At 42.7% G+C, this 72,089-nt stretch overlaps 1 long non-coding RNA gene across 1 annotated transcript; it reads left to right on the forward strand.

Moving 5' to 3' along the window:
* Nucleotides 1-2,355: 2,355 nt before the first annotated feature.
* LOC129507499 (uncharacterized) lies at nucleotides 2,356-42,774 on the forward strand. The gene is made up of 8 exons (XR_008664018.1): nucleotides 2,356-2,479; nucleotides 11,807-12,041; nucleotides 21,611-21,705; nucleotides 30,360-30,528; nucleotides 39,140-39,286; nucleotides 39,410-39,602; nucleotides 40,926-40,977; nucleotides 42,188-42,774. It is a non-coding gene; the product is annotated as an uncharacterized LOC129507499 (long non-coding RNA).
* The last annotated feature ends 29,315 nt before the right edge of the window (nucleotides 42,775-72,089 follow it).

Raw genomic sequence — 72,089 nt, forward strand, 5'->3', positions numbered from 1 at the left:
TGTAACGTGTCAGCCATCTGAAAGCCTCTGCTCTCTTGCCAGCTCGAACCAACCCACAGCCACGATTAGCATATCAAAGAGCAGGGGGGTGTCCTGGTGGGGGCTGCCGGAGTGGCAGTGGGCCCACGTTTAGGATGTGAAAAGATACAGGGCCTCTCTACACGCGACCTGCTGCCGGGGTGGCTACTCATTTCACCTTTAATTCCATTTCCTGTCTTCTTCCGGCTGAGCACTTTTGACAATTAAGAACACACACACACACACACACACACACACACACACACACACCCCTTTCCCTCTCAAAGAACAAAAGGAATTAGAAATGGAAAAAAAAAAAAAGAAAAAGAAAAAGGAAGGTTGGTGTTTTAGGGGGTGTAAAACCCTTTCTAAAATCCAAACAACTCCCACAGACAAATACGCCAACTCTTTAATAGTTATTCTAGTGCCTTCGTTTTAACTAATTGCTGGGTTAGCAAAGAAACTTCAGAAAGGTTGGCGGAAGCAATTTAAAGTACAATTTTTACCGTTGCCCTGAGGTGACATCCGAAATAATTGTAACCCTTAATAGCCAGGCCGAGCGGGGTGGTGGATGGCCTGGTTACTTGATGCTAACGAGAGACTCTGGCACCGCTGAGAAGATCGTCCCGGGCAGAGCCTGGCCTCTGGGGCCTGACCAGCAGCTGTAATAAGTCTTGGGGGGCCCCCAGGCAGGCAGGCAGAAATGGGTGACCCTGAATACACACGGAGAGAGAGGAGAGAAAATAGAAACTAAAGACTTCCAAGATAATATTCAGGGGAATAAACAAAAGGCGACAGGAATGACAGGAGAGATAAGGGAAAGATGCCCATAATGAACTGATTTTGAAAGAAAATCATCTGAGTGCTTTTCATGTGAAAAGTATACACAAATGGGTACCATGAGCGAAGGTGGTCAAAAGATATGAACTTCGAACTTCCAGTTATAAGAGAAGAGGTCCTGGGGACCGTCCTGGGCAGTGTGGTGACTCTACTTAATGATACTGAATTGTATATGTTGCTTAAGGGAGTAAATCTTAAAAGTTGTCATCACAAGAAAAGAAAATTGTAGCTATGTGTGGTGATGGATGCTAGTTAGGCTCGTGGTAATCATTTTGCCTTACCCACATGTATGAAATCATTATGCTATAATATTGTCATGCGCGTAACCTAACATACAACCTAGTTATGTCAGGCGTATAACATACAAGAGTATTATATGTTATGTCAATTGTATGCCATATGCCAATTTTATCTCAATGAAAAAAAAGTAACAGAAAAAAAGTAGGTATCATAGAACTGTCTTGCTTTTGGGGAGAATCTAAATTGAATGAATTTTATTTTATTTTTTTGAGATCCCTAAAATATGTAAGGGAGGATATAGTAATATCCTAATTGTTTCTTCAAATTTCAACTGTTCCTTGAGTTAAAAAACAAATCAGGAAGGAAATTCATCAAAGTATTAATAGTAGATATGCTTGGGTAGATTGGAGAAGGTTTTATTTATTTATTTTTAAAAAGATTTGTATGTTTAAGGGGCGCTGGGTGGCTCAGTTGGTTCAGCGTCTGCCTTTGGCTCAGGTCATGATCCCAGGGTCCTAATATTAAGCCCCCATCGGGCTCCCAGCTCAGTGAGGAGCCTGCTTCTCCCTCTGGCCCTCCCCTTGCTTATGCTCTCATGCTCTCTCTGTCTCAAATAAATAAAATCTTTTTAAAAAATTTCATGTCTAAGAAATCTCTACACCCCAAGTGAGGCTTGAACTCACAACCCCAAGGTCAAGAATCCCATGCTCTACTGACTGAGCTAGCCGGGTAACCCTGTGTTATTTTGCTTTTATACTTTTTTTTTGTATTTTTCAAATTTTCAACAATGGGTGTGTACTAATTTTACATAAATAAATATCATGGACTCCATTTGAAATTGGAGGAATGGCTGTCTTCCCACTGGTATGCAAGTTATGGACACAACAGAATTTAAACTAGAAAGGAATTTGAATGTTTAATTCTCCCTGTCTGCTTAAATGGGAGGGATCTTAGAAACAGGGAGGTGAAATCCAAGGTCATGTAGCTGGTTCCCAAAAGATCAGAATCTAGAGCAGAGCTGTTCAGTTCACCAGACACATGTGGCTACTGAGCACTTGAAATGGGGCTAGTCCTAATTGGGATGTGTTCTAAGTGTGAAATATACTTGGATTTTGAAAAATCTTTTTTTGACATGCATGAAAAAATAGAAAATATCTCAATAATTAAATTCACTACATGCAGAAATGATGAATTTTGGACATAACAGGCTAAAATTAATCTGTTTCTTTTTATTTATTTTAGTGTGGCTACCAGGAATTTAAAAATTACATATATGGTTCCCGGTACAGATTCCTATTGGACAACACTGAGGGAGAATACAAGTCTTGATTCTCAACCTAGTGTTCTCTACATTCTATTTTGAAAGGGAGAATGTCAAAAGGTAAGGACAAATTTACTTCTCCTTTTCTGGAATTAGGTAGTGAGACATTACTCAAAGTGACAATATTATTACTGATTTTATAAATTCTTGTTTTGTTGAAGATATATAGTCTGAATCTTCCGTAGATAATGGAGGATTGCTTATTGCATAATTGCACATGGATATTCATGCCTGAGGTGTTTCCTTGGAGTTATTTTTTGCTGTTATGCATCATTACCACTATGGGTCAAGTTGTTCTTGCCTCCTCCTCAAGAAGATTCAGAAAAAGAAAATAAATATGCATTCAAAAACCAAACTTCAAGAATGGAAGGAAGTTAATTTTACATAATGGTTTACGACTCCTTTTTTTTTTAAGAGAGAAAGAGAGGGAGAGAGAGAGTGTGCACGGGGGTGGGGGGTGGGCAGAGAGAATCTTTTTTTTTTATTAAGATTTTATTTATTTACTTGAGATAGAGAGAGAGAGAGAAGAGAGAGAGAGAGAGAGAGAGAGAGAGAGAGCATGTGCACAAGCGGGGCAGGGAGGAGCAGAGGAAGAGGGAGAAGCAGGAAGCCCAATGTGGGGCTGGATCCCAGGACCCTGAGATCATGACCTGAGCTGAAGGCAGATGTTTAGCCAACTGAGCCACCCAGGTTTCCTGAGAGAGAGAATTTTAAGCATAATCCACCCCCAGTGCAGAGCCTGATGCAAGGGCTTAATCTCACAACTCTAAGATCATGACCTGAACCAAAATCAAGAGTAGGATGCTCAACCGAGTCACCCAGGTGCCTTTGGTTTACAACTCTTTGTGCAGTTATGTGAACATTTTCTCAATCCATTGACAGACCTGTTGTCTCGCCTAATCTTCTGTCACTCCTGGTCCCCCTCGTCCCAAAGTATGCCACCCCACAATATTGCTACTTTGACATAAAGATTGTTTAGAGCAGGAGGTGATAAACTCTGCCCGCCCCCTTCCTGCCTAAAAGCTGGATATAAATTTTGCTTTGTAAACGTAAAACACATTTTCATTTGTACAAGTGTCCTGCCCCACATTTGCAAGAGGACAATGGTTCTCAGTCACTAGAGAAGATTCTCATCATTGGAGAAGGCACTGCTTGAGTCTGCATAACAGACCTTACTGAATATAAATAACTCTCATCTTCCAGTAGTTTCTGCTATATATTTACCTTCCCACAATTTACCACCCCTAAAAGTCCAATTTCCCCACACTTCTCTTGTCTAATTACTTCCCCACAATTTATTGTCCTTTGTTAAAAATAGTGTCTGTCTAGGACTAACAGCTCCTTTGGAGTTTCCATTTCTTTTCTGTGGGGCCTCTTGTGTGTATCTAAAATAAACCTTTTCTTCTGTGAATCTGTCTTTTGTCAGTTTAATTTTCAGGTTCCAGGCACAGAACCTAAGAGGGTAGAGAAAGTTTTTCCTTTCTTACACATAGTACTAGACATATGAGCTTTTTTTTTTTTTTTTCCTAAATCAGTTGACAGTGAGGCTGATTAAATATAAAATATTCATTGGATTTTTGGGGAAAATTCAGTACAGATGTTCTTTTAAACATATATATTTAACTGTATCCCATAAATTATATTTCCAATAGAAGTTATTTTGGCATATTGAATTAGATATACTTTTAAGAAACCAAGAATTTATAGACACAGCCGCAGTGAACAGATTGCTGTGCCACCCTGACACGAAGAAGGCATGTTTCACATCACACCCAAAGATTCAAGAAGCTAAGGAGTGTGATTCTTGTGCATACACTAATGTGCTAGGTCCTATGAGGGGAGAGAGGGTAAGAGGACAGATGATGATGGCCTTGACCATCAGGGAGCTGTCATGGTTAGGAAACAAGATTAAATCTCAATCTGCATTAAAAAGCAGTGTAACTTGGGATGCTGTGATGGCTCAGTCAGTAGAGCATGCAACTCTTGATCTCAGGGCTGCAAGTTCAAGCCCCATATCGGGTGTGGAACTTACTTTACAAAATTATTTAAAAAAAGAATAAATGAATGAAAGGAAACAGTATAACTTAGCACTGAATAAGAGCCTACCTGGGTAGGCTCCAGATACCAGGACTGTTAGGGAAAGGAAAACTCAGAGCAAGATCAGAGGAAGGTGAAGAATAGCCAGGAGGAGCTCAGGTCTGAGCAGAGAGGGACTTCTCAGGCAGTATGGGGAGAGGCACAGAGATAAGAATTGATAAATTGTATGAGCCCTAAAAGAAGGTTAATAGAAGACAAGATCACAAAAGCAAGTACCTCATCTCTTGTTTACTGCTGTACCCCACATGCCTAGAACAGTGCCTGGCACATTGGAGGCATCTACTATTACTTGAAGGAATGAATGAACACATTTATTGAACCTCTCCTGAGTGCCAGGCATTTTTTACTTTTGTCATTTAATTTTCTCAAAGATTAAATGAAGTGACCATTTTTTTTCTATGTGGCAAAAAATACATAACATAAAATTTACCCTTTTGGCCATTTCTAAATACACATTTCAGTCATGTTGAGTGTATTCACGTTGTTGTGAAACAGATCTCCAGAACTTTTTCTTCTTGCAAAATGTTTTCCTCCTCTCTCCTCCCAGTCCCTGGCAACTACCACTTTATTTTCCAACTCTATGAATTTGACTATTCTAGGGACCTCATGAAAGTAGAATCATATACTATTTGTCCTTTGGTGCCTGCCTTGTTTCTCTTAGTGTAATGTCCAGTTGTAGCATGTGACAGGATTGCCTTCCTTTTTAAGGCTGAGTAATATTCCATTATACTGACATATCACATTTTGCTTATCTGCTCATCCTTTGATGGACCCCCTTGAGTGCTCCCACCTCTTAGCTATTGGGAATTGTGCTGCTATGATTATGGGTGTACGAATATCTCCTCAGGACCTGCTTTCAATTCATTTGAGTCTATGTCCAGAAGTGGAATTATTGGATTAGGTATGCATTTTTCTCCTTACTATATGAATGATGACACAGAGGCCCTGGGATCTCCTGAAACTTGCCCCTGGTCCCATGAGCAGAAGGCACAGAACAAGGTCTGACTCTAGACTCTAGCCTGTGTTCATTTTCATCCCATTCTGAGGATCAGCTTTACCTGAGTAATTGAAGAATACACCCAACTTTAAGTTGGGAAATTGGGGATTACATTTATGCCTACTCTTGGGAGCTGCTGACTTTGTGGTTTACATAATTGGAAATGGAAGATGGCTCAGAGCTCTGTTCTTTTTTTTTTTTTTTTTTTTTTTTTCAGAGCTCTGTTCTATCCAAAGCTCAAGTTACACAAGTGGTTGACAACAATAAATTGGCTGAATTCTTTTCTGGACAGCAGATTCCAACATTGTTCTCTATTTGTTGCCATTTTGCAATGATTAAATGCTAACAGAAGTCCTGGGTGGATTGTTTTAGAATTAGCTGACCAAGGACCTACTTATAATTCCTTAACCTTGAGCACATCAGTATTCAAAGGCAATTTTAACCCGAGCTGTTTGACTATGAAATTGTAATGTATGCCAGTCACCATATTGCCAAATAGTTTTAAATCCATATTAAGATTTTAAATGGAATTTAGTGAGTCTGATTTTGTAGTGGTTCGAAGATCAAGATTTGTGGGGAGATAAGAAATTATTTCTTTATTTCCTTTCTAACCTTACTGTCTTTCATTATTATTATTTTTTTAAGAATTATTTACTTATTAAAAAAAAAGAATTATTTACGTATTTTAGAGAGAATGAGAGCAAGAGCATGAACAGTAGGAAGGGACAGAAGGAGAGGGAGAGAAATCCCAGGCACAGTCCCAGCTGAGCATGGAGCCTGGTGCAGGGCTCGATCTCACAACTCTGAGATCATGAACTGAGCCAAAACCAAAAGGCAGATGCTCAACCAACTGAGCCACCCAGATGCCCCTGTCATTTATTCTTGATCATCAGTTGAAGTGACACTTGGGATTTGTGTGGTGTGGATGGTGGGGATAGAGATGCTCTGTATGCATGGAAGGAGAAGAAATAGTAACAGGGTGGGGGGAAGGACAGGGAAGACGAAGGAGGGAAGATTAGGATGATCTTATGTCTGGATGGATACTGAGGGCCATTTAGGCCCTTTGTTTCGTTAAGGGGGAGGTCCAAATGCAGAGAAGTTGGGTGGTTAGCCCTGCTGTGTGGTGGGTAACGGTTCTGCTGGAACTCCTGTAAGTCACATCACCGTAATTCCAGGGCTCTCCAGACTTCCATATACCTATTTGTACCTGCTCAAAAGCTATTTTGGGGCCCAGGCAGGGAAAGAAGGGTACGCTCCAACTGGGTCATTTAAGGAGAGTTTTGTGAAGAAATTGCAGGACAATATGAAGGGGAAAGGTTAGGGACAGTGCAGTATGCCAGGATACATAACCTGTGAGTCGCCTCTATGATCCCTGGGTTGGAAAGAGTGGGATACAGGAGTAGCTGCCGGAACCTGGACAGCGACAACTCTAGGCAGAGGGCTGCCGGATAGGAGCCACGAAAGTTGGTGATTAGGTGGTGGCCTATATCCGTGACTACTATTTCTGGAGAAACAATGGTCCACATTGCAACCTGGCCACTTTTCCTGGGCAATTATACACCTTAATTTTAATGGGGTTCATTCTCATCAGCACAATGAATTATGGTAGATCCTGTAGAATTTCATTTCAATTGGGCACTGAAACCATACCTGAGGGGACACCTGGGTGGCTCAGTTGGTTAAGCATCTGCTTTCAGCTCAAGTTGTGATCCCAGATCCTGGGATTGAGCTCCAGTTTGGGCTCCCTGCTCAGCGGGGAGTCTGCTTCTCCCTCTGTCCCTTGCCACTCTGCTCATGCTCTCTCTCAAATAAATAAAACAAAAAATTAACAACAACAACAAAAAGAAACAATAACATGAGACTGGGTGTGACCCAGGTTGGCAAAAAGGCTTTATGCACAGAGCCATGCATTCCTTTGGAGGGGCACATAGGGGCTAGATGTGTTGGGGTAGTCTCCTGAATAGTCTCTTCTGAACCCTGGTATGGGAGGAGATTTGACTTTCACCATTAAATGCTGTTCTTTATATCAGTTTCATTAATTTATGCAGCAGATAAATTATATTCTTTATTATTCAGCAATCCATAGTCTTTAAAAAGTTTTTTTATTTATTATTTTTTAAAGATTATTTATTTATTATTTATTTACTTATCCATAGAGGCACACAGAGAGAATGAGAGGCAGAGACACAGGCAGAGGGAGTAGCAGGCTCCATGCAGAGAGCCTGACGCGGGACTCGATCCAGGGTCTCCAGGATCACACCCTGGGCTGCAGGCAGTGCTAAACTGCTGCACCACCGGGGCTGCCCTAAAGATTTTTTTTTAAAGATTTTATTTATTTATTCATGAGAAACAGAAAGAGAGGTAGAGACACAGGCAGAGGTAGAAGCAGGCTCCCTGGGGGGCGCCCGATGAGGGGGTCAATCCCAGGACCCTGGGATCACAATCTGAGCCAAAGGCAGATGCTCAACCACTGAGGCACCCAGATGTGCTAGCAATCTAGGGTCTTAATACAGTAGATAATTAGGGAGTCTATTTTCTGTCATTCCTATGATTTTATTGTATGGGGGCTAAATAAAAGTGAATGGACAAACATAGTGTCTTTCTTTCTTAATTGGTAGGCCAAAGTCTATACAGGCTCTGAGAAGTATGAGTTTCTGAAGTTAGATTATGTCAGTTTGAGTCCTAGATCTCCATTTGTCTAGCCATTGGGCTTTAGGCAAGCTACCTTCAGGTTCAATTCTCTCACATGTAAGATTGAGTAAAGGTGTATCAGTTAGGACGAGGTTCAAGAATACAAACCAGAACATCCCAAATAATAGTGGCATAGTCACCTATGAGTTTATTTTTCTCTTGTATAAAATAAATCTGGTGGTAGACTGGCATAGGCTGGGATAGTAACTCAAAGATTTTATCAGAGACCTAGGTTTCTTTCATCTTCATCCTCTACCATCTTTAGTTTGCATTTCCCATATATAGATGACAAGATGGCAGCTGGTGCTCCAGCCATCTCACCCAAACTCCTAATATAGGGAGAAATAGAAAAGGACAAAGGGGGGGCAGCCCCGGTGGCTTAGCGGTTTAGCGCCGCCTGCAGCCCAGGGCGTGATCCTGGAGATCCTCGATCGAGTCCCACGTCAGGCTCTCTGTATGATCTCTGCCTGTGCCTCTGCCTCTCTCTCTATTAAAAAAAAAAAAAAAAAAAAAAAAAAAAGAAAAGGACAAAGGGGCACATACAATCATCCTGTCCCCCTTTCTGCAGACTTGACTCACCCACTCCCATTTTTTTATCCCATTGGCCACTGCAAGGTAAGCTGGTAAATTAGTGCTTTCACTGGGCACAGTGAAGTTTCATATAACATAGGGGATTCTTGGGGATCCCTGGGTGGCTCAGCGGTTTAGTGCCTGCCTTTGGCCCAGGGTGTGATACTGGAGACCCAGGATTGAGTCCCATGTCGGGCTCCCTGCATGGAGCCTTCTTCTCCCTCTTCCTGTGTGTGTGTCTCTCTCTCTTTCTCTGTGTCTCTCATGAATAAATAAATAAAGTCTTAAAAAAACAAAAAACAAACAAACAAAAAAAAACCAGGGGCTTCTTCTAAGGAAGAAAGGGAGATGGATGTTGGGTAGGCAACTTTCAGACTGCCAGAGCAGGTGGCGATAGACTTTTTCAACCTTCATGAAGTTGAGATGATAAATCCACAGAAAAGTGTTTAGCAAACTGGCTGACACTTGGGAAGCACTCATTTCCCACAATATGTAATTATAATCGAATTCTAAAGCAACGGGATTGCTCTGAAAGTAATCAAATTAAACAGAACAACATGTATATGCTTTTACCTTCAAAAGTAGTCACCTTGGAAGGCAACATAACATGTCCATTAATTTTATAGTCAGAAATCAGTTCAGAGACATTTTACTATTTATACAAAAACAATAGCGTTGCTGGGCACATCTCACCACCATCAGCTTCATCATCCATTATATTCAATAAAATTAGATTTGAATGGCATTCAAGGGACAACAGTTGTTGATGGGTAAGAGTATTTATTTTTAAAATGTTCAGTAGGCTTTATAGGGAATTCTGGTTCAGTTATCTCCTATTGCCAGAAGCCAGACTTGCACAGTTTCCACACTAATCGGAGATATTTATATGAACATACCTGAGGAAAGTATATGAAAAACGTATTTGAACTAACCATGAAGATGAGTGCAGTCAAAAGTGCTTAATAGGGGCACCTGGGTGGCTCAGTTGGGTAAGTGTCTGCCTTTGGCTCAGGTCACCGTCCCAGGGTCCTGGGATCAAGTTCCGCATAGGGCTCACTGCTCAGCCAGAGGTCTCCCTGTCCTTCTGCACCTCCTCCTGCTCATGCTTTCTCTCTCTAACACTCCCAAATAAATAAAATCTTTTAAAAAATAAAAAAAATAAAGTACTTAATAGGCTTCGTATACTAACCTTTGTTGGGATATTCATGGTGATTTATGCTTATATCTGAAATTGGACAGTGATCCATTGGAATTATACAGATATTCTCATTCCCTTATTGAAGGGGCTGGAAGTTTGTATAGGAGAAATGCATCTCTGTATCTTTATAAACATGTGAGACTCATTTACATACTTGATCATGCAATGATTTTCATAAAGTAGGCCTATTTTATATATTGCATTTAAGACCAAAAACTTGTCATGATGTGAGTTCTGGTCTTTTGTTGGTCAACTTGAGGATAGGTGTTATATTACACAGTCTACCCTGTCGTATTGTCTATTCTGACATCATTACCTGTAAAATCTAGAGGTGACCTCAGCTATCTCCTGGCCCCATTTAAAATTTTATAGGTGAGGCTGCTGAGGCTCAGAATTTAAATGACTTGCTTGAGATCTCTTAGCTAATATATGACAGAGCAGGTACGAGAACTCAGCTTGTCCAGGTCCTGATGCCAGGCCTCTCTCCTTATACCAGATTCCTTCTTACTCACTTCAGGGTTGACATGGTTCTGTATGTTTTCTCCACCTAGGACAGAGGAGAGGAAAACACTGGGTCTGAGAATTGTAAATCTTGGCTTCTCAAGTGTAGTGAGACAATGATTACAACTTCTCTGCCAATATCTATTCTTCTCTTCCTTCCACAACTCCCAAGTTTTTGCTGCCTGATGAGACTACATATCCCAGCCCCCCTTGCAGCATGGTACAGGCAAGTGGCTGTTCTGGCCAATGGGGTGCGAGAGAAGGTGAGAGGGTACAACTTTGATATTGTGCCCTGTTCTCCATTCCTTTCCCACCAGTTGGGAAGATGACCCTGAAGTAGACACCTCCCATCACAAGATAGAAGCCACATATTGAGAATAGCAGAGCTGCCCTAACTATCTCTAGACTATTTTTTCCCCCAAAGATTTTATTTATTTATTTATTTATTTATTTATTTATTTATTCATTCATTCATTCATTCATTCATGAGAGACACACAGAGAGAGAGGCAGAGACACAGGCAGAGGGAGAAGCAGGCTCCATGCAGGGAGCCCGATGTGGGACTCAATCCCAGGTCTTCAGGATCACGCCCTGGGCTGAAGGCAGCGCTAAACTGCTGAGCCACCCGGGCTGCCCTATACTATTACTACATGAGACAAAAACAAAAATTCTGTCTTTGTTTATACCACTGTGTGTGGGGTTCCCTTGTTATAGCAACGGTGACTATACCCTAACTAGCACCCCTGGTGTCAATCACATCGTTCTGTGATACAGTGGGAAGCAAAGTAAGTTGCAATTCACTGAGGCCATTTTTGCTTAGGCGCAGATTTTAAACTTACGTCCTTATTTTATGTCAGATTAAGCATTCGTGCTACCAAAGTGGTTCACTACAAGGAGCATTGATGGGGGAGCTGGATCCAGGCTTCTCACATTACCTTGCTGCTAACTCCCAAAGCACCTCCATGGCATGCTTCCTTACAGAATGGAGATACGTTGTTCAGTTACCTCCCAGAAAAAAATGGTTGTGAAGCATTTGGCAAATGCATCTTTCTGCCTGCAATGCTGAACAAATACAGTAGTAGCTTTCTTGGCACCTCCTGAATCTCTAAGGATTTATAGATTGGCCTTTTTACTTGAAGGGGGCTCGACTTTGGCATGACTCACCTGAGCTGATGAACTCTCTCTGTCTTAACCTTTAGGATTTAGTGCAAGTATGATCCTTTCCTCTATCTTTGTTAACAGCACCATGATGAGGAAGACATTTGGGCCATGGACAGGGAACCTGGAGGACCCCAGCTGACCATTTTCTCTCTCTCTTGTTTTTTTCTTCCAGAAGTGGTCTTTGTGTCCATGTTCTGGTGATTGTCTGAACCTAGAAGTGTTAAGTGAAGGAGACTTGCTTCTGAAACCTTTCTGATGTGACCAACATCACATTTGTAAGAATCACCAAGTTGGAATCACGTTTTTGGCACTAATTCCCAGGTTAAGTCTCTGTGTCGTACATATGATATCTCATGATGACGGCTGGACCAGACCCCTGATACTTTGCCTTGAAGACCTTTACTTAAGTAAGTGACTCCTGACCCTTTTATTTCAGCACTTTCTGAACTTTGCCAGAAAGTGTTTGCTTATGCCAGGCAGTCCTTAACATTTCCCTCTGGGCAAACTTGGGTCTTTGGTTCAGTTACTTTTGACCAATTAATCCTTCTTTTATCCTAAGCATCTCTATAAAGGAGAGACCAGGAACACTTTCAAGAGCAGACCCTTTTTTCTTTTTTTTTTTTTTTTAATTTTTTTATTTATTTATGATAGTCACAGAGAGAGAGGCAGAGACACAGGCAGAGGCAGAAGCAGGCTCCATGCACCGGGAGCCCGACGTGGGATTCGATCCCGGGTCTCCAGGATCGCGCCCTGGGCCAAAGGCAGAGGCCAAACCGCTGCGCCACCCAGGGATCCCCAGACCCTTTTTTCAAAGGAGCATAAATTGTTAGAGCATGTAACAGTATGTGAGAACACAGTCCAAGCACATTTTTAACACGAACTACAACAACTGATGTCAGAACAGTGAGTGGACAGCATTGTTGCCATAATAGCCCTGCATGGAAATGATTGGTTGTTATCAAAACCCGCTTACCATGTTGGAATACGTTTGGGTGAAATGAACAAGGCTGTTATTTTTCACTGTCTGTACGGGGCTCATCACTGTATCATGTTCTCTGTGATGTGGATAGAAGGGAAGAAAGTAATGATGTAGGCTGGGAGAGGAAAGAGCGGAAAGGTCTGGATTCATGGCTGCTATATGCTACAAATGTATCATCAAAAAAAGATTTATTTACTTGAGAGAGAGAGAGAGAGAGAGAGAGAGAGCAAGTTGGGGGAAGGGTTGAGGGAGAGGGACAGAGACTTTCAAAGAATGACATGGGACTTGATCTCACCACCCTGAGATCATGACTTGAGCTGAAACTAAGAGTCAGATACTTAACTCACTGAGCTACAAGTGCCCTAGTTGTATTATTTAACCTCATGAAGATTGTGTCACTTAATTTTCTCTGTAGCCCTGCATGGTAGGTAGCATCCCAAATGTATGGAGGAGGAAGTTGAGATTCAGAGAGGCTAAGTAACATTCAGTTAAAAGGTGTTGGAGAGGTGTTGGTGTTGGAGCCTGGCTGGCTCAGTTGGTAGAGCGTGTGACTCTTGATCATGGGATTATGAGTTCAAACCCCATGTTGGACATAAAAGCTTACTTTAAAAAAAATGTTGGAGAGAAAATCTGAATCTATATTCGCCTGACTCCAAAATCCTTACTCTTGCCATGATACCATATTTGCTTCCTGGTGAATAGAAAGTGTGCCAGAGGGAGGAAAAAAAAAAAAAAAAACAACCCAGATAGCAAAGTCTGTTATCCCAGCCAGTTTAAACAGATGCCAACTTGGAACACACTCAATTTAGGAAAAGTAGAGAGAATGAGGAGCTACCTTGCAGCATCCTTGGAGAAAACCAGATGTAGGAATAAGAAGTATAGCAAGAATGCTTGCATTAGAGAAAGGAGTCAATTACACAGGGTATGTGATGTAAACTTGGAAAAAACAGGAAAGCTACAGCTGAATATTTAGATTCACAAAGTAACAAGGTTTACTATTTTTTAAAAATAGTAAAGATTGGGACCCCTGGGTGGCTCAGGGGTTGAGCGTCTGCCTTCAGCTCAGGTCATGATCCTGGGGTCCTGGGATTGAGTCCCACATTGGGCTCCCTGCATGGAGCCTGCTTCTCCCTCTGCCTGTGTCTCTGCCTCTCTCTCTCTCTCTCTCTCTCTCTCTCTCTCTCTCTGTGTGTGTCTCATGAATAAATAAATAAAATCTTTTAAAAAATAGTAAAGATTTTATTTATTTGAGAGAAAGAGAGAGAGAGATTGTGCTTACCAGTGGGAGGAGGGGCAGAAGGAGAGGGAGAAGCAGACTCCCTGCTGAGCAGGGAGCCCAATGTGGGGCTTGATCCCAGGACCCTGAGATCATGACCTGAGCTGAAGGCAGACACTTAACCGACTGATCCACCGAGACACCCCCAAGATTTACTTTTATTAAAAAGTCACTAATGATTTAGTGGGTTGAGACCCTTTGGAACCTTGGTGGGACATGAATGTTTGCATTTGAGAAGGGTATTAATCTTTGGGAACCAAGAGACAAAATCTTAATACAGCTCTCCAAGATTTTGACCCTTGGTATATATACTCCATCTCTCAGTTATTCGCTCAAACACTAGTCTAGGTAATCCTGTGAAAAGATTTTGCAGGTATAACTAACGTCCCACATCAGCTGACTTTAAGATAGGGAGGTTTCCAGGGGGACTGACCTAATTATACAAGTCCTTTTAAAGCAGACTTTTCTCTGTCTGGTTGTAGAAGAGGAAGAAACAAACATCTCTGTTGTGAACTGCCCGTGGGGGTCGATGCTGGCCAACAGGAGCCACATGGCAAGGAATTGTGAGACAGCCTCTAGCTCCTGACAGTGGTCCTGGCTTGACAGCGGGGTGGAAAATGAAGACCTTAGGCCTACACTCACAAGTAAATGAATTACTGCTAATAATCTGTGAGCTTGGAAGAGAACCAAGCCCCGGATGAGTACACAGCCCTAGCTGACACCTTGATTTTGGTCCTGTGAGACCCTGAGTAGAGGATATAGTTATTCCGTGTCCAGACTTCTGACCTCTAGAAATAATGAGATAATAAGTAGATGCTGTTTTAAGCCAGAAAATTGTGGTGGCTTGTTATGCAGCAACAGAAAACACACACATTCCATTTTGCTGGTTCCCTGTAGAAGCCATAAAGAAGCTATGGCAAGTCTTTTGCTCTATGAGCAAATTGATGCACAAATAAGCTTAAATACCTTGCTCAAGTTCGTTTAACTCATTGATCATAGAGCTGGGAGTAGACTGGTTCTTTGGGATCTGATAGTAAATAAAGAACTTTTAGAGCAGCCTGGGTGGCTCAGCGGTTTGGCGCCTGCCTTTGGCCCAGGGCATGATCCTGGGGACCCGGGTTCGAGTCCCACCTCGGGCTCCCTGCATGGAGCCTGCTTCTCCCTCTGCCTGGGTCTCTGCCTCTCTCTCTCTCTGTGTCTCTCATGAATAAATAAATAAAATCTTTAAAAAAAAAAAAAAACAACAGAACTTTTAGCTCGACCCTTGCTTGCACATCCTGACATGCTCATGCATGCTCTCATTACCAGGGCGATGCATTTGATCATGTTTTGGTTCAATGAAACAAGTAGTAATAAGGGGAAGAATGTGGCAGGGGAAGAAGTCAGGAGAGGGGCGATAGGGATCCCATGCACCTCTTCCTGTGATTCCTAGACTCTGCGTGAGCACAGGCTCTTAGGTATATACCTGTGGAGAGAGCCTACTTTAACCTCTTGTCCACATCTTGGGTCTAGTCTATAGTATCTTCTGATGTAAGGGCCTATTGTCTTTATCATTTGTTTTTATTATTTTATTTTATCTTTTTTAAGATTTTATTTATTTATTCATGAGAAACAGAGGGGGCGGGGAGCAGAGACAAAAGCAGAGGGAGAAGCAGGCTCCATACAGGGAGCCTGATGTGGGACTTGATCCTGGGACTCCAGGATCATACCCCAGGCTGAAGGCGGCTCTAAACCGCTGAGCCACCCAGGGATCCCTATCATTTTTTTTTTAAATGAAAGACTTATGGCTAACCATTTATTATATTTGTGTGTGTGCCTGTGCATATGGGTATATATCAAATTCTCCAGTGGTTTCCTGGGAAGCCCTTGAAAATCTGTTGCTGCTTCAGATGGGATGAGAGGAAGAGGAGGGCTCATGTCTCCGTTTTCCTTTCTTCGTCTTAGCTGTGTTCATGGCTGTCCTGAATAAAGACTATGTTCCAACTTCCTTGTTGTCAGGTACAGTCATGTGACCAAGTTCTGATCAATGGAATTTGGGGGAGAAATGACCTGTGCTGTCCCAGGCAGCATTGTTAATACAGGGGAATGTTGTATCCTCCTCTTGGTTTGCCCCGCCTCCCCCCGCACTTCCTTCAGCTGGAATTGAGATGTAGCGGTGCTCCACTCTGGACCAGATGGCCGACTACAACATCCAAGAGATGGTGGAGCAACAAATCAGAAGGACTTTCGTCATCGAGCCAGTAGCTGCCAGACAGCTTTGGATGGCTCAAGCCTGGACTGTTATGGGAGAAAGAAGAAAATTCTTACCTGTTTGAGCCACTCTGACTTTAGATCTTTGTTACATCAGCCACACTCAGTACCTAAGTCCTCACTAATGCATTTGCTTACCAAAGCATCTGGGAACAGTATGTGCATTATTCAAATGTAACAATCCGTGTAAGAGCTTGTACAAATGTAGCTTTACCTGTTACTGTCAGTGATTTGGATGATGACTTGCTGCTTTGTTCTCTTCCACTTTTCTCTGACTTATTCCTCCTTTTAAAGAACCTAGCTCCAGCGTTACCAACTTTGGTCTTTCTGGGTCGTTCAATGTCCTCCCTTGTGTGGTCTTGAGACCCCTTGCGCATGGCTCTGCAGTGGTACCCGGCCTCCTGTGGTAAGATTTCTCCCATCTTGGGTCTACCTGCCTTGGATGGAAATGGCCTGGGTCCCACAGGACTGTGGACTCCCTTAGGGCAGGGCCGACTCCTGTGCAACCAGAGAGCCTGCTGCATATTAAGTCCACGACACATATTTGTGTTAAGTGATCATACATATGAATGAAAGAAGACATGGAGGAATGGATTGTAAACCAGAGCGTTTACAACGACTGTCTCCTTGTTACTGCTGAAAACTCACTTCTTTATGCCTGATGTCGGCACACTTGGGACTCTGCAATATGGATGTCTGATATAAAATGGGGTTTTATTTGGGAGGGACACACTACACAGTTAACATTAAATGCCCTTTATTTTTCGTACAATTGGAGCTTTCAAATCAAGTCATAGTCATATAACTTTTCATCTCCTTTCTCTCTTGCTCTCCTTGTCTGTTTCCTTCCACCCTCAGGAAAATCCCCCTATCTCTATCCCTTTATTTTCAAGAAGCAATCATGTAGTAAATCCCATCCCACTGAGTCAAATTTAGGTCATCTTTTATTTGGTCAAAATATAGTCTTCCTGGCAAGTGGTATCACTATTATTCAGGAACACACATATTGTTTTACTTACAGCTCTGTAGTATTTTATGTTCTCATATAAATGTTATGCCTGGATTATAGCTGAAGCAAACTGGACTCCATTTATTTGAAAAAATAATGGGGAATCAGGTTTATTCTATCCACCTTCCTGACAGTTTCCTATTTCTCAAAGGGGCCCTTGCACGGGCTGTGTGGTGCTGCTCTGCAAACAGGCTCTCCTCCGATTCTCAGGGATGGCTTTCCTATCAGCCTGCAGCAAGCCCTCTGTGGGAGAGGGGATGACGCCGCCGGGCAGGGAGGGAGGGAAAGCTGCTTTGCTGGGCTACTTGTAGAGACGGTGGTGGACAAAGCCATCAGGTTCTCTCCGGTTAAGGTCTTGGAAGGGTGTTAGTAAAATGGTGACACTTTCTTTGGGCAAGGTGTTCAGCACAGATGGAAGACTGCAGGCCTGAGTGTGGATTTGTGCAACCTCATCGCCACTACCCTGTAGTCAGAGAGGGACTGTTTAGGAGTGTGTGTGTGTGTGTGTGTGTGTGTGTGTGTGTGTGTGTGTGATTACTTTGCCTGAGCTTCCACTCACTAGCAAATGGTGAAGCCAGAATAGCAGTCTGGCCCTAAAATCCAGGCTCTGTCTGCCATGCTTCTCAGTTTTTCTAAACACACGATTGCCTATTCCACTTCTCTATTTACAACATGTTACCTTGTACTTATACATGTATATACATATGTATATACACATATTGCTATTTTTATGGTTATGTGTGCAGGAACATAGCTCTGGAACTTCTTTCACAGAATTACACAAATAGGAACTGCATTCTGGAACCTTGTTTCTGACAGAACTCAGTTGCCTGTGTAATGAGACACGTGCTACGTACACATGAAATTGAATGTTCAAATCAAATAGGAAAATGTGCTCACTGATGCACAGCGTTCCTCTCCTCCTGAAGCAGCAGGAGCCACGTTTTCGTCAGGTGCCTTAGTCGAGTGGTTGTGCCTTCCCCCGGCTCTGAAGGAAGGCCAGCGTGTCCCATAGGCACACACCCAGGAGGACTACCAGGAGAGAAGGGGAGACAAGGCAGCAGTAGCTGCAAGATTCCCTGGATTAGGACACCATGTGATGACATGATAACTTGATCTCATCATTCTTCTCAACTCCCCTGGTCTGGGGATGGTGGATGGATAACTCTAAACCCAGGCTCCCATCAGACTGTCTACGTGGACACACAGAGAAGCAAGGGACAGAGGGTATGATTCCAGACAGCAGAGTCTGGGGTGCTAAGAGTACATGCTGGTGTCAGTTGACTTAGGTTCCAAGCCTTGGTCCATTATTTTCGTGACCTTGGACAAATTACAACAATACTCAGTGCCTCGATCTTATGCTGTGTCATAGGGTTAGTGTGAGAATTTGGTAGGATAAAAATATGAATACTGCCTGGAACAGAGTAAGCTTCCAGTGAATAGAGCTAATATTATCATTAAAACATGGTCAGAAAAAAAAATAAAACATGGTCAAGATGGATAGTTTCTCACAGATTATTCTTTTTACCAGTGCCTGATAGATTGTGTTAAAACATTTGTTTATACCTTTTGAAGGCATATCACTAGACACTACATGTTACTATTTATTAAAATTCTGGTTAGTTGAGTTAAAAAATTAAACATCAAACTTCCAATAATTTTTGCTTAACCTGTTACATTTAAGAGTATTGCTAAGTGGGGCACTTGGGTGGCTCGGTCGGGTGAGCATCTGCCTTCAGCTCAGGTCATGACCTCAGGGTCCTGAGATTGAGCCCTACATCAGGCTCCCTGCTCAGTGGGGAGTCTGCTTCTCCCTCTGCCCCTCACCCTGCTCACGCTCTCTCTCTCTGGCTTTCTCAAATAAATACAATCTTTAAAAAAGAAAACAAAACAGAAAGAGTATCGCTAAGGAATCATGGTAGATTCACAAAACATAGGTATCTGGTTTTATACATGTACACACACACGTTTGTGGTAAAAAGCACATAACTACCATCTAAACCATTTAAGTGTACAGTTCAGTTATGCTGCTATATTCACATTGTTGTATGAACTCTAGAACTTTTTATCTTGCAAAACTGAAACTTTATACTCACTGAACAACTCCTCTCTTTCCCCTTCCCCTAGCCCTTGGCAACCACCATTCTGCTTTCTGTTTCTGTAAGTATGACTATTCAAGATACCTCATATAAATGAAATCATACAGTATTTATCCTTTTGAGTCTGGTATATTTTCCTTAGCATAACGTCCTTAAGGCTCATCTATGTTGTGGCATGTCATGGGATTTCCTTCATTTTTAAAGACTGAATAATATTCCATTGTATGGCTGTAACATTATGCTTATCTATTCATTGTTGATAGACATTAGGATTGTTTCTGCTTCTTGGATATTGTGAGTAATGCTGCAATGAACATGGATGTGCAAATATCTTTCTGAGATCCTGCTTTCAATTTTTCTGGATATATACCTAGAAGTGGGATCGCTGGATCATATGATAATCCTTTTTTTTTTTTTAAAAAAAAGATTTTATTTATTTATTCATGAGAGAGAGAGAGAGAGAGAATGAGAGAGAGGCAGAGACACAGGCAGAGGGAGAAGCAGGCTCCAAGCAGGGAGCTCAACGTGGGACTCCATCCCAGGTCTCGAAGATCAGCACCTGGACTGAAGGCGGAGCTAAACCGCTGAGCCACCGGGTCTGCCCTAATCCTACTTCTTAAAAAAGATTTATTTACTTATTTGACAGAGAGATAGGAAGAGAGAGAATCTTAAGCAGACTCTCCACTGACCACAGAGCCCGATGCAGGGCTCAATCCCACGACCCTGAGATCATGACTTGAGCCAAAATCGAGAGTCAGACACTCAACTGACTGAGCCATCCAAGCATCCCTGATAATCCTAATTTTAGTTTTTGGAAGAACCTCCATACTGTTTTCCACAGTGGTAACACTTTATGCATTGTACATTCCCACCAACAGAGCAAGAGGGTTCTATTTCCTCTACATCCTTACTGACACTTGTGATATTCTCTTTTTTAGGTAGGAGCCATCATAAGGGCTATGAGGTGATATCTATTGTGGTTTTCATTTGCATTTCTTTGATGACTAGTAATGTTGAGTACTTTTCATGTGCTTTTTGGTCACTTGCATATCTTCTTCAGAGAAATGTCTATTCAAGGCCTTTGCCCATTTTTAAAAATGAATTACATGAGTTTTTGTTGTTGAGTTGTAAGAATTCTTTATGCATTCTGGCTATTAACCCCATATCAGATATATGATTTGCAATTATTTCCTCCCATTAGGTAGGCTGCCTTTTCACTCTATGGATTGTTTCCTTTGGTGTGCAGAAGTTTTTAAGTTTGATACTGTCCTATTTGTCCATTTTTCCTTTTGCTGCCTGTGCTTCTGATGTCATATCTAAGAAATGGCCAAATCCAATGTCATGAAACTTTTCTCTTTGTTTTCTTATAGCAGTTTCATGGCTTTATGTATACTGTTTAATGTGTAAGTCTTTAATCCATTTTGAGTTAAATTTTTTTAAGATTTTATTTATCCATTTGAGAGAGGGAGACAGAGCATGAGCAGTGGGGAGGAGACAGAGGAAGAGGGAGAAGCAGGCTCCTCATTGAACAGGGAGCCCAACGTGGGGCTGGATCCCAGGACCCTGAGATCATGACCTAAGCTGAAGGCAGATGCTTAACCAACTAGCCACACAGGTGCCTGAGTTAATTTTTGTATATGGTGTAAGGCAAGAGTCTTCATTCTTTTGTATGTGAACATCCAGTTTTCCCAGCATCATTTGTTGGAGAATCTAACCTTCTGTATTGGGTGGTCTTGGCTCTCTTGTTGCAAATCATTTGACCATATACTTGAGGTCTGGCTCTCTGTTTTCTTTTTCTTTTTTTTTTTTTAAAGATTTTATTTATTTATTCATGATAGACACACACACAGAGAGAGAGAGAGAGAGAGAGAGAGAGAGAGAAGCAGAGACACAGGCAGAGGGAGAAGCAGGCTCCATGCAGGGAGCCTGATGTGGGATTTGATCCTGAGACTCCAGGATCACGCCCTGGGCCAAAGGCAGGCACCAAACCGCTGAGCCACCCAGGGATCCCTCTCTGTTTTCTTTTATTGGTCTGTGTATTGTCTAGGTCAGGGCCATACTATTTTATTATCGTAGTTTGTAATACATTTTGTAGTTAGGAAGTGTGAGGCCACTAACTTTATTCTTTTTTTTTCAAGATTGGTTTTGCAGTTCAGAGTCCCTCGATTCCATATCAATTTTAAGGTTTTTTTTTTTCCTGTTTCTGCAAAAAATTGTCCTTGGGGTTGTATTGAATCTAAACATACATATATACATACATATATGTATATATATGTGTGTGTATCTTTAAATATTTATTTATTTATTTATTTATTTATTTATTTATTTATTTATTTATTTACTTACTTACTTATTTATTTTAGTAGATTCTATGCCCAGTGTAGAGCTCAATGCAGGGCTTGGACTCACGACCCTGAGATCAACACCTGAGCTGAGATCAAGTCAGTTGCTTAACTGGGTGAGTCAACCAGGTGCCCCTGTATGTATATACTTTTAAACAAAGGATTATAATAACAACATGGATATTTATTAAATGTGGGATATATATATATATATATATATATATATATATATATAAAGTTTCCTCAGGGCTTCCATAACAAAAAACCACAAACCAGGTGGCTTAATAACAGAAAGTTAGTCTCTCATAGTTTTGGAGTCTGGAAAAGTGCTGGCAGGGCTGTGCCCCCTCCTCCTAGCTTCTGGTGGTTTGCTGGCAATCCCTGCTGCTTCTTGGTTTATAGCTGCAGCGTTTCTAACTCTGCCTGGCCCATCACTGGGCTGTCCTCTCCCTGTGTGTTACTCTCCCCTCTTTATAAGGGCAGCACTACTTTGTCGTAATAATTACATCTGGAAAGACCCCATTTCCAAATAAGGTTCCATTCTGAGGCACCAGGACTAGGACTTCAGCATATGTTGTTTGGAGGGACACAATTCAACTCATGACAGTATGTTTTGGGCACTATGCTAGAATCCGGACATCTCCTTTACTCCTTAGGAAATTAACAGTTATTGCCTTCCTTATGTGGAGGAGGACATTGAGCTTTAGAGGAACTGCATGACTTGCTTAGGTTTTCCAGCTACTGGACAGTCCTCCAAACCTTTGCCTTTGCAAGTAACCAGGCACTTAAATTTTTTTTTTTTTTTTTTAGTATATGTGCTGCTGAAGTGAGCACTAAAAATTTTTTTTAATTTAAAAAATCTTTTATATCAGAAAGGGACACAGAACATAAAGACTTCTAACTCTGGGAAATGAACTAGGGGTGGTGGAAGGGGAGGAGGGCGGGGGGTGGGGGTGAATGGGTGACGGGCACGGAGGGGGACACTTGACGGGATGAGCACTGGGTGTTATTCTGTATGTTGGTAAATTGAACACCAATAAAAATTAATTTATAAAAAAAAATAAAAAAAATAAAAAATCTTTTAAAAAAATAAAAAATCTTTTAAAGATTAATTTATTTGAGAGGGAGAGAGAGAGAGAGAGAGAGAGAGAGAGAGAGAGAGCGAGCAGAAGCAGGGGGAGGGGCAGAGGGAGAAGCAGGCTCCCAGCTGAGCAGGACTCAATCCCAGGACCCTGGGCTCCAGACATAAGCCGAAGGCAGACACTTAACCAACTGAAACACCCAGGTGCCCCTAACCAGGCATTTGATTTAGAGGAGAGACTTTGCTTTTAGGACCCTCTCATACGTCAGTATTTTAGTAATGGTTTTCGTTATGTTTCTGTTTGATCCAAAGATTTTTTTCAGATGGTCAGCTCACCTGGTCAGAAAGGTTTCTCAGAAGCTGGAGCAGGCCTGTCTGGTCAGATTCCACCCCCCCCCCCATTCTTGTGGATATGAGTACAATGTGTGCCATTCAAGGGACTTTGGGTATTCACCCAGCAGTACAGAAAGGTCTAGAATCTAGGACTTAGAGACAACTCAGAGAAGACTGAAGACACACATGGGTGGTGATTTCCTAGTTGCACGGATGGTATCTATAATATTGGATACACAGTGATATATATAAGACTCAAGATGAACACATAGTTATTGCCTTTCACAAAGAAGAGAGAAAATGGGCCATTTGCTTCCATCTCTTCCCCTTCCTGATCCTCTACATCGCTAGCCTTCCAAAGACTGGGCAAATTGGGGAAATGGAGGCAATCCAGTGTTATTTTCCATCTTCACCTTAAAATTGCTTCCAGAAAAAAACAAGCCAGTGAAATAAGCATGTCTAGCTCTCCTCAGGACCACTCACATCTTAGCAGAATGCAAAGACAAAAGAATCGAACTAGATCTATTCTTCTGACCTCCTTTCTCAAAGCAAGACATTAAACATTTTTTTTAAATTAAAATTTACATACAAATCCACAAAGAAAAGTAGATGGAATGGGAGGCCCCTTGGCTGGATCAGGGGTGTGGGAATCCTGGAGCAGTTCTGTTTGCTCTTCCTTACTCTTTGGGGCAGCCTGTGTGGACTACCCCTCTCCCCAGTACAGAACCCTTGGGGCCTGGGGAGCCCAGTTACAAATCACTGGTCCGGGTAACCATTTAAATTTTTTGAATAAAGAAAGATCTCTATGAGAAATAAAAGTAAGGGACAGAATAGCACATGTGGCATGGTCCCATTCCTCTTCTCAGTACTTGGCAGGTCCCAATGACTTATGTCTGTGTAAACATCCAGAGAAAGAACCAGAGGAATCTACAATTCCTGCGAGAACAGGTACTTCTTGGGAAAGGCAGAGAGATTAGAGAGAGGACATCAAGTGGGCTTTCAAACCTGAACTGTGTGCATTTTTTTTTCCTGCAGTGTTCATGCACTTAGATGTCATTTGCATAATTAAAAATAAATGGAAAAAGAATGAATTTTAAAAACTAAATGCCTATGTGTCTGTAACGTAAGCATTTCACTTATCAACTCACATCATTTTATATTTATTTATTTATTTAAAAGATTTTGTTTATTTATTTGAGATATTTGTTTATTTGAGAGAGAGAGAGCATGGGGGGGGTGGGGTGCAGGGAGAGCAGAGGGAGAGGGAGAAGCAGACTCCCTGCTGAGCAAGGAGCCCAAGCTGGGACACTGGGAGGCCAGGCTGGATCCCAGGACCCTGGGATCGCGACCTGAGTGGAAGACAGACACTTAACCACAAGAGCCACCCCGGTCCCCCAACTCACATCATTTTAGGAGACTGTACTTGTTTGGGTCAAACAGTAAGTTACTTTTTATTTATACACATCCATGTTCACACCAGTATCTCTTTGGTAGCTTGGAGATATTTGATCCATATAGCTCTGATTTATTTATATGTATCGACATAGTGAGATCCTCTACAGGACAGGCTGATACAAGACTGAAGTTGCCTTTCACAACATCGCTTTGCTTTTGCCTTTGTCTTCCCTCAATCAATAAGCAGTCACATTTTACCAAAGGCAGACTCTGGCCCAAGGATGTTTGGGGAGACTTTACAGAGAAGGGCATTCATCTCACGTCGAGAGAAGGTGTTTTACTTTTTCACTTACCTGGCAAGACAGGCCCAAGAATGAGAATTCCCCTCAAGCCCAGAAGGAAACTGAGTGGACTATGTTTTTTTTTTTTTTGGAAGGGTTTACAGCCTGCCCGAGATTTTACCACCTGCTGCCTAGCACAAGATTTTTATTTCTGAGAAGGTAAGGAGGAGGGCAAGATGAACAGTCTCACTGACTTGACTCCTAGTCTCTTGCTGCCATAGCTTCATGACCGTTAAAGCTCAATGATTCCGATTTGTTGTGATTTCTGTTAATATCTTGCCTCTGCCAAGGAAGAAGTGACTCTCAAAGTTCTGCTTCTCTTTTTCCATTCGTTCTCATTAACCTGTATTCTCTGTGTACCTGCAGCCAAACTGTAAAAAGAGCTCAGAACCTATTATCTATGAGTTGGCAGAAATGTGGAGGGGTGCCCAGGAAAAGCGTTCATTCATCGACTCACATAGTGGTTTATTGAGTATCTACTATGTGCCAGCTACGTAATAGTTACGAGGGATGAAAAGATAATTGTAACACAGTCCATGAGCTTACCCCCGAGGAGCCTGGAGTCTAAACATGTGGATATTTCTGAAGAATCACAGACCACGAATTCAGAGTCAGAAAGGAATCTGACTGTATTACTGTCCACTTCATAGAAAGCTGGTCTTGATCTAGTTAGTAAAGCTGAATACAGCTAGCTAGGTGGTAGATAGACATAGATCTAAATCAGCTAAAAACTGATATTATTATCAGTATTACATAGATCTTGATAAATTATAAATTATCCTTTAAAAAATTCCTGTTTCCTTTTTCTCATTGCTAGTGGCATGTGACTTTCTTTTTTCTTGTCAGATGAATTAGTTGATTGGGGAACATTAATTTATCTGAGTCGTAGACAACCACACACACACACACACACACACACACACACACACATAGAAGTTTGGGAATGTCCTCTCATATAAAAAGCACTGGTCCAGCTAGAAAGGCTATCGTTGGGACACCTGGGGAAATTTAAATTTAAATGTGGGCTGGCTGTACATTACGGCATTAACTTTCCTGGTGTGATAACTGTCGTAATTTTATGTGGTAGGTTGTCCTCATTCTCAGGAGGGCTGAGGTTAAGTGTCATGATGTCTGCAAGAAACTCTTAAGTGACTCAGCTGTAAATAGATGAAAAAATGAAGATAAATAGAAATAGCTAGAATTATTCAATTGGAGAGAGAGAGAGAGAAAAAGCAAATATGTACTTGGTAACAATTGGTGCATCTGAGTGAGGACTATGTGGGTGTTATACCATTTTTGGAGCTTTTCTGTAGGTTCAAGAAACCCCATGGCATAGGGTATAGCCTACCAATGGAACTTTGTCCAAGTTCCTGGCACCACTTGGACCTTTCATTATTGTACATATTGTACAATAGCAAAATACTTGGGGGATATCATAGATTCTGGATCCATTGCCTTTCCTTCATTCTAATGTGTTCTGTTGGCTATGATCATTAAAACAACTGATGCCTACTGTTGGGATACCAGTTGTCTGTGATTCATTCTGAATCAAAGTCCTTGTTCATAGCTAAGTGCCATCGATTGATAGGATGCATCTTTTTTTTTTTTTTTAAATATGCCACTATGAAAGAGTCTAAATTTTTTAGATGCCATTAACCCCAACTGCACAGTGATATCACAGATGTGAAAATTTGGAAAAAATTGCATCCAAGATTCAATGAGACTTCACACATCACCAGGATTCTTACAAGGAGGCACCAAGGCAAAGTGTAGGCAAGGAGAGGCTGACCAATGAATGCTACCCGAGTAAGCGTCCGGGAGCCAGTATTCCTGGTGGGCAGTGCCTGGGAGTACCCATCACTGAAATGTAAAGAAACAGAACATGTGCCTAATATGAGTTTAGGCATCTTCATTTGGTCACTCCTCTTCCTGTTGGTGTCCTAAAAGTCAGGCCCTTTGCACATGCCATCTCATTTTATCTTCACTACACCCTTGTATTTATGATTATGCCCTCTTTGGAGACAGAGAAAGCTGAGGGCTAGAGACATTGCATGCCTTGCCCAGGGCCACACAGGAAGGAGGAGGTGGAGCTGTGTCTCTCAAGTAAGCAGACCGCTGTCAAAATCCACACTCTAACTGCTGTTCTGTACACTTTGCTCCAAATGCAAAAATAAATAAATAAATAAATAAATAAATAAATAGGCATGAGGAAAATGGCTGTGGTTATATAAAAATTTAAAAATATGAACACACATAAAGTGACATCTGGAAATCTGGGTCCTCTTGTCAGTGAGGTCTCCCCAGATGGTCTTTTATTAAAAAAGCCCCCCCCCTTTCCTGCTCCCACATGCCCATCCTCCCTTCCTCTGCTTGTTTTCTCTCAATGGCACTTCCCACCATCACCATCCCCCCCTACAGCCTATTTATCTATCCTCCTCCTTGAATCTTAAGTGTGAGAAGGACACTGTCTTTCATTCATTGCTGTGTCTCCAGCACCTACAGCAGTGTCTCTCACATAGCAGGTGCTCAGTACAGCAGGTACTGAATGGGGTCTAGTCCTGTGTTTGTCCCTTGGGAAGCCATTGGTCTGATTCCAAAGCTCTTGGTCTGAACTTTCTTCCAACCAGCCTAGGACCCTCCTCCTCCCCCATCTGTATCAGCCCTTCTGTGCTTCCTTCCTGTAGCTCTTTGCAATGGGACACGGTGCATCTTCACTTACCATTTCAGTCCCTCCCTCCATTGTTACCTGGTCAAAATTAAAGTTCTTGTTCCTCATTTGTCTTCAAAGCAGTGGTCTTCCTGGGATCATGACCTGAGCTAAAGGCAGACACTTAACTGACTGAGCCACCCAGGTGCCCCTAGCGTGTCATTTCTATCAGAATTTAAACCAACTTGAGTTTCTTTCATTTGAAGGGGGGAAAAAAAAGCAACCAAAGACCCTAAGAATAAAGCATCAGCATCACCTTCCAATCAAACTTCAAAATTTACATACATACATATGTGTGTATATATATATGTGTGTGTATAAATATATAAAAATGTAAAATATATTGTGTATTATATAAAATATTATGTACAAATATGTATTATGTTTTTTTGTGTATATGATTTTTCACAAATGTACAAATGTGATCATATCATCATACTGTGCCTGAATATTTCATTTTGCAAAGGGGATGCTAGTTTTGCTAAAAAGAAATGGGGGCATTCAATTGTCTTTCTTATGTCATGCTTTTTGGCCTATAATTTCCGAAGAGGGGACTTTGAGGTTTATCCTTCAGGGAAGGCCTTTTGCCTCTTTAGCAAGACAGTAGGTTTGACGGAGTAACCCAACCTCACTAGTTCCCTGCCCTGACCCGCACCTCCTTCCAGTACACTCACCACACTGCTGCAGAGGGACGCCTCTAAAGGACCAATCTGAGACCTTTCCTAAGCTTTTCAATGAATCATCATTGTCTTCAGGGTGAATCTCAAACATCTTGATGTCTTTTGCAAGATGCAACTTAACTGTGTTCTCCCCACCTCCCACCTCTTGGGGCAGACTGTTATTGTTCTCAACGGTTTATGGCTACTTCCTGGGGGAGAGATTATATTTCCCCTGCCCCACTGGTGGCAAGTGTGGCGACATGTCTTGCTTTGGCCAGTGAAATGTGAGCAGCCATGGCATTTCCAGGCAGAAGTTTAATAGCCAGTGCCTGGCTCACTTCCCCTCCCTCCTGAGACCAATAATGTTCCATATAGAGCTTATTTCTACCATCTACTAGCTCCTGGGGTGAATACAAAATAAGCAGAGCTCCCTCTGATTTTCAATGGCCAGGTAACATTAGGAAGAAGTCAATGCTTGTTATAAACCACTGAGATTTGGGGGTCATTTGTCACTGCGCTATAACCTCTTCTGTCCTGACTGAGGCACATTTGCAACCTTATCTCGTCATTCCCTCTTTGCATCTTAAGCTCGAATCTAATCATGTTTCAAATGTTTTTGAGTCCACCCACTGTAAGAAATATATTTTACGTGGTAACCTGGTACTTGCTTCAAGGATATACATAGATACACACGTAAATTGAACAAAAGCTCTGCGGAAAGATCCTTACTGTGTGCAATTCACTCCGATCTATTTCTATTCTATTCTATTCTATTCTATTCTATTCTATTCTATTCTATTCTATTCCATTTAAGCAAAAAAGCTGGTCAGGCCCACTAAGTTGATTCCATGACTCATGGATGAGTCACAATCCTGTTTGGAGAACATTGCTTGACCCTATTGAAAAACTGCACTTCCGCTTACAGCCCTAAATGTTCTCCAGGGCTCTGTGAGAAAGACACCTATTCTAGGGAAAAAAATCTTCTATTGTAGGGTGGCCTAAGTGGTCCCATAGCAGCTAGTATTTCACTGTTTTATAGTCAGCTCTTTTTTTTTCTTTTTTGTTTTTAATTGTGGTAAACAACAACAACAAAACAACAACCACATAACATAAAATGTATCATCTTAACCATTTCTTTTCTTTTAAGTAGGTTCCACACCTAGCATGGAGCCCAACTCGGAGCCCAACATGTAGCTTGAACTCACAAACATGAATTCAAGCGTTGGATGCTTAACCTACTGAGCCACACAGGCACCCCTAACATCTTAACCATTTTAAAGAGTACAGTTCAGCAGTGTTGAGCATATTCCATTGCTGTCCGGAATGCCTTCCATCTTGCAGATTTGAACTCTGTACCAATTGAACAATAACTCCCTTACCCCACCTTTCCCTAGCCAACTGCCATTCTACTTTCTGTGACTATGAGTTTCACTACTTTAGATACTTCATAACAAGCGAAATTCTAAAGTATTCGCCCTTAAAAAAAAAAAAAGATTTTAAGTAACCTCTACAGCTAACGTGGGGCTCAAACTCATGACCCTGAGATCAAGACTCACATGCTCTACCCACTAAGTTAGCCAGGTGCCCCATTATTCACCCTTTGGTGACTAGTTTAATTCACTCAGTGTAATGTCCTCAAGATTCATCCATGTTGTAGTGTGTGTCAGAATTTCTGTCCTATTTAAAGCTGAATAACATTCCATTGTATATAACATTTCTTATTTCCTCATTTACCCATTGATAGGCATTTGGGTTTCTTTTACCTCATGGTTATTTTGAGCAGTACTGCTGTGAACATAGATGGGTATGCAAAGATCTCAAGAGCCTTTCTTTCTTTCTTTTTAAAAGATTATTTATTTATTTCAGAGAGAGAGAGAAAGAGCATGAGTGGGGAGGAGGGGAGTTTGGGGGAGGGGCTCTGTAGGAGAGGGAGAAGCAGACTCCCTGCTGAGCAAGGAGTCCAACACTGGGCTGGATCCCAGGGCCTGAGCTGAAGGCAGATGCTTAACCAACTGAGCCACTAGGTGCCCAAGAACCTGCTTTCAATTCTTTTGGATACATATCTGGCAGTGGGATTGAGGAATCTTCATACCATTTTCTATAGCAGCTGCGCCATTGTACATTCCCCAAAACAGGGCATAACAGTTCCAATTTCTTCATATCCTCACCAACACTGTTATCTTCTGTGTTTTTGATAGTAGCCATCCTTTTTTTTTTCTTTTAAAATATTTATTTATTTATTTATTTATTTTAGAGAGAGAGCACATACATCAGGGGAAGAGCAGGAGGAGAAGGAGAGGGAGAATCACCAGGAGATGCTGCACTGAGCTCAGAGCCCAACACGGGGACTTGATCCCAGGACCCTGAGATCATAACCTGAGTTGAAATCAAGAGTTAAATGCTCAACTAACTGAGCCACCCAGGTACCCCAGGGTTTTGTTTTTTTAGTATTTATTTATTTGAGTAATATTTAATATTACTTTATAATATATAAAATATTACTTTAATATTTATTTATCTAAGAGAGAAAGTATAGTAGCCATCCTAATTGGTGTGAGGTGATTTTGTTCTTAAGTCATGTGTATTCCCCAAGTGACCTGTACAGTCCTTGGAGACAAGAATGATTATTATCCTCCAGGGCACCTCCAGTCTTAACATGATGTTTGTCATAAGCATGTACACAATAATATGTATATCATGAAAGAAGGTGTTCCCCTCTGGTAGTTTTAAAACATGTCTGCAAATTCTGTCACTCTTTCCTTCAAAAAGATAGTACTGATTACTCTCCTCTTCGATGCTGGCCAGGCTTACTGACTCTCTTCTAACAAATAGGATGGGGTGGAAGTAATGCTGTGGGACTTCTGAGGCTGATCATGAAAAGATTATAGCTTCTGTGCAGCTCTCTTTTGGATCACTAGCTCCAGCGGAAGCCAGCTGCCATGTTGTGAGGACATTCAACAGGCCTATGAAATAGCCATGAAATAGCAACTGAGGCTTCCCAAGAGCAGCCGGGGCCAGCCATCCTACATGTGGTTCCTCAGTCCTCCCATCCCAGTCAAGCCTTCAGATGACTGCAGCTCCAGCCAACATCTGTCTGCAACCCCATGTACAACCCTGAACCAGGACCTCCTGGGTCTCTAACTTCTGACCTAAAGAAACTCCAAGAGCTAACAAATATCTGGTTTAAGCTACTCAGTTTTGGGGATAATTCATTACACAGCTGTCCTCCTACTTTATAGATAATCAAGTTGATGCTTGTAGAAATAAGGTAAGCTGCTCTGGACCACACAGTAAGTGGAGGTCCTGAATCTCAAAACTTCTAGACTCTATGACTTTTAACAACATGCAGTAGTTGACTCTGGATGAAGGTGTGATGGCCCCCACTGTGAGAGTCTCTCTGGAATGGCCCATGCAGCATGCCACAGCGTCATTACTCTGGGCTCACATCTTGGGCTGGCTTGGGTCTTCTCCTCATTACTAACCTCCAAAGAGTAATTTAGAGAAAAGAGTAATTGGAAATTGTATTCAATGAAATAAACCCCAAATAACCAAAAAGCATCTAGATTCTGTCTTTTCTCCTTGGCCCTTCGCTTGCTCTCTGGCTTCTCTGGAGTCATCTTTACCCTGGCCAGTTATTTGACAACAAACCCCTCTTGCTCCTGGCTGGACCATGCCAGTGGTTCTGTAGAACAATTAAGCTTCATTTCAGGTTGAGCTAATTTCATGACAGCTTTCCACACTGGAGGCCATCATCCATACGGGATCAGAGTGCTTGGGCTGCGCGGCTGTGCTTTGGAAGCCATCCCTGGCAAGTGCTCCTCTTGCCTCCATGCCCCCTTCTGTCTCCGCTGAGGTTGGGTCATGGCTTTTGCATCCTTTCCCCATCTCTCCACATTCTCACCTCCGTGCTTTACTCACTGGCTCCTATTTCAGGTTATGTTGTGTTCTTGGGAAGTCCATCTCTTCTCCAAATCTCAGTTTACTTACCTGAGGAATGGCTGTAAGAGTATCTGCCTTGCAAGGTGGTCCTGCAGGTTTAATGACAGGACCCAGGTAAGGCCCCCAGTGTGGCGTCTGGCACAGGGTCTGAGTTGTAATGATGTTCATAAACGAGAGCTTTTATCTAGTGTTTCTCTTTCCATTATCAGCTCTGTTCCCTAATTCTCTCTCAGCCCATTACAGAGATCATACCCTATTTGTCGTGTGGCCTAAGATCGCTTCTTCCTTCTGTGTTTTTTCCTCTGTCACTGGAGCAGCTGCAGCATTTCAGAACTACCATTTGGGATTCAGCTTGTTTTTCTGCTCCCCTCCTGGGCCACGTGGCTCTAAACTAGCCCCTCCCACCTTCTGGTTTGTCTGTCCTCTTGTTTAGCTTTCTACTGCCCTCCCCAAGGTTCATGAAGCCCTCTGCCATCTGCCCTCACCTGGCCCAGCTGTTTTTAGGTCACCTAATCCTTTTACATTATTCCCTTCCCAGGTAACCAACAAATGGCTCTATTCTCCAAGTGACTCCCACAGATGCTTCCTCCGTCTCTAAAAAATACTTGACACTGACGTTTCAATATGACTTTGGCTCCTGCAGATTCTTCTTCCAAACTCCTAATCCTACTCTCCTCTTGGGGGGAAGGGGATATCCCTCACCAGCTCATAGAGGGGCACACCCTCCTGAAGACACGCGGACTGCAGTCCTGTGCAATGATAGAATTTTCAACGTTTAATCTAAGTTTTGGATTATAGAAGTAAGAAGCCCTTAGAAGTCCCCAGGGGCAGCCTGAAGGACACATCTGACCCATTCTGAATTTTATCGCTGATTTGCAAATTACTTGGGGACACGTTCCTTTCTATCCAGTTGATTAGAAGAACTCCTCCATGACCTGCTAACATTTCAGACTGACTTCACGAATATATATATATATATATATATATAATATATATATTTTATATATATATATAATCACAAAATATGTAATTACTCTCTCATCTCCCCCACGCCATTCCCCTGCATTCCAGTCAAGAGTCTTTCAAGCAAACACAGTAGTCCCAGTAGGAAATAGGGAAATGAAAGAAGCTGACTTTCTCTTTTGCTTTTTTGGCAGGAGTTTGCTCTGAAGGCTCCAATAACCCAATGGCCATATGTTGTATTGCCATTTTGAGGTGACCAGAGTGGATTAGTGGGGATAGGAACCCAGGATAGGGATGCTAGGTTGTCATTGTCTCGAAAAGGCAGTTAAAAGGGGCCAGACCTCCTTCATGACCTGCATCTGCCCTTAACTAGGCTTTGTGATACTGAGTGAGCTACTGAACTGGATCAAGTCTTAGACCTTTCCTCCAAGAGGATGTTAATGAAACTCCCTCCCTTGGACTGTTGAGTTGTAATGATGTCACACACAAGGAGCTTCTGGGACTGGGCGTGGAGGGGGTGCTGAAGGGAGGCAGGACTGTGGTGGGCGTGAGGGTCGGTCAACTCTGATTTCTGTAGAGTTGCTTGGACTTTTCTGATCATGGATGAACTGTGCCTGACCAGTCTTGAACTGTGATAAACAGCAAATTTCAGGCAAGGTTATAAGATTCTGCCGGGCAAAGCCGAACAAAGCTCACTTACAGCCTTTTTTTTTTTTTTTTTTTTTTTACAGCCTCTGACTCTTAATGGCTCCTGCAGTTGACAGTCCTTCTCCCAGAAGCCAAAGTGAACTTGTTATCCTGCAGTTTACTTTGCATTTAAATAGCACTTTGCATTTCCAAGGTGCTCAATGGTCATTAATTCATCCTCCCTCTGCTGGGTCCTACTCTCTTCCTTCCTTCCTTCCTTCCTTCCTTCCTTCCTTCCTTCCTTCATTTATTTATTTATTTATTTATTTCCTGCCAAGTGGGGAGCTGGCTGAAACTTGGAGATTTGCCCAAGGTCACACAGACCTGTTCTGGGAGGTGTGAGCCTGTTCTTTTTCACATCCTGGTTCTATGCTAAGTTCACTGTAGCGTGTTACTTCTCACTGCTCAGGGGTCATCAGGTGAGATCAAAGAGCTTTTGGGTCTTTGGGAAAGGATTCCCAAAGTTAGTGTTGCTAGAACTTCTTTTCCTTCATTTTGGGAAGTTTGGGGGCAAATGTTCAGGTAGTGGCCCTCAGACCTTAGGATACTGAGCTGCCATATTGAGTCTGAGGGGAATTATCCCAGTTAATTCAGATCCTCTGCTTAATGTCACTTTGAGTCAATCTGGCCATGGTTCAGAGATTGACCCAGGCATTTGGGTGATATAGCCGGAATCCATTTTCCCCTTCTCTCATAGACAGAATCCATTTTATAAGAAACACACAGGGATCCCTGGGTGGCGCAGCGGTTTGGCGCTTGCCTTTGGCACAGGGCGCGATACTGGAGACCCGGGATCGAATCCCACGTCGGGCTCCCGGTGCATGGAACCTGCTTCTCCCTCTCCTTATGTCTCTACCTCTCTCTATCTCTCTGTGACTATCATAAATAAATAAAAATTAAAAAAAAAACACACAGAAATCATCCACTCATCGCTCTCCAAATGCCTGTCATTCTACCACCCATTCTCCCTTTTCTTCCTTCCAGGTCTGTGGCTCTGCTGTCTCCCATTTCTCAGAACTGTGCACAAATCTGCACTCCTCCATCCTTTTCCCCTACCCAGCTTCTACCACCCTTGCCCACCCTCACCTCCCACCACCATCAAGGGATTCTTCTCTACTTAAGACAAAATTCAGTGTTCATGTCACAGTCAAGTTATTTGCCAAGAGCAGTCCAGAGGTTTGTTTGTAGATTCACCCATATACCACTGCTACCAAAAGCAGTTTATCTCTCTGCAGGTTCTGCTATTCAGTTTTCTTGAGTTGTTTTTCCTTTTGTACCATTTACTTCTCTTGCTTGTTCTGTTTTGTCTCTCCTACCCCCAAAAAGCATAGTTTAGAGACTCACTACTTCCATTTTAAGAGTAAATCTTTATTTTTTTTTAAGATTTTATTTATTTATTCATGAGACACCCAAAGAGAGGCAGAGACATAGGCAGAGGGAAAAGTAGGCTCCCTGTGAGGAACCTGATATGGGACTCAATCCGAGGACCCTGGGATCATGACCTGTCATGATCCCAAGACAGACGCTAGCTTGACCAATGAGCCACCCAGGTGCCCAATAACGAGTTTTTAATGAGTATTACATTTTAGTTCCTATGACAATCTCCTGGGAAGGAGGGAAGGAATCTAAGCCAGTCTTACCCTTCAGGCCAACCTATCAGCATAAATATCTAAAATGCCTCAAAGAAAGGCTCTGGTCCCTCCTTAAATCTAGAATTGTATCTTAACCTTACCTTTGTCCCCATGGTGACTTACTAAAGTGCCATGTTTATTTTTCCACTGATGTTTCTATCTTCTGGAGATTATCCAGCTACGGTTAGGAGAGCTGAATCTCACTGAGAACATCAAGGTCTTTGAATTGTTGTTTGGGTCTTTATTTTTCCTTTCTGAAGGGCAGTTTCCTTTAAGCTACTCAAGAGCAAACACCAAGGACAAAGGTAGGCGGCCAGAGAATGACAGGTGAATGGTTGGGTGGCAAGATAAGCTGGAGAGATAAGTTCAAGTCTTACTTTTTGCAGAAGTGCAGAGACATGGTCACATCTACCCTGAGAGGGGATTAAATATGAGGTGACTTCCTCTAAAATATCCAGCATTTCTATGAGATTTAAAAAGATTTGAGAATGTAAAATTTTGGCTTACAAATATGTAAGTTCCCAGAGCTATGTTTAAAGAAAACTTTCACGTAGACAAAATGAACTCAAGAACACAGAGCAGACATCCAAATGAACAATTCATAAGCTGATAAACATTTGTCAAGCAGCTACTATGGGTCCAGCATGGGGCAAGGAGATGAATAGGACAGACTTCCTGCTCTCAATTTCTCAAGTAAGGGATTATAGAATGAGATGAAAATCACTATAGAAATATGGATAAAGCACAGGGTAGCTCTCCAGAAAGGGAGGACGGTGTAGTTTAAGTTCCTAGGGGGTTGGTAATTCTGAACTAGGTCTTGAAGGATAAATAGGAGGTCATGAGTCAGGCAATGTAAGATATTTATAGGAACAGAATTTTGTGTGGTGTTTAGGAGACCATAGGACTGGGCTGTACAATGGGAAGGGGGTGCTAAGAGCAGAGCCACACTAAGAATTTGGGGCTTGATTCTTTTAGGTGAAGGAGAATTAATGAAGCATTTAAAGTGATATGATCATGATTGCTTTGCTTTAGTTTATAAAGCACCTTTATAGCAATGTCAGCAATAGAACTAACTCATAGTTTTTGTTTAGTAGCTCCTCATTCTGCTTTGTGTGATGATTCTGTTGTTATTAGCATATTTGAGTTGCTCTGTATACATGCATGCTTATAATACCTTCATTATTCATGGGCTGATTAAGGGCTTTGGGAGTTGCCTCAACTTTGCTGGGGTGTTTGGCTAATTCTTAGAATCGTATAAAGGTGAAGTAAATTACAGAATTTAATAGGTGTTTAAGCTGTACGCTAGGTAATAAAGGAGGGAGAGAAGGGAACTCTTATTTATTGTATTACTAATAAGTACGTTTGGAGGCAACTCTGAGTATGCTGTACAACCAAGAGGGTGGCTCATTCATTTTGGTGGATCTCTGAGATTAGAAATTGTACCACTGCGCTCTCAGTAGCGTGCATAAGGAGCTGGGTGCTGCTGAGAAGATATTTTCTTTCAAAAAAAATTTCATTTAAGTTTATTGCAGATCTCATAATCGAGATGGTAAAACATTACCTGGGGTGTATTGCAAAGGCGCAGAATCAGAGGAATAGCATCACAAAGCCATCAATTGAAGAATACGTATATAAAAGGCTAAAGATCATGAAGCAATTCTAAACCATAGATAGAATGCTGGAATGCACACGAAAAATGGACGAATGGCTTAGATAAATTTCCTAGATTTTTCTTTGGTCAGATGCCAGGCAGTGGTACCTTTTAAATAAAAATGAAAAGAATAAAACCTGGGAAATGCTATTACTATTTTGAAATGACTCAAAATCCCTCTCCTTTTCCTTGTCAAATAATAATAAGGCAAATTGCTCCTAAATTAGAGGAGTAGACACACAAATAAAATAAAATCACACTGATGTGTGCTAAGTGCAATGACACCAAATGTATATGGGTTATTAAGAAAGCACATAGTAGGGGTTTCTCACCTACACCAGGGAGGGTTTTGTGAAGGCATTAGTGAGGAGGTTTTTGAACCATGAGAGGTTGCTGCAGTTTTCAGGCAAAGTATGAAGAGGACAGTAGAAAGAGGTAATGAGAAAGAAGACCCCTCCCCTTTTTCTTTGAAATTTATTTATTTATTTGAGAGAGAGAGAGAGAGAGAGAGAGAGAGAGAGAGAATATGAGTGCACTTGTGCACATAGGGGAGAGGGGCAGAGAGAGAGGGAGAGAGAGTCTTAGGAAGACTGAGGTGAGTATATAGTCCAACACAGGGCTCAATTCCACAACCCTGAGATCAGGACCTGAGCCAAAACCAAGAGTTGGACCCTCAACTAACAGTGTTACCCAGCACCCAAAAAGAAACCTTCTTGAAGCCAGCTGTTCTGTATCTATGATCTGGGGCAAATTACCTCATCATTCGGAGCTCTGATAAGCTCATCTGTAAAATGGGTATGAGAATACCTAGCTCATTGGAGGGTTATGAGAATTAACTACATTATTGAGGTGATATTGTTAGGAGTCATGGGTGTGGGCTCTGGAGTCAGATGATGTATTGGATGAAATAGTGTCCCTCCAAAATTCATGTCTTCTCAGAACCTCAGAATGTGTCTTTCTTTGGAAAAAAGATCTTTGCAGATGCAATTAGTTAAGTTAAAATGGGGCCCTACTCAATGACAATAATGATATTAATAATTGGAAAATAGTAAGTGTTGACCAGGATGTGGAGAAACTGGAACCTTGGTGTCTATTGCTGATGGGAATGTAAAATGGTGTAGCTGCTATGGAAAATAGTGTGGCGGTTCTTCAAGAAGTTATACAGAGGGATCCCTGGGTGGCCCAGCGGTTTGGCGCCTGCCTTTGGCCCAGGGCGCGATCCTGGAGACCCGGGATCGAATCCCACGTCGGGCGCCTGGTGCATGGAGCCTGCTTCTCCCTCTGCCTGTGTCTCTGCCTCTCTCTCTGTGTGTGACTATCATAAATAAATAAAATTAAAAAAAAAAAGAAGTTACACAGAGAATCATCATATGATCCAGCAATTTGACTCTTAGGTATATACCCAAAAGAATTGAAGAGACTGAGACTGATACTTGTACCACAATGTTTATAACAGAATTGTTTGCAGTAGCCCAAAGGTGGAAACCACCCAACTGTCCATCAACAGATGAATGAATAAACAAAATATCTATGTCCAACAACGGAATGCCATCTGCAATCAAAAATCCTGAAGTTCTGATTCATGCTAAAACATGGATGAACCTTGGAAACATTATGCTACATGAAATAAAGCAGGGGGGGCCTGGGTGGCTCAGTGGGTTAAGCATCTGCCTTTGCCTCAGGTCATGATCTCAGGTCCTGGGATTGAATCCTGCATGGGGTTCCCTGCTCAGAGGGGAATCTGCTTCTCTCTCTACCTCTGCCGCCCTCCCCCAACTCATTCTCTCTCTCTCTCTCATAAATAAATAAAATCTTAAAAAAAGAAATAAACCAGATACAAAGGGAGAAGTATTGGGTGATTCCAGTTATATGTGGTACCTAGCATAGGCAAATTCATAGAGCCAGTAGAATAGAGGCTACCTGGGGCTGCGGGAGAGGAGAAAGAGGAGTTATTGCTTAATGTGTTTCTGTTTGGTGCGACTTAAGGGCTTTGGAAATCATGGTGATGACTGTACAACATTTTAAGTGTAATTAAGGCCAATGGACTGTAAGCTTAAGAATGGTCAAAATGGCAAGTTTTGTTTTGTTTTCTCACAATAAAAAAAAAATGAGGCTATACTGGATTAGGGTGAGCTCTAAATCCAATCGCTGTTGTCCTTCTAGAAAGAGACAGACACATAGGGAGGAGAATGCCATGCGAAGTCGGAGACCAGATTGGAAGGACTGTGAGCAGCCACCGGAAGCTGGGCGAGGCATGGGACAGATTCTCCTCAGGCTTCCACAAGGAACCTGCCAACGTCTTGATTTCGGGTAAATCCTAGCTCTGCCACCCTTATTTGTGTGAACATGAATAACTTAGAACTTCCCTGAGCACCGGTTTCCTCATCTTTCTTTTTCTTTTTTTTTTTTTTAATTTTTATTTATTTACAATAGTCACAGAGAGACAGAGAGAGAGGGAGAGGCAGAGACACAGGCAGAGGGAGAAGCAGGCTCCATGCACCGGGAGCCCGACGTGGGATTCGATCCTGGGTCTCCAGGATCGCGCCCTGGGCCAAAGGCAGGCGCTAAACCGCTGCGCCACCCAGGGATCCCGGTTTCCTCATCTTTCAAGTGGAGATCATAGCAGGTACCTTCCTGGGTTAGTAGGAAGGTCAAATGAGATGCGACCTTGAACTCTCAACATAGTGGCCGGTGTGAAGTGATCGCTCAATACATGTGTGTTAGGACTGGCAATCATGATGACAATTAGCAACACAGAGAAGCGGGGACTGACTCTGAGGAGAGGCTGGCTTGGCAGCCCGGATGCCAACAGGATTTGTTTGAAAATCAAAAGGATTTACTTCAAAGAAAATTTACTTTCTCATTCTCATCACAGAAGGGATGTGGGGGAAATGTGTTGAGTTGGCGTCATTGAAATGGATATGAAAGTTGAATGATTCGTTCTTCAGGCTCCATGAGGCTTAGGAAAGTTGACAAGTGCATCGTCTTACTGCTAACCATCTTCCTCTCTGGCTGATACACCTCCCCATGCACCCACGCGTGCTGTCACAGTTAGAAGGGAGCTGTGTTCTCACATGGCAAGTGTGCTTTTGCTGCCGGGTGGGCACGAGGCGGGGGGCGGGGGGCGACTGTGCAGGTGGGAGTAGACTGCTCAGGAGCACTGTGAAAATGAGGAGGCTGCCTCCAAGACCAGCAAAGCCAGGACTGCTCTAAAACAACAGAGGAAGTGTATTCGATTGCATTTGGGAATGTAAATGGGAAAAAAAAAATCTATTTTTTTTTGTTTTTTGTTTTGTTTTCAAGTAATTTTTTTGTTGTTATTTTTAAAGAGATTTTATTTATTTGAGAGAGAGAGAAAGACAGAGGGAGTGGAAGAGAGAGCACAAGCAGGGTGAGTGGCAGACAGAGGGAGAAGCAGGCTCTCCACTGAGCAGGGAACTTGATGCGAGGGGGTTTGATCTCAGGACCCTGGGATTGTGACTGAGCCACCCAGGAACCCCTATTTTTTTCTTTTGATTTAAAATCAATTAATTAAGGGGCAGCCCTGGTGGCACAGCGGTTTAGCACCGCCTGCAGCCCAGGGCATGATCCTGGAGACCCAGGATGGAGTCCCACATCAGGCTCCCTGCATGGTGCCTGCTTCTCCCTCTGCCTGTGTCTCTGCCTCTCTCTCTCTAGCTGGGTCTCTATGAATAAATAAAGAAAATCTTTAAAAAAAATAAAAATAAAACCAATTAATTAATATACAGTGTGTTATTAGTTTCAGAGGTAGAGCTCAGTGATTCATCAGTGGCATAGAACACCCAGTGCTCATTCCATCATGTGCCCTTTTTAATGCCCATCACCCAGTTACCACATCCCTCCATACCCCTCCCCTCCAGCAACCCTCAGTTTGTTTCCTGGAGTTAAGAGTCTCTAATGGTTTGTCTCCCAAAATTCCATTTTTCAGAAAGCAGTCTAACCAATACCCTTGATTTACTATGATGGAGCTGAATCCATAGGTGAGTGGGAAGCTTTGGGAATGGTTTGGGTGGGATTGAAAAGCTGTCGTCGTCTGTTGCCTCCTGGGGGATGAGCTGTGATCTCCACCAACACATTCATTGTCTCCAGCAGCATGAACACGCCCACTCTCACTGGTGCTGTGTTGGATTGGTTAGGTGTATGTGCTCCCTAGCACTGGCAACAATTCAGATGTGAATCCGTAGGTCTGTCCAGGCCCAGCTTAGATCCTAGATGCTTCAGGGTCTCTTTCACTATTGGGCTCTATGATTTATAAGGGGTTTCAATATGGGTCATCCAACATGGTCCTCAAAGCAGCCTTGGAGATATGATTGGCCTGGCCTGTCATCTGCACAGTGAGCAGGGACTCTGGCTTGCCAGGTGCAAAGTGCTGGTAGTTTCTGGTGTGTCCCGCAATGGGGCAGGCTCCCCACCTCTGGAGTTCTGGAGGGCAGAGACAGCTATAAACCCTCTCCTGAAGGAGGCTGGAGGGATGGAGCCACAAAATACATACCCCTGGAGGTGAGTGGTGGAGCCTGGGGTCTGGGCCTCAGGCAGGCAAAGGTTCTGAGAGCACACGGGTGTGGGGGTATGGGGGATGGGAGCGAGGGAGAGGGCAGGACGCTGGTGTTGGTGCTCGGGGTTTCTATCTTCCCCCAGCCCGTATCTGCAGGGGTAGGTTGCGTCCACCATGGATGGCTCCCAGTGCCCAAGTCTACGCCCACCAAGCCCTGGTGTTTTGGTGACTCATCAAGTTACACTCACCCGGCATCCCAGGTGATGTGGTCCCCCACGTTGGTCCATTGCCATCTCCAGGACTTTTCCAGACTTGGTTCCCTACCACATCAGTTAGCCTGTTATTGGATACTGTGTGGGGCATGGCTTGCTGACTGTTCCACGGACACCACACCTTACATGCCTGTGTTGTGTTCTTTGTCCTCTTTTTGCTCTTGGGATAAAACACCAACTCTTAACCTGCTCACCAGGCCCCACCTCTGGTGCCCCACATTCCCCCACCACCTTCCCCTCTGGCCACCATGGCCTGTCTTGTTGTGGTCTTCCTCACTCATCTTTTCACCTCTCAGTTTAGAAGTTTCTTGTTCAGAGAAGCTTCTCTGCATCCCTGAGTGAGGATGTCTGCCTTTTGCTTTGTAAGAAATGGAGGTAAAATAGATATAGCACACAATTTACCAGTTTGACTTTTTTTTTTAGGATTTATTTATTCATGAGAGTCACAGAGACATAGGCAGAAGGAGAAAGAAGCAGACCTTCTGTGGGAAGCCTGATGTGGAACCCGATCCCAGGACCTCGGGATCACGCTCTGAGCCGAAGACAGAACTCAACCACTGAGCCACCCAAGTGTCCCCCATTTTGACTGTTTTTAAATGCACAATCAGTGGTGTTAAGTTGTATAACCTATCCACAGAGCCCTTCTTGTTTTATGAAACTGAAACTATGTATCTATTAAATAATAACTCCCCGGCCCTTCCTCCCCTTGGCCCCTGGCACCCACGATTGTATATTCTCTCAGAATTTGACTACTCTCAAAGATATCCTGTAGGTGGGATCAAACAGTATTTGTCTTTTTGTGCCTGGCCTATCTCAGTTAACTTCAAGTACTTGAGGCTCACACATGTTGTAGCCTGGGTCAGAATTTCCTTTCTTTTTAACGCTGAATACTATTCCACTGTATGGATAGACCACATTTTGCTTATCCATTCATCTTTTGATAGACATGTGGGTTGCTTCTACCTTTTGGTTGTGAATAATGTTGCTCTGAACATGGGTGTGCAAATATCTGTCCAAGATTCTGCTTTCAATAATTAAACATTTTTTAAAAAGATTTATTTATTTATTTTAAAGAGAGAAAGAGAGAGATCACATGAGTGAGGGGAAGGGCAGAGGGAGAGAGAATCTCCAGCTGACTTCCTGCTGTGCATGGAGCCCAAAGTGGGGCTCCATCTCACAACCCTGAGATCACAACCTGAACTGACATCAAGAGTTGGACACTTAACTGAGCCATCCAGGAGTCCCTCCTGCCTTCAATTCTTTTAGGTATACCCAGAGTGGGATTGCTAAACCATATGGTAACTTGGTTTAATTTTTGAGGAATGTCCTTACTGCTTTCCACAGAGACTGCACCATTTTGCATTCCCACCAACAGATCATAAGAGTCCAATGTTTCCACCATAGGGTGTCTGTTGTTTCCTTCTAAAATTTCTGCATAGAAGGTCTCCGGTTGCAGTTAAGTCTCTGGCAGGCACAGCTAGCTTTCTACGAAGGAATGCACCCTCAGTCAAGGAGAACCACCAAAGTGCAAAGCCAACCAACTTTCTCATCAGGGCCTCACATTTAGGTGTCCCTAACATTTGCAGGGCACTGGGCAAGAGTATACATGGAGGGTCTGGGACTATGTACTTACATATTTAAAAGTTATAGACCATAACTAACAATCTGCTAAATAATATTTTTTTAATCTTTGACCTTGTCAAATATATTGTCATTAACAATCAAATTTATAAAGCTGTGGTTTTCCTATGACTAAAAGTTGGCAATATATCAAAGCCAACTGAATTTAATTATGATTGCTCATGTCAGTTCTACTGATGGGCTGGGAGGTGTTTGGATCAGTGATGACACAAAGATGCACATGATTCATAAACATTATGTGTTGATTCTCCAACACTTACTTTTTCTTATCTTTGTTTCAGCAAGATCACTTATTCTGTTATATTCATGATTTTCACATAATTTGTGGTTTGTGGATGGTGATACTATTTTAACATTTCGAATGTATTTTCATCACATTAGCATTCATAATGCTAAAAATTCAAAAATTAAAATTATTTCTCCAACTTCCTGTAAGTTTTCTCCCTAAAATTCAAAATTATTAAAAGCAAAAGGCAAACATACAAATTATATTTAAAGTACCCAGAGGTTTTTACATATCAAAATAATGATTGAAGTTATTATCAAATTTAAAAAACAAATTGTTTGCAACATTGGAGATTCTTTTGTTCAACGTCTAGTTACTTCTTAGTGTTATATAAAAGTAAAACGATTTGCACTTCTAGTGTTCTCTGTCCATCCGGTTGTTAATGTTGAGAATCACTTATCACTGAGCCTGTATCAGGGTCCTTATATTCCTACAAACACACTTTTGTATATTTAAGGGTAATATGACTTGTTTAGTATTATAAAATATTCCTCGGCTGTCATGTGTAACAGTTGGAAAGCCCATGCTAATTTGTGAGTAACTTTGGAGCCACCGGTTAGAACACAAAGAGAAGATACTTCGTTATGCAAGAATGTATGGCAGTTATGCAGTTTGAGAGGAAGTTTTTGACAAGCTAATGGATTTATCTAAAGCTTCTTCCTCTCAAGTTCTCCCAGCACTTTGAAGCAAGGTCTGTTCATGTTGGCTGATCGTGTTGGAACACAGTTGCCTTTGAGGGAGTAAGGCAGGAGAGTGGAGAGGCGCTTCCCCAGGGCTTGGGTGGAGTTGGGAGGGAGGGTGTCTGGGGTTGGGGCAGGGACTCCAGCTGGGGTCTCCAGCCCACAGCCTGAGGCTGCTTCTGATAGGGGCTCATAACACCAATTACTTTTCTAATGAGCATAGTGAATGTTGGAAATGGGGTTCTATTACTGAAATCACCGCTTGTTGATTAGCTTGATGAATGCTAGGAAGGGCATCCTGAAAGAATTGTAGACACTCCGTGTTCTGCTTGGAGCATCTCAGAGGCTCCCTGACTTGCAGGAACAGGATGTGAGAGTGCGATGAGACCTCTAGCCTGTATCCATGGGAATGGCTCCCAGGGCTTTATTCCTCACGGTCCTGTGCTCAGCTGAGGGTCTGGAAGACTTCTGGTTGCTGCTTGATGCCAGCGACCAGGTGGCAGGTTGTGAAATGCTTATTCATCTGAAAGAACAGAGAGCAGGGACCCTTGGGCATACAGAAAAATTTCTAGAAAATGGGTTGTGCTTGCTTGCTAATAAAAGTTTCTGAAATGTCAGTATGGGTAGTAGAATTTGATCTGTGACTGGCCTTCCCTATAATTTGGTAGTGAGGTTATAGGAGCACTGCTAACCCTCACACAATTCAAAACCTGCATTCTGCTTGACCTTATCTGTTTTGGTCAGTTTAAAAAAAATTATTTTATTTTTTAAAGATTTTGTTTTTTTACTCATGAGAGCACATGGAGAGAGGCAGAGACATAGGAAGAAGGAGAAGCAGCTCCCCCACCCCCAAGGGAGCCCGATGCATGACTTGATCCCAGGACCCTGGGATCATGACCTGAGCCGGAGGCAGGTGCTCAATCACTGAGCCACCCAGGTGTCCCTGTTTTGGTCAGTTTTACATGCTCAACTAGGGTGGGTCACTCTAGACTTTTCCTTTTTAATATTAGACATTGTGAATGAGATGTGTATGTGTTCCTTATGGCAGATTTTATATATGATGACTAATGACCATCTTTTACAACTGCTTTGGGGTTTAAAAGAGTAACATTTGATTTATTAGAGTTTTAAAGAAAAAACTTCGGAGGGGGTTCCTGGCTGGCTCAGTCGGTAGAGCATGTGATTCTTGATCTCGGGGTCATGAGTTCAAGCCCTGAGTGTGAAGCCTATTTAAAATTAAAAAAAAAATCTTACATATCTTACTCTTTTAGTTAAAACTCCAGCAGATTTTTACACCCACGAGAGGCTTTTTGTAAATTAGTTAATTATATTCCTCAGACACTTTTAGCTGTATTTACAAATTTAATATGTTCAATTTTCTTTTTAAGCACATCAATGATCTGAGTAACAAACAAAACCTTCCCAAGCATTTAAATAGTTTTTCTAACTTGAATAAATTAAACTTATAAATAGGGGGAAACTTAAGTTGTCTCAAATAGGACTATCTATCTACAAATAGGAATATTTAATTTAACACATTCTACAATAAGTCTTTGTTGCACACTTACTATGAGTCCCTTGGGCTGGGTGCTTGAGACTCATCTGTGAACAAAACAAAGTTCCTGCTCCCCTGAAGTTTACATTCTAGTTGGATAAAAAGGCAATGAGTAATGAGTAAATACATTAAGGAGGACATTAGAAGGGAGTTAAGTGTTTTGGGAAGAAGAAAGTAGGGTTGGGGGGATCAGCATTGGGGTGGAGAGGGAGAAATAAATTGTAATAAATTGAGTGGTGAAGTTTCCCCGAGAAGGAGGAATTTAAGCAAAGGCTTAAAGGCGTAAGCAACCAGCCAGAAACCGTGAGTTGAAATCAATTATTCAGTTATGCATCTTAAATCAAAATTGCAAGGCCCACCTACCAAATACTTTATTTGCCAGATTCTTTCAATACCACAAAAACTTCATGTGTACTCATAATATTCCTAAGTTTAACATAAGAGTATTAATACCATGGGTTTGGTTTACTTTATTAGTTCTAAACATTCTCAATGTTAAAAGATACTTTCCCACTAAGAGAAAATGGATTTTCCCAAGCAAGCTGGGAGTCCTGTCTCAGTACACTGGTGTTGCCTTCCAACCAGACAGATGTTTGGCCAAGCCAAAAAGCTTGATTCTTGCCCATGACATTTATGGGGCTCAGTGAACCATTTTTATCATTATTATAACCAGGATTCCATAACTAACTTGTTTTCTTTTTTTTTAATAACATAATCTTAAAAAATTTAATTTAAATTCAGTTAATTAACATATAATGTGTTATTGCTTTCAGAGGTGGAAGTCAATGATTCATCAGTTTTATATAACACCCAGTGCTCATTACACCACATGCCTTCCTTAATGTTTGTCACCCAGTTATCCCATCCTCCACCACGCCTCCCCTTCAGTGACCCTCAGTTTGTTTCCTATGATTTAGAGTGTCTTATAGTTTGTCTCCCTCTCTGATTTCATCTTGTTTTATTTAAGGTGTTGTTTTCACAGATGGATTCTAATTAATGGAAGTATTCATTGCCCAATTTTTCTGTCTGATTTTAATCTACAATGCTCATCCCAGCTTGAGGGTAATTTCTTCAATGCTTGGTGGGATATTGCATTTCTCTGGCTCTCCTAAAGCATCTAATGTCTTCCCATCTGACTGTGGTCATTTTAAAACATGGCTGCATATCCTTTGACCTACCTTCCATCAACAATCAAGATCTATGTACCCTCTACTTGGATCTGAGCAGGCTTAGGGACCATTTCAACCCAAAAGAGTACCACAGAAGTGGTGACTTCCAAGGCTAAATAATAGAAGACATGCAGATTCCGCTTTGTTCACTCAAACACTTGCTCTTGGAGATCCAATCCACCATGTAAAGAGGTCTGATTACAATGGAGTCACCGTGTTGCACGAAACCCCAAGGTACATGGAGAGACCATGGTACATGGGAGCTGGTCCCAGCTGGGCCTTAAATCATTCCAGCCAAGGGGCTAAACGTTTACATGAAGAAGCTTCCAAAAAATTCCAGCCTGTCCCCATTGGAGTCTTTCTTTCTTTCATTCCTTTTTCTTTTTTTTAAAGATTTTATTTATTTGAGAGAGGGAGAACAAGTAGGAAGGAGGGGGCAGAGGGAGAGGAGAGGGAGAAGTAGACTCCTCACTGAGCTGAGAGCCTGACATAGGGTTTGATCCCTGGACCCTGGGATCATGACCTGAGCAGAAGGCAACTGCTTAACCAACTGAGCCATCCAGGTGCTCCCATTGGAGTCTTTCGGACAGAGGCTCCAGAAATTGTGGAACAGAGACACACCATCATTTTGGTTTACTGCCTGCATTCCTGACTTTCAAAACCCTTAAGTATGGTAAACATGGTTTTTGTTTTACTCTACTAAGTTTGGGAGGGTTGTTAAGCATCCATAGGTAATTGGAATGGACATCAAAGATTCTTTAATGACATTCCATCGGATTCTTTCCTAACCTTTTTGAGCTTGTTTTGCATGGATTGGTTTCTCTTACAGATGTGATGAGAAGATGCCCTGTGATTGGATTCTGCATATCCCCCTTGGCTTTTGCTTTATTCTCCAGTTACAACATCATTAATGTCTATAAAGATCACTGCTGTAATTAGTCAATTTTGTAATCAATTGCTTAATATCTACTTTCCTTGCCATCATATAATCTGCACGAGGACGGGAGTTATATTTCTTTTATTCTCAAGCAGCTAGCACAGGGCTCGGCACACTTTTTAGTAAAGGGCCAGCTAGTACATATTTTAGACTTTGCTGACCATATGGTCTTTGTCACAACTCCCCACCCCTGCTGCTGTTGTAGCACAAAAGAACACATAAATAAATGGGTATGTCTCTGTTTCAGTCATATTTTATTTATGGATAATGCAGTTTTAATTACATATAACTTTCATGTATCATGAAACATTATTCCTCCCCCCCAACCATTCAAAAATATGTATTTGTTTCCTAGGGCTGCCATAACAAATGACTACAACTGGTTAAGCCACCAAAACAATAAATATTCTCTCACAGTTCTGGAGTCTACAAGTCTGAAATGCAGGTATTGGCAGGGCCAGTTTCCCTTTGAAGGATGAATTTATATCAACATCCTTAACTAATTGTATGTCCCTGGTAAACATGAACTTTAGGAGGACACACTATTCAACCCACTACAAAACAGAAAAGCCATTCTTAGCTCTCGGTTATACAAAAATAACAGGCATAGTTTGCTGACTCCTTATCTAACATACCGTCTTGAACTTAGTAAATGTTCGAAATCCTCGTGGAAGGAATGAAGGGTGCCCCAAACAGCACTGGAACCCTAGTAGGGCCTTAAGAAACTAGTTGGCATGAAAGCAAGACATCCAAAACCTTAAACAGATTCCATCCATACAAAATTAACGAAGCATCACAAGTAACTACAGCAACACTGCAATATCTGCTCTAATCCTTATGTCAGTTCCATGAAGTCAACATTCTTACTTCCATTTGTAAGTTGAGATTGATTTAACAAGTTTATTTATTTTTAAGATTTTATTTATTTGAGAGAGAGCACAAGCAGGGGCAATGGAGAAGCAGACCCACCACTGAGCAGGGAGCTGGGCTCTATCCCAGGACCCTGAGATCACGACCTGAGCTGAAGGTAGACACTTAACTAGCTGAGCCACCCAGGTGCCCCTGATTTAACACATTTAAATGACTCCCATAAGATCAGTGCTGAGGTAGAACTTGAACCTTTCCCAAAGTAGCAAGTACTGTGGCACGTCCGGGGAGAATGAAGCTGTTATATAATAAAACAGGTTAGAGGAGTCGCGGTGGCCAAGAGGGGAAAGAGAGAGTCAGGAGTGGAGACATCACCTTATAACTTACAGAGTTAGGAAAACCTTAGTGTGGTGATAGGATATGTAGCAGATCACCAGCTGGGGAAGGCACTGGCTGAGCTGGGAGAGGGTGTGGGAGGCACAGAAGCATCGTGAGAAGAAGCCAGAGCTTGAGGAAGGACAGCTGGACACATCCGTTCTATCTGGGAGTGAAGGAGGGAGGCTGAGTCATCCTCATAACCTCCATAATGACATGAGGGTTTTGAAATTTTTTTTTTGTTTTATTTATTTATGATAGGCACACAGTGAGAGAGAGAGAGGCAGAGACACAGGCAGAGGGAGAAGCAGGCTCCATGCACCGGGAGCCCGACGTGGGATTCGATCCTGGGTCTCCAGGATCGCGCCCTGGGCCAAAGGCAGGCACCAAACCGCTGCGCCACCCAGGGATCCCCCAGACATGAGGGTTTTGAACTTGACTTAGAGGGTACAGCAATGACTTCAATGGCTGAAGGTGATCAGAGTATGCTCCCTCCCAATATGCCACTTCGGCATAAGGCTTATTTTGAGCTGAAGGCAACTGAGAGCAGACACAGGAAGAGCTCTCTGTCCTCCCCCATCTGACTAAAAGCAGGACATAAATTTCCTTTGAGAAAGGTGCCGTCCTTGTACCAGGAAGGGGAGAGTGACTCTTATCACTACAGAAGGGGTGTCAAGGCCGAGGAGAATCTACATAAACAGACCTTACTAAAATAACCCTTATCTTCCATTAGTTTCCCCCATATATCCTAGTCACCTTCCCACAATTTATGACTTACAGCCCCTACCCCCTCTCCTTTGCCTAGTCAGTTCTCCACAATTTATCATCTTTTGTTAAAATGGGGTTTCCATTTCTTTTCTGGGAAGTCCCCTATGTGTATAAAAATAGTAATGTCAACAAAAATCATGTGCCTTTTCTTCTGTTAATCTGTCACTTGTCGATTTAATTTGCAGGCCCCAGACACTGAACCTAAGATGGTACCAGAAAAGTTTTTTCTTCCCTTATATGACTTTGCCTTAAGATTTTAATTTAAATGGCTCAAATTCAAAAGTTTTAAACCCTCTTATAGTCATCTATAGACTATGTGTGGAACACTTAAAGAAGGATATTTGACGAACTCTAAATGACGAAAATGCAGCCTGCAGCCCCCATGGTGTTAGTTGGCAGGTGGTGATTGTAATTTTTAAAGCCTTTATCAGTGGGAGTCAAAAATGGACAGTGATCCAGGCGGGCTGTTGTACATTTTCGTATATGCCTCAGTTCTTAAACATTCCGGTGTTGACTAAGGTCTTGTCTTACCATGGCTTAGGCTGGTATCAGCAACCACTGGCACCATGCCAAGAGCTTGACAGTGCCAAGTGGGAGTTTCCTCCCTCAGTGCTGGGGGCCAACTCGCCCGGCCTCCGATCCTGCAGGGACAGGAGTACATCTTGTTCCTCTGAGCATCCCAGGCCCTGGCCCACTGCTTGCCACACAGCAGGCTCCCTATTAAAATTTGTATCACAACCAGGGCAAATCTGTCTTTAACTCCCTTCTCGCTAGCAATCTCTCACACCTGTTGGCCTTTCTCTTCTGGAAGCGAAAACCCTTTGCAGCTTTTTTCTCTCCCCCTCAGCAAAGATCCTATCTTGGCCTGTTACTCCTATCTCCTTCCCTTTAGTCAAAACCTCCCCCATCTGGGGGTGGGGGCTAAATTCAGCTAAGAAGAAAGCAATCTGATTAAAATAAGTGAAGCTTCAGCCTTCTGGGGCAGTATTTGCATTTTAAAAGGGGGTTCGGTTTTTCAAAATACTTAATAGACTGGGGGGTAAGAGGGACTTTTGAGTTTGAGGAACTTCCTGGTGCACTTTATCTAACCCAGACTATTGGGATTATAAACTAATCCTTCAGCTGTACTCCAGCATCTGTGGCGGTAGCTGTGGCACCTGGGAGCTTATTAGAAAGGCTGACTCTCTGGCCCACCTCAGCCTACCGGAGCAGAATCACCTGGATCAGAATTTGTATTTACACTCCAGTTGAAGGAGCAGTGCTCTGGTCCGTCTTCCCCAGGGGCCTCGGAGGGTGAAAACAACAGACATCCCGATTCCTCCTTGTGAGGACTCTGTGACCCTTGCCCTAGGGTTGTATACTTTTATATCAGTAGTTTTCAAATTTTATTATGTACAAGATTCATCCAAGGGCACTAGCTAAAAATTCAGAGCCTCCTGAAAGTGGGATTCAGTAGGTTGGGGGTGTGATCCAAGAGTTTGCAAATATATATATATGTTAATTTAAATGGCTCAAATTCAAAAGTTTTAAACCCTCTTATATAAGTCATCTATAGACTATGTGTGGAACACTTAAAGAAGGATATTTGACGAACTCTAAATGACGAAAATGTAGCCTGCAGCCCCCATGGTGTTAGTTGGCAAGTGGTGATTGTAATTTTTAAAGCCTTTATCAGTGGGAGTAAAAAATGGACAGCAATCCAGTGATTATATATATATATATATAAATCTGCATTTGCATTTTTAATAAGGTGCTCAGGTGATTTGAAAACAAGTTTCACTGAGAACCTAGTCCTTACTCTGTTCCAGCCTGGCACAGCGTTTTATGGGAAAGGCTGTCTGACTTTAAGATGGGAGCCTGCTTGGGGTTCCCCGGGTGGCGCAGTCCATTAACCGACTCTTTGATTTCAGCTCAGGTCATGATCTCAAGGCCTGGGGATCAAGCCCCACTGGGGCTCTGCTTGGGATTCTCTCCATCGCCCCTTTAAAAAGAAAAAAAGAAAAGATGCCTGCTCCATGCACAACAAAGAAATGCCAGGAAGAAGGCTGAGTTTCACCTACAAGCTCTAGAGTATCAAGTGCTTGTTATTTACAGCCTGGACCTTCTGCTTGTTTGTCCCTTAAGGAAACACGGCAACTCTAAATTTCAGGGTTGGTTTAAGACAAGTAATTGGAAGTCATGTTTACCACCTGGGCATCTGTGTCACTCTGCAAGGGGAGTGTGAGGTTTTGTTCCCCTCCACCCACCCCTGGATCCCTCCCACCATCGCTCCCCTTCCCACCCCTGGGAGCTGGCGTAGCCACGGGGCTGCTGGCACTTTCTAGAGTCTGGGGAATGGCTGCTGAAGGCAGCAGGTTAAAGCCTCTCAGGTGGTTGAGAGAGAAAGAGACGGAGTTGCATCACTCGTTTTCTTGATCCCTTCAGAGTCACTACAGAGAGCAGAGTTGTTGGCTGTGGGGAATTCGTTGAATCAGAAGAGCCCAGAACTGCAAAGAAATGAATGACCTGTCCCGAGGCTTTCTGGAAAAGAGCCCCGTGGATTGCTTTTCCAGCTTGTTGCTCTCTCTCGAGGGCTCGGGTGCAGGGGGCTGCCGAGGCCGTCAGGCTGGGTAGTGCGGCCACATGCTGGACGCCAGCTGCATGCAGATGTGGCAGGTGTACAGAGGTGACTGCGTGCAGGCCGCTCGTCAGTCGTGTAACCGAGGGCTCACCATGTTGGGATGCTCCCTGCAGCTCTGAGGGCCACGCTTCTTGCCGAGGCTCTGGGAGTCTCTAGGAAGAGGCCTGTGGAATATTCCAGAAAGTGTGTGTGTGTATGTGTTTTAAAGATTCTATTTATTTATTCATAAGAGACACCGAGAGAGGCAGAGACACAGGCAGGGGGAGAAGCAGGCTCCATGCAGGGAGCCCGACGTGGGACTCGATCCCAGGACCCCAGGATCACGCCCTGAGCCAAAAGCAGACACTCAACCACTGAGTCCCCCAGGCATCTTCAGAATGTGTGTTTTCGTTGGGAATGTGATGATGGCAACCGTGTGTGACGTGGCACTTTTACCCGACGGGAGGGTCGGAGGGAACAGGGACCTGGGGAAGTACATGTGCCTGCGTTGTTGAAACGAATGGAGCTAATTCCCAGTGTTCTGTTATGGCCCAGCATTGGGCTGAAGCTCCTCATCCCGTGCCTCTTGACGTCTGCCCTGTGTGTTCTTTTCCAGTGAGACAGGCAGGTTATTCTTTTGTGCACTTGCCCGAGACAGTCACATTCGGAGGTATTCTCCTCCGGCAGGCAAAACCCCTCCCGATCTCATCTGTTTGGAGTGCCCTGCCCAGTCCTTCCCTGTGAGCCCCAAATGGTGCCTTGGCCTTCCCCTTGATGGATTCATTGTTTTGATGTAAGTCATTGTGGCAGAAAATCTGATGTCATCTGCAGCTGCTACGCTGCGATTCAAAGAAGGGGTCATTAACCCTTACAAAGATCCACACGAAGGCACCATGGCCTTCCCAATATTCCGTGTGTCAACAACCGTGCTGTGAGTCAGATTTCCGTATCGTATTTAACATTTGTTCGGCATTTGCAAAGGAGTTTGTAGCTCTTTCACACATTCGGTAAATACACACTGATTATTAAACCCTTACAACGTGCGAGGTGAAGGGAGCCCAGTGTGTACTGCCCTAAATATGCCACTTTGGTGTAAGGAGTATTTTGAGCCGAAAGCGACTGAGAATCAGGGGATGCAGGACGAGTTCTTCTCTGTCCCCCTTTCTGCCTAAGACTAGCTTTGATTTTCCTTAGTGAAGGTGTTCCCCTCTAGCACACCAGGAAGAGGACAATTTCACTGGAGAGAGGGAGCCGGCATTGAAATAAATCCACCTAAGAAAACCTTACTAAAATAATCCCGATCCTCTGTCAGTTCTCCTGTGTGTGTATTTCCTGGTCACATTCCTATGATTTTTTATCTCTTGGACCTCAAACCCCCTTTCCTTTGCTAAAATGGTGTATAAAGCCCGAGTCTCATCACTTGACTTTGAGTCTCATTTCTTTTCTCTGAACTCCCCTGAGTCTTATCACTTGACTTTGAGTCTCATTTCTTTTCTCTGAACTCCTGTGCACATAAAATAGTAATAAAATTTGTATTCCTTTCCTTCTGATAATCTGGCTTTTGTTAATTTGCAAGCCTCCTGGACAGGCACCTAAAAGAATAGAGCAAAAGCTTTTCCTTCCTGACACAGGCAAATAAGGAAGTCTGGTCATGACCTTAGTCTCTCTAATCATGTAAGGATTCCCCAGCCTTTAAGAAAACCTTTGGTTCAGGGGCACTGGGGAAGAGATCCTGTTTCCAGAGAGGTGTTGGGAACTTGCAGTGCTGCTGCCCGAGCCTCAAGCAGGCTTTTGGGTAGAAAGCTCACTCTCAGATCCTTGGCCCTAATAGCCCTCGGGGGTAGGAGTGGGAGATTTTGGCATGGACAGTAACACCAACTCACGTTGTTGGCTGTAGGATCCATTGTAGCTCTTTGGAGTAGGACCCCAAATATTGGTCTTTTTTTTTTTTTTTTTTTTTTATGAGAGAGAGAGAGAAAGAGAGAGGCAGAGACACAGGCAGAGGGAGAAGCAGGCTCCATGCACCGGGAGCCCGACGTGGGATTCAATCCCGGGTCTCCAGGATGGCGCCCTGGGCCAAAGGCAGGCACTAAACCGCTGCACCACCCAGGGATCCCCGGTCTTTTTTTTTTTTTTTTTAAAGATATTTATTCAAGAGAGAGAGAGGGAGAGAGAAAGAATGAGCAGTGGGGAGGGGCAGAGGGAGAGGGAGTAGCAGACTCCACGCTGAGCAGGAAACCCAACTCAGAGCTTGATCCCAGGCCCCAGAGACCACGACCTGTGTGGGAGGCAGATACTTAACTGACTGAGCCACCCAGCCACCCCCAAATATTGGTCTTTAACTTTTATATTTTTGGATATCCTCAAGGGCTGTTATCTTGTATATGAAAGACAGTTCGGTAGTTTATGTCAGTTTTATGAATTAACATTTTATTTGCTACAATTACAAATTTAGAAATCTAGATCCTTCTTAAGTTTTTAAGCTTAATTTAAGAATCTTATTGGGGCGCCTGGGTGGCTCTGTTGGTTAAGCGTCTCTTGATCTCGGCTCCTGTCTCAATCTCAGGGGTCATGAGTTCAGGCCCCATACTGGGCTTCATGCTGGGCATGGAGCCTACTTAAAAAAAAAAAAATCCCAACAAAAAGAATCTTACTATTCTAGTTATCATTCTAGCATGTTTTGACAATCATTTAAAAATGGCCTTTGAGTTATGCTTCTTCCATATATCAGAAGCTCAGCGAGTTGAACCCCGTTGTGTATTTTAAACTACATTTATTAACTTAACATATTACATTTAAGTACTTAAATTATTTTTTTAAAGATTTTATTTATTTATTCATGATAGACACACACACAGAGAGAGAGAGAGGCAGAGACACAGGCAGAGGGTGAAGCAGGCTCCATGCTAGGAGCCTGACATGGGACTCGATCCTGGGACTCCAGGATCGTGCCCTGGGCCAAAGGCAGGCACTAAACCGCTGAGCCACCCAGGGATCCCCTAAGTACTTAAATTATTTAATTGACAAAATGCTTGAAACATTTAAGTAACTCTTTTTTTTTTTTTTTTAAGATTTTATTTGTTCATCAGAGACACAGAGAGAGAGGCAGAGAGAGAAGCAAGCTCCATGTAGGGAGCCTGATGTAGGACTTGATCCCAGGACTCCAGGATCACGCCATGGGCCAAAGGCAGGCGCCAAACCGCTGAGCCACCCAGGTGTCCCTATTTAAGTAATTCTTATAAATCTACTAAATGTGTAAATATGGTGGGCCTTACATGTTCCAATATTATAGGAACAGTAAGATTTCAACTTAAAATCATAAACCTAAATCAATTACTCAGGTATGCATTCTAAATTGCAGTTAGGAAGCTGAACTCTTATTCTAATTGGCCATATTATTTTAAGCTTTGCAAAATTTTAGAGTACTGCTATAAATTGAATGTCTGTGTCCACTCCCCACAAATTCATACATTGACCCCTAGACCCCAGTGTGATGGTATGTGGAAATGGAGTCTTTGGGAGGTTATTAGATCATGAAGGTGGAACCTTCATGAATGGGATTAGTGTTCATATAAAAGAGGCCCCAGAGAACTCCCTCACCCCTTCTTCCACCGTGTGATGACTCAGCCAGAGGTCAGCCATCGATGAAGTAGGAAGCAGGTTCTCACCAGATGTCTGGTATGCCTTGATCTTGGACTTCTCAGCTTCCAGAACTGTAAGAAATAGTCTGTGGCATTCTGTTATAGCAGCCCACACAAAATAAGACAAACACCAAATATTTATAGTGTATCCCTTACCCAAAAATATTAGTAGCTTCTATACTAAATTCTAAATCTTCCTGGGATTGCACAGGGTTGACCCACCAAGGGAAACAGTTGTGCACTTCAAGCAATATTGGGAAACTGCTCTCAGTGCTGGAACACTGAATACATCCTTGTTCTGACCTGATGGAACACATGGAGGACTATTTCCAGTCCACGATGGGGACACTACCATGGTGAGCAATCGATTGTATTTTGTATTTCTTTGGCTCCTAAGGTAATAGGACAGTCTTTTCTATCTAATTCCAGAGGACCTTTGAACTGAGAGTAAACTAGTGTTCTTTTCCACAAAATGTTTCTCTTAGGGCCATGCAACTCTTATAAGTATTCAAACAATGCCTGCCTTCTTTCTGTGTATTTCTTGGCTTTGCTTTGTTATTTGACTGATAACCGTCTGATAATTCAGTCCCAGCTTCTATTCTATTGACACATCCTGATTAAAATTGGAATATTTTCATGCATATAAGAGCATGTCCCTAATCTAGTGCCTGGCACCCTGTAGATGCTCAGTCAATGGTGGTTATTATTTGAGATTTATGACCAGGATCCCCAATCGTAGGACCCAGTGGTGACTTAAGGTCTCCAATAAACACTGAAAACCAGATAAGGTGTATATTAAAAAAAAGAAGAGATAGCTACTAAATGGTAGGACAAGAGAAAGGAAATGGATAAGGTGGAGAAAATTGGCAGAGAATAACCTACGGCCGTCTAGAGATATTTATATTTAGTAAAATATTTTCAGCTTCAGCTTACACACACAAAAAACCAGTGAAGCATCCAGTTGAATACACGAATGTGTCACTGCAGGGAGATGGTGATTCACACAGATTTTCTTCATAAAGAAATAGAGCCCTCGCCTATTTAAAAGCAGTTCCATTTAATGCAACACTGAATTGAACAGGGCTCCTTTTCAAGGGGCTACTATGAAAGGCAAGATTATTATCTTCAGCATTTAGGTGGCGTGCTGACTAGGGCCATAACACCGGGCACTTAGATGCTCCCATTATCAACGTACGGTATGGTCTTTGGAAGTTTAAAAATAGCTTTCACAACCTTTTATGGCTTCCCTTGCACGGGCATTGGCTGTGTGCTCTGGAGAAGGCAGGGCACCCTGCAGGGAAGGACACAGCATTGGAACCTTGCTAGCATGTTGACTTTGGGGGGCCCAGGCTGCAGCACCACCCTGGATGTATGACTCTGTCACAACAATGTCCTTTGAGACCACAGATAAACCTAGAGTGTAGAGGAAAGCAGTGTCCTGGGAATATGATTTTTGTCTCAATCATGACATTTGGGCAAATCATTGATCCTCTCCAGGTTAGATAACCACTTAAGGACATTGTGAGATTCAGGATTCTCTTTATATTTTAAATCTTAGTTCACTGTAATGAATATAGATTGAGTACCTATTATGTCCGAGGCTTCACACTAGGGGTTAGGAATATAAAAGAGGAATAGGACTATCTGGAGGTAGAAGGGAGACGTGATTCCTTAATTCTTTCTGTCCAATGGAGGTGTCCAGTGCAAATTCTTACAGGATCCAGGCTTGTCTTGTGAGTAAGTGAACATGCCTCTTGGGACTCACAGTACATGGAGAGCCTATGGTCTGTTGTTCATGGGATGGTGGGGGCGGGGAGCAAGAATGCGGGCTCAATGTTGCCAGGACTTCCTGTTTCTCAAAGGATTCAATACGTATATTTTTGAATCTGAATTTTTATGTATACTATCTCAATTTTTAAACGTTGGGAACTGTGTGGACTAACCCCAAATACATCGGCAAGCCAGGTCTGGCTTGAACCCACCAGTCATGTCACTTCTCAGTGTAGAGAATGACAGAAGGATAGGAAACTTTGCTTTTGTCCTTTAGTTTTTAGCCATTTGTCCAAGATCTAGAGAGGGTCCTCCATGGACAGCCATGAGCAAAAGGAGATAGAGCCCCGAGCAAGAGAAAGGTAGATCACGCTCAGTTTATAGAGGCAGGAGCACAGGCGCTGAGATAGAGAGCTGGGCAGTCATTGTGATTCCATGGAGCCACCAGAGCTGCTGTGTGTTACCCACAGGGCCTGGTGTCTTTAGCCATCTAGACCATATGAGTTGTCTTGTACGATAACCACCAGGCACGTTTGGCTACTTAAACTTAAAATAATTAGATGAAATGAGGTCATTAAATGAAATGAAAAATTCAGCTCCTTGCTCACACTTGCCAAGTTAAGTGCACGGTGGCCACAGGTGGCACGTGGCCCCGTATTGCAGAGTACAGAGAACATTTCCATCATTGCAGAAAGTTCTATTGGACAGCACTGATCTGTGGTTTGCCATGAGTTTCTTTTCTTCATGGATCCTTAACTGAGATAACCATAACCTGACCTTGCCTCTCTTCCTAGTACAGTGACTTAAAGGTCCCCTCGAGCTTCATGATCTATGAAGAGGATAGATGTCTCTGTTATAAGTTATTCAGTCTGAGACTGGTCCTCCCCCATTCACCTCCTTGGGTATTTGTTTTAAAAAATTTTAAATTCTGGTAGGATGCAAAGAACATAAAATTTACCATTTCCATGATTTCTTTTTTTTTTTATCTCGATGATTTCTAAGTGTACAATTCAGTGACATTAAATTCACATTGTTGTGTGACCATCACCCCCATCTGTCCCCAGAACTTTTTTCATCTTTCCAAGCTGTAACTCTACCCATTAAACACTAATTCCCCATCCTCCCTCTCCCCAGCCCCTGGAACCCACCATTCTACTTTCTGTCTCTATACATTTGTTCTAGGTGTCTCATATAAGTGGAATCATACAATATTTGTCCTTTGGTGACTTATTCACCTAGCATCGTGTTTTCAAGGTTCATCCATCTGTAGTTTATGTCAGAATTCCTTCCTTTTTAAGGCAGAATGATGTTCCACTGTATGGATAGACAGTATTTTGTTCATCCATTTGTCCACTGATGGATACTTGAGTTGGTTCCACATGTTGGCTATTGTGAATAATGCTGCAATGAATGTGGGAGTACAGATATTTTTTAAGACCCTGCTTTCAATTTCTTTGAGTATATACCCAGAAGTGGCATTGCTAGATCATATGGTAATTCTATGTTTAAATTTTAGAGGAACTTCCATACCAACTTCCACAGCAGCTGCACCATTGTACATTCCCTACCTACAATGCGCAAGGGTTCCAACTTATCCACCTCCTCACCAACACTTGTTACTTTCTGTTTTGATTATAGTCATCCTGGTGGGCGTGAGTGGTGAGGTGGTATCTCATTGAGGTTTTGACTTTGTATTTCCCTTATTATTAGTGACGTCGAGCATGTTTTCATGTGCTTATTGGCCAAGATGTTTTTGTGAAACACCAGTGCTTCAAAGGAGGAAAGAAGCCATCTTCAAAAATTCACATGATCAGTTTTGATGTCAGTGTTTTGTTTTTTTTCTTTTTTTATTAATAGTTTATTTTTTAAAAAAGATTTTATTTATTTAAGAGAGAGAAAGTGAGTGAGGGAAGGGGTAGAAGGAGAGGGAGAAGCAGACTCCTGCAGAGAAGCAAGTCAGATGGAAGTGCTGGGCACCCGGCCTGTGGACTTTAGCAGCATCGTGGAGGATGCACCTCTGGGTTCTCAGAGTTGCATTACGTTAGGTTAGGCCCTGGTCTTCCATAAAATCTCCAATGTTCTAGCCCATTATGAACAGACACAGAGAGGAATTAAGGGAAGGGTTTGTGTCTATGCTCGAGGTGAGCATGAGGCTCAGGCAACAGCAGCTGCCTGCAGAGTCGGGTTTCAGGGCAGCAAGAAGGGTGGAGTAGTGGCCTAGGGCACTGCTCAGGCCAGATGGCAGTTGAGGTGGCAAGTGATAAGCAGGACAGATTTGTGGAACATGTGGGCAGTCCCTGGGGATTCCCAAAGACCTGTGGGGAGGGGAACTTGGTAGAAGGCTCACTTTCCTGCAGTCAAACGCTGTGAGGTTCATCTGCAATGGTTTGGTTATAAGAAGGAAGTAGGGCCTTGGTTTGTCATTACAGGCTGCTCAGTTCTGAGACAAGTGGGTTCTGTGTCCCTTACGCAGTCAACCCTTAGGGCTGCGTACTCCGTGGTATTCTTCACACGTGCTCTTCCCCTCTGCTAGTTCTAGTTTTTGTGGCTTGAACACTCTAGTGGTTCACCAAACATCGTCCCCGAGGGTGGGGGTGGCAGACACTTAGTTGGCCTTGGAGCTGACCCATGAACCTTTCAGGGTGTGTGGTAGCACATTCTTTGAGGTCTTGTGAGAGAGAGCACCAGGAGGGAGCACACAGGCACAGGCAAGGCTAGAAAAAAAAAAAAAAAGCAGTGAAAAGGTTATAGAGAGCGCTTTCACTCATCTGTTGGCATTAAAAATGCTTTGGTAAAGGTTGAATTCATCTGCAAATCTTCATTTTGGTCTGAGCCCCGGCTTTCTCAACTCTAAGTGAAAAGTGTTAAATCAGCTGGTTTCAACCCGTCCTCCTCTATGTTCTGGGATTCTGGATGGTTCCCGGGGGGGGGGGGGGGGTTTCTCACAGGAGGAAGAAGCTGAGTGAGCCTTGAGGCAGAGGAACTTCTCTCTGCTGACTTTCACGAGCGATTTCATTTTCACAAGGGGTTCCACAGCTAGGAAAGGTTTGGAAACCTGACACCAGATGCCCTGTAGGCTCCTAACTGGACTGCCCTGCTTCCAGGGTCCCATGGATTGATTAATCTGTACGTTTTATAAGTGTTGTAATTATGTGTAGGACAGTTTACTTTGTATTCGTTCTCTCTCTATGAATTGATTCGCTATCACTCTATGAATTAATTTGTAAGATGATATTTAAAAACCTTAAGCAAATATTTAAAAATGAACCACAGTTTGCCTTTCCATTTCGGTATTCGTTTTTCCTCTTCTCTTTGTTGTGGGGGGGTGGACTCAAGACCACCCCAGTATTGACAGTTTTCTAGGAGGACTCAGGAGGACTCAACATATGGCCATATTCATGACTATGATTTTTCTTTTTTCTTTCTTTCTTTCTTTCTTTCTTTCTTTCTTTCTTTCTTTGTTCTTTCTTTCTTTCTTTCTTTCTTTTCTTTCTTTCTTTCTTTCTTTTCTTTCTTTCTTTTCTTTTCTTTTCTTTCTTTTCTTCTTTCTTTCTTTTCTTTTTTTTAAGATTTATTTATTTGAGAGAGAGATTGAGAGTGAGAGCATGATTTGGGGGGCAGGGAGGGAGAGGAGCCTGATGTGGAACTGACCCCAGGACCTCAGAATCGTGACCTGATCCAAAGGCAGACACTTAGCCAACTGAGCCACCAGGTGCCTGTGGCTATGATTTCTTACAGTGAAAATGATGGAAAATAAGCTCAGCTAAAAGTAAAGGTGCATGGAAACCAGCCACAAGCTTCCAAGGGTTCTCCCCTGGTGGAGTCACATAGAATATGCTTAGGTCCTCCAGCAAGAAGTTGTGACAAGACCTGTGAAATGGTGTCTACCATGGAAGCTCATGGAGACTCAGTGTCCAGGGTTTTTATTGGGGGCTGGTCACAGGCCCTTTTTGAATGGTATGTTTCAAAATTCCAGACTTGCAGAAGGAAACCAGAAGCCACGTTATTCAGGCATAATGAGTGACTTGTATCAGGGGATGGTGGGAAATCTCCAGAAATTCAAGTTCCCAAGTTCTCACCAAGGGTTGACCTTTGCAAGTGGGTTTTTCTAAAGATAGCAGTCAAGTGTGCTTTGCTAACTCTTTTCTGCACACCCTTGTTCTCCTTTTCTTCCTTGTCTCCTTTTTGTTCTTCCCCTTTTAATTAAAAAAAATATGTTTATTTAAGAGAGAGACAGTGGGAGAGAGAGTGGGGGGAGGAGGAGAGGAGAAGGAGAGAGATTCTCAAGCAGACTCCATGCTGAGTGCAGAGCCCAATGTGGGACTCCATCCTGAGATGATGACCTGAGCTGAAATCAAGAGTCTAACGCTTAACTGACTGAACCACCCAGACATTCCCTTCTTCCTCTTTTAAATAATATATTGGAAACCTTAAACAAAATGGAAGTAGCCCAGGCTTCTTCCCATGTCTGAGAAGCCCTGCCATCCTGGGTGCATACAATACTACTTTTTCTGGGGTAGCATGGCTATGGGGAGGGATGTAGCAGCAAGGCTATGTAGGAGCCTGTGCTGAGGTTCAGGTGTGAACTGATGGGGTCGTACCAAGGGGATGGTGAGGGAACGGGAGGGGACAATTTTGAGAACCACTACCAGAGAAAGATGGGTGGATGTATCTTGGAGAATGCTTTTTGGCTGGCCTTCCCCATAATTCAGTGTGCTTTGGGCTGTCTTCCTTGGCCTTTGGTTTAGCGTTCATAAAGGTCAGTTCCTCCTCCTTCCTCAAATAATAACACCTACAATAGAATCTTCAACTCAAACAAATATTACTTTTCCATTATATTTTATTATTTATGTCACAGTTTAATCTCTTCTGCCAATTTCTATGCACTTGAGAATTAGGAATTATTGTCTTAATTTTTAAAATGATTTTATTTATGTATTTGACAGAGAGAGAGCACAAATGGGGGAGGGGGGGGAGAGAAGGAGGTGGGACTCAATCGCAGGAACCTGAGATCATGACCTGAGCCGAAGGCAGATGTTTAACCAACTGAGCCACCCACGTGCCCTGGAAAAATGTAATTTTAATTCAACATTCTTATATGGAAGCTGACATAAAGGGACAGTGGTGGAAAAGTATTACTTTCTATTTCTTTTTTTTTTTAATTTTTATTTATTTTATGATAGTCACACAGAGAGAGAAAGAGGCAGAGACATAGGCAGAGGGAGAAGCAGACTCCATGCACCGGGAGCCCGACGTGGGATTCGATCCGGGGTCTCCAGAATCGCGCCCTGGGCCAAAGGCAGGAGCCAAACCGCTGCGCCACCCAGGGATCCCTACTTTCTATTTCTTATACATTTTTTGGATCAGTTGAATTTTTTCTGACCAGAAATTATACATACATATGTATTGTAGAGCTCAGACTAAAGCCAATTCCAGGTAGGCAAAGCAGAGAAACCTCAATGAAAAGAGAATGAAGTCTTTGTTTTGAATTGGTTAAGAGATTATCCTGAACTTTTAAGATGTTGGAAAAGCCCAGTGTACACCCATCAGTGGGTCTTACTGGTTAGATAATATTCTTCAACATGACAGTCCCTAGACAAGGTAGGTTGAAAACTGTTTATCTGTTTACATTTCATTTTTTAAAAATTTTTTTTATTAATTTATGATAGTCACAGAGAGAGAGAGAGAGACAGAGACACAGGCAGAGGGAGAAGCAGGCTCCCTGCAAGGAGCCCAATGCAGGACTCGATCCCAGGACCCCGGGATCACACTGGGATTCATGGCAGAAGGCAGACGCTCTGAGCCACACAGGTGTCCCTATCTGTTTTTATTTTTAATTGAAGTATAGTTGATATATATGTATACATATATATTTATATTGTTATATATTATATATAGTTGATATATATTTATATATAATGTTTTAGGTGTACAACATAGTGATTTGACATATTTATATATTATATATAATATAATGAAATGCTCACCACAAAATGCTCACAGTTACCCTCTGTCACTGTACAAACTTATTAAAACATTACTGACTACATCCCTGTGCTGTACTTTCATAGTTGAGAACTGATTTTGTTTGCAGAAGCTTGTTTTGGTGGCTAGTTGAAGGAGGTGCTTTCCTAAGAGGCACACTGAGGAACAGTAAAAGGGAAATAAGAGAGGGAAATAGCATTAAAATCTAAATCAAGGAGCCCTGTTTAACAAATTATTCAGAAATTAAGAGCCTAGGGACGCCTGGGTGGCTCAGCGGTTGAGTGTCTGCCTTTGGCTCAGGGCGTGATCCTGGATAGAGTCTTGCATCGGCTCCCCACAGGGAGCCTGCTTCTCCCTTTGCCTATGTCCCTGCCTCTGTGTGTCTCTCTGTGTGTCTCTCATGAATGAATGAATGAATGAATGAATGAATAAATAAATAAATAAATAAATAAATAATATTAAAAAAATCAAATCAGGAGCTTAAAAACAAAAGGGTATTTTACATTTATCTTATCGGGTTGATCAGTACACTTATTCCCAATTATTTTTGAACTTGTGATCCCCTAACTTCCATGGTATTTGTTTTAACATCTTCTCCTTACTCACATTCAATAAGGTAAAATTTCTTTGAGAAATTGATTTTAAGGTTTTGAGAAACTGATCAATGCTCTTTCAGATCAGGGGTTCTTAAAAAAATTACATATTATGGACCCTTTTCAAGTGGATGAAAGATTTGTACCCCTTCTCACAGTAATGTCTTCAAGTGCACAAAATAAAATACACTGAATTGCAGAGGAAACCAATTATATTAAAGTACATTTATAAAAATATTTTGAAAGACCAAATTTACCATATAGTAATATATGTGCTTCTCTATGAGTGCTTCAAACATCAAGATCTAGTAGTGGGGAGGTGGTAGGGGGAGGGGTGAAATTGATGGATTAAGTTTATTAGTTAAGTTTATTAAGTTTATTAATCCACACCACCTTTTTTTAGTAATCTCTACATCCAACGTGGGGCTTGAACTCATGACCAGATCAAGAGTCGCATGCTCTTCTGACTGAGCCAGCCAGGTACCCCAGGTGATGGAGTTAAGGGGTGCACTTGTGATGAGTGCCAGGTGATCTATGGAAGTGTTGAATCACTGTGTCATACATCTGAAGCTAATATTAACACTGTATGTTACCTAACTGGAATTATAATAAAAAACTTTAAAAAGAAAAAACCTAGTGGCAGATCTAATACCATATTTTCAAAATAGTAATGTGTACAGATGGAATTTTGTGATATCTAAAACAATGGCATGTGATATATGATTTTCATTGGTAGCAAAGTCATAGTTACTGCTCATTCTCCTATAGTCTATTGCTTACATTCAGAATAGAGGATAAATGCTAACATAAATCGTATACAGTGTGGGATGCTCCGATCTGATGGGGGGGGCTGCCAGATGTGGGGTGCTTCAGCTGGGTGAAGGTTGATGGTGTGGGTGGTGAAAGCATTCATCCATGGGATGCCTGGATGGTTCAGGGGTTAAGCGTCTCCCTTCGGCCCAGGGCATGATCCTGGGGTCCTAGGATCGAATTCCGCATCGGGCTCCCCATAGGGAGCCTGTTTCTCCCTCTGCCTGTGTCTCTCATGAATAAATAAATAAAATTAAAAAAAAAAAGAATTCAGCAAGGGCAGAACAAAAGAGATAGAAATTTAAATTTATTGAATCCACTGTAGGGGAGCAGTGAGCAGGATAGCAAAGGACAGGCTGTCTGCCAAGACGCAGCGGTGAGGGGCTAGAATTATAGGGCAGAGTGAGGAGGTATGGGAACATATGGACTTTTCCCTTTTTTGGTATCTGGGCCTGGTTGTAAAGTAGTCCATTGGTTAGTTAGGGCTTGTGGCTGTTTAGATGTGGGTAATCGATAAGCCTAGCCTGTTTGCATTCAGCTCCATCGTCACTATGAGTGCTTTTGCCTTGATCAAGTTTCTATTGCTCAAGCCTATTGTCTAAAAGTGCCTCTGTGTTCAATATTTATTTATTCTATGTATTTTTATTTATTTATTCATGAGAGACACAGAGAGAGGCAGAGACATAGGCAAAGGGAGAAGCAGGCTCCCTGCAGGGAGGCCAAAGTGGGACTTGAAACCAGGACCCTGGGATCATGCCCTGAGCCGAAGGCAATGCTCAACCACTGAGCTACCCAGGCACCCCTATTCTATGTATTTTTAAAAGAAGACTTCTATACCTCTTAGTATGTGCTAGGTACTGTTCCAAACATGTTAGGAATACCAAATGGTATTTACAACTATTTATCAGTAAAACTGAATGAATATTTACAGATTAACTCAGTATTAGCATGTTTCTCAAGTGGTTGTGGGTACCTTTTTCTCAGGGGCTGTTACTCTTTCTTTGCTCTTTTTTGGCCCTTTGGATTCAGCAAACAATCTCAATTCTTGCTTTTTCACCAGGCAGTCTATATGTATCATTAGAAAATAACATTTCTTAATTCTTGAACAGCTTTTCACTATTTTCTTTGTATTTGTCCTGGTTGGGAGTTGTAACATTTCTATTTTTTATTTATATATTTTTAAAAATATTTTATTTTTAAGTCATCTCTACACCCAACAGTGGGGCTCAAACTCACCATCCCAAGATCAAGAGTTGCATGCTCCACTGACTGAGCCTGTCAGGTGGTGTTCCCTTGCCCCCCCCCCCCTTTTTAAAAATTTTTTTGGATTCTATTTTTTACTTTTTGGATTCTTTGGCTTGGTGTCTATTGGTACTTTTGGAGAATTCTCCAACTACTGCCTCTGTTCTCATTCTTCTCCTTTCTGGGACTCCAATTGCGTCTCTCTCAGCTTTTGGATGGTTTAATCTTTTTATGGGATGTATATTCCTTGTGTCCTCTCTTATGCTTTCTTTCTTCTGTGTTTTTCATCCATTTTGTCTCTCAGCTTGAGGCTAGGTGTTTTCTACTGATTTATTCTCCTGTTTCCTAGTCCTCTCTACAATCATAACCTCTGCGTGGATTCTCAGCCTCTTTTTTTTTTTTTTTTTAAGATTTTATTTATTTATTTGTGAAAGACACACAGAGAGAGGCAGAGACATAGGCAGAAGGAGAAGCAGGCTCCTCATGGGGAGCCCAATGTGGGACTTGATCCCAGGACCCTGGGATCGTGACCTGAGCCAAAGGCAGTTGCTCAACCACTGAGCCACCTGAGCGCCCCATCAACCTCCTTTTTTAAACATTGCTAAGAAAAACAGCAAATGAAGTGTTGGCTCACCTTATTGAGTTTCCTTTTGCTCTGGAGCCTAGCACTTTTGGAGAGTTCCACAGCTTTCCAGTGTCTTCATACGGGTGGTGGTGATAATGATGAGGATATGATAATGATGATTTGGATTTCTAATTGTTCAGAGCCAGAGCTGAGAACTTTGGAATTCAAAAAACACTTTCTCATAAGTTCTCATTTTTGATCTTCACAAAGAAACCCCATGTGGCAGAAAGAGCATGGGTTGCTACTCCCACTTGATGGAAGAGTGTTGACTAGTTGAGGTGGGAAGTCTGGTGACTCTAGTGGAAGAATCTCGTCTGCCTACAGGCAGGGCTGATCCTAGAATGTATATTCTTGGTTCCAGTATAATCCGTTGACTCTAGAAGGAGAATCTCATCAGCACACAGGCAGGACTGATGCTAGAATGCATACCTTTTAGTTCCAGTATAATCCATCATGCCATCCTACCTCTCCACATGTATTAGTTTGCTAGGGCTGCTGTAACAAAATACCTGATTGGTATTTGGCATAACAAAATACACAGCCTGGTTGGCTTCAGGAACACAAAGTTATTTCTCCCAATCCTGGAAACTAGGAGTCTCAGAGCAAGGTGCTGGCAGGGTTGGTTTCTTCTGCAGGGTCTCCTTGGCTTGTAGTTGGATGTCTCCTCCCTGTGTCTTCATTGTGGTCTTTCTTCTGATTCTGTGTCCTAATCTCCTCTTACAAGGACACCAGTCATACTAAAGGACTCATTTTAACTTAACATTGAATTTCGTAACAGACTTATGAAAGTGATTACCAGTTTTCTTAAAACTTATGTAAATTAAATATGCAGGAGCCATCTTTGTCTTAGCACAGACTTCTCAAAGTATGGCACCGGCTTCCCTAAACCTGCAGCTTTAGCATTAACATTAGCATCAGCATGTGCTCTTGTTAGAAGAGCAAATTCTCACTTCCCCACTCACACCCACTCAGTTAAAACACTGGGGTGGGTGCAGCAAAGCCCCTGGTGATACTGGTGATGGTGCTGTGGGTTTCAATTACAGCCCCAACATCCTAGCTGCTGAAGAAGGACAGCTCCAAGGCAGAATTGGTTCAGCTGTAAATTCTGCTCATGCTATCTCCAAGTCCATTTCTAAAGGATGGCTCTCCTGAGACATCAGGTTATGATTGATGGCCGCATCTGTCAGATAGCAGCATTTAAATCAATGCTCATCTGTCTTGTGGTATCATTCAGCATTCAAATATCACGTATTCATTTGAGGATTTATAAAGGAGGCAATTTTTAGTAGAAAGCCTTAGTAGAGGAGTGAGATTCTTCACTGATCTGGGCTTCAGTTTTATTATCTCCAAAATGAGAAATCTGGATTCTTTTTCTAGTCCCGACAGTGTGCATCCAGATGAATGACTCAGAACAACTAATATCCCCATGGTGACAAGTGTTAAGATTTTTCTGGGATTCCTTGAATGATCAGACTAAACACCCCAAACCGCATCAGGTGGAGTGCTTCAGGTTAGAAGTTTCTACAAATTCTCCAGCTGGGACCCTGTAATTGAGACCGGCCAAATTCAGATGAGAGAAAAACAGAAGTTTATTAATGTGTGCATGTTGCATGTACACATGGGAGCAGCTGGAGATGCATAACCCAAACTGGTGATTAGAACGTAGCTTTCTGTACCATCTTGGGATAAAATAAAGAAGGTGGTTTTGGGCTTCTTGGTGGGAGAGTCAAATTATGAGAAGGTGCCCAGGAAAACATATGGTAAACAAAGGTTGTCTAGTAAGGTTTGTTGTGAAGATTTATTTATTTTACCTTATTTATTTTTTAAAGTAAGCTCTCTGCCCAAAGTGGAGCTCAGAACCCTGAGATCAAGAGTCACATGCTCCACCAACTTAGCCAGGTTGGGAAGATTTAACTCCTTGCCTTCCTTTACCACTGATTAAGAATTTTCCAATCCTCCTTCCTTTTCTTTATAAATGTAAATATCCTTTACAAAGGGAAACCCATGTGCTGGGTTCAGAGCTTTTCCTGAGCTATTAGTCCTCAAAAACCTTTAACTCAAAGTAATCCAGGGCACCTGGGTGGCTCTGATGGTTAAGCATCTGCCTTTGGCTCAGGTCCTGATCTCCGGGTCTTGGGATCAGAGCTCCATGTTAGGCTCCTTGCTCAGCAGGGAGTCTGCTTCTCCCTCAACCCCCTCCCCCTGCTTGTGTTCTTTCTCTCTCAAATAAATAAAAATCTTCAGGAAAAGTAACCCATATGCCAAAGAGATAGATGTTTTGGCATGTTGTGGGGTGGCATATTCCAGTAGCCCCTCAGGCATATGCCATCATAGCTGTTTCCCCAGCCCTGATGGAGCACATGCAATCAGGTCTGAATAACTATGGGAGGATTTAGGTTAGAATCACCACATTGCCCCAGAGATCCCAAACTTCCTCAAACCTAGGGAAGCAGCCTCACTTTTAGAGACTTGCTGCTGAGCTATTCCAGGGGCACCGGGGCTCAGGGCTGCTACTTCCCCACAATCATTATCTTGTGTCATGTTCTCGAGCAACACCTTTTCTTTCCCATATGAGGTCCAGTGACCAACTCCTCACACCCTCACAAAGCTGGCGAGGAAGGTTTTATTACAGCCACTTTACTGCTTCTTGGAAGCCTTGGGAAAGTGATGTGTTTGTCCCAACCCATAAGCTGGCCAGCCACCCCCCTGGTTAGTGCCAAGGCACTTATTGCTACCAGCCACATTTTTGGGGACTGGGAAGAAGTAGAAAAAAAATACACGCAAGAACCAGACTCCTGAAAAATGAGGCATGCCCCTGAGTTTCTGTTCTGAGCGGCCAAAGAGCCCTTGGGTAGCTTCTCTTTCCTAATGTAATCAAATTGAATTTTTTTTTAAATTTTTTTTATTTTTTTTATTTATGATAGTCACAGAGAGAGAGAGAGAGAGAGAGAGGCAGAGACACAGGCAGAGGGAGAAGCAGGCTCCATGCCCCGGGAGCCTGATGTGGGATTCGATCCCGGGTCTCCAGGATTGCGCCCTGGGCCAAAGGCAGGCGCCAAACCGCTGCGCCACCCAGGGATCCCTCAAATTGAATTTTGAACACGATGGGTTGATTAGTGTTGGGTCAGGATGGAGTGGGTGAGCCAGCAGAACAAGACCTATTTGGTTCCTGTATTAATTCTTCCTCGTGGCTGTGGAAAATCTGACTGACCAGGTTTCTGGGCAAATTTAGAAGGCAACCAGTTATTCTTATGGAAGGGGAATTGTGGCTTGGCCTATGTGGAAGGAAATCAATAGGAAGCTGAAGACTGTTGTGGGTGAAGCTGGCTCTGCACGTGAGATCCATTTCAGCAAGACATTGGCAACCTTCATGCCTGCGTACGGGGTAGCGATGTATTTGCACGCTGTCGTGATGTACTAGTATTACAGTTAATTATTTGAAAATGACCATAACTACTATTAACATGTGACAGTGCCTCATTAGAGTGTGTAATTGTGTCTGTCAGTAATGATATTATTACGTGTCTTTTCACAGAATATGGGACATTAATTCTAGTCTCTTAGACTTCTCACTACTGATTTTCCAGGTACCATCCTAAAGTCCAAGCAGTCAGTTCAACTCTTCTCTTATGTCTGTGTGGATGTACTTGAACTCTTTTAGGAAGATCCAAGAAGTCTGTAGCCATTCTTTGGCAATTTGCTAAACTGTTTATACAACGGACTCCCAAAAGCTTCTGCTCAGGTCAGGACTAAATTCTTCCTGACATACTTTCAGCTCTCTGTTTTCTTTCTCCCAGAGCACACCTATCCCCAGATGAGAAGCTTACCCTGGTGGCATCTGGTTCCAGGTTTCTTCCAGAGGTGGGTCTCCCCTGAGACAGCATTCAGCCATACACGGGGGGGATGGTTCTGATTTGTGCCTGTGACTGTTGTCACAGTCACGGCATCTGGGGCACCTTGGGAAAACCCGACGCTGAGGCTGGGGCTGCGAACACCTCCCGACACAGTCCCAAACCCCAAAGAGCTGGTCTGCTCTCCTCCCCGACCCTGGTGCCAGTAGCGCCCCTATTGAGAAATGCTTCTCTGTGCCTGAGCATATGGGACCCTCAAGGCTTTTCAGTTGCCTATAGCAGTTTTGCCTTCTACCTGGAAGTGTTCTCGGCTTTGTGGGCACACTCAGGAGACGGGCTACCTCCTCTTGCTGGAAGTGTTCCTGCTCTTTGCCAGGCAAAGTTTGGGCTCTGGTCTCAGGTTTGTGTCCTAGGTCTTGACATCACAAAGGGTCTCCTTCAAAAACCCAACCCAACCTTATGTCCTGTGGTCCTGCCAGTGGGGCTGGTAACTAGTGACAAGATATCATCATCCTGATTTTATACATAGGGAAGTGGGGAAATAAAAATGAGGGGCTTGCTCACCGTGATTGCTTTCCTCTTCCTAGGAGGCCTTCCCTACCTGGAACCATAAGGTATAGGAGGCCTTCCCTACTTGGGACCTTGGGGGTGCAAAGGCCCTCCCTGTCTGGGACCTAGGGGGTGCAAAAAGGCCTTCCCTACCTGGGACCTTGGGGGTGGAGGAGGACTTGGCTGATTGCATTCTGCCACCTATGACTTGTATGGCTTGGTCCAAACAATGAACTTGGTACCAGAGTCAGGTCATCTCCTGGAACTTGATGCTGAGCTATTCCAGTAGGCAGTGGGCCCAAGACCTGGGAGGGTGTGGAGATGCAGGCTGGGGTCGGCATTCTGGATTAGGACCATGATGAACGGGTGGAGGAGACTTGTT

Source organism: Nyctereutes procyonoides, unplaced genomic scaffold, assembly GCF_905146905.1.
Source record: "Nyctereutes procyonoides isolate TBG_1078 unplaced genomic scaffold, NYPRO_anot_genome, whole genome shotgun sequence".
Lineage (NCBI taxonomy): Eukaryota > Metazoa > Chordata > Mammalia > Carnivora > Canidae > Nyctereutes > Nyctereutes procyonoides.